The 60,948-nt window shown below is 39.9% G+C and overlaps 1 protein-coding gene across 1 annotated transcript; it reads right to left on the reverse strand.

Moving 5' to 3' along the window:
• Positions 1-40,359: 40,359 nt before the first annotated feature.
• Positions 40,360-59,589, reverse strand: LOC308659224 (homeobox protein SIX4-like; the record flags this gene model as incomplete). The annotated part of the gene is made up of 3 exons (XM_081312697.1): positions 58,643-59,589; positions 48,328-49,028; positions 40,360-41,162 (listed from the first exon to the last, which is right to left on the reverse strand). The coding sequence occupies exons 1-3, from the start codon at positions 59,560-59,562 to the stop codon at positions 40,360-40,362; spliced, it is 2,424 nt and encodes an 807-aa protein (XP_081168823.1). The 5' UTR covers positions 59,563-59,589.
• Between the last annotated feature and the right edge of the window lie 1,359 nt (positions 59,590-60,948).

Genomic DNA, 60,948 nt, shown 5'->3' on the forward strand with positions numbered 1-60,948 from the left:
TACAACAGCACAAATGAACATCTTGTTGAGGAAGCTGAATTAAAATGGGTGCCCATCTTGCAGATTCACTCATTCTGCATAATCTTCCCTTCCAACTAAAAGGTTCAGCCCAAATCCATGGATTACATGGACAGACATCAATTGCTGAGAGAATAGAAAGCACAGCAAGGCACATAAAAGGATATTCCACAGAAATCTAAATAGGAACAAACCAGGACCCAATAAAATCAGTGCAAGATATGTCTTGAAGCTGTGTGGGTCTGGGCTGCAAGAAGTCCATGTGATTGTGAGTAGGGTAGACTGTGACCTTTCCAATCTGTGATCATGGTGGCAATCACAGCCATTGTGGAATTTTTCCTATAAGATTTTGCATATTCGAGGCACTTTGCATACACTATGCCTATCACACAAGATTTCTCTATTGCGTTAAAATTGGCTGAGAAAAATATAGTAACATCATGGCAGATATGTAGTTTGAACTTAAGAACAGGCATCTGTTTCTTATTTCAGGGACGCCAAAATGATGTACAGGTGGTCCTCAACTTATAACCCTTTGTTTAATGACTGAAAAAAGTGACTTAGGACCATATTTCATATTTACATTGCAGCATTCCTATGATCACATAAACAAAATTCACATGCTTGGTGTTCTAGGGTCATGTCATCCCCTTTTGTGACATTCTGACAAGCAGAGTCAATGGAGAAGCCAGATTCACTTAACATCTGTGAATGGCAGTGATTCACTTAACAAGTGTGGCAAGAAAAGTTGTAAAATGGGGCAAAATCACTTAAAAATGTTTTGCTTAGCAATGGAAATTTTGGGTTCAACTGTGATCTTGAGGACTATCTGTAATGTTAATTGTGAAATCACATGCCAGGCAGTTTGCATCACAGCATCATAATTCATGTTAATCACCTGCCTCCCTTTTCCTCCACTCCTGTGGATGCCTGGAGACTTCCCACTTTCCCAATCTCTCTTGGCTACCACACCAATATGCTATTGGATCACTACTCTTAATAACCCTTAAGAAGAGTACAACTCCTAAACCAATTCAATTGGAGCATTAATAGAGGTAATTAATTTTTATAACAGGGTGCACTCTATTTTTCTTTTATTCCCTCTAGATACAATTAGCAACAAAATCATCTGCCCATAGGCTCAAGAAAATGGATGTTGCAAGAGTGTCTACAGGTTTGACTTAAAAAAAGTCAAAATGGAAGTTGTGACAATGTGATCAAAACTGTTTTGATGTGTATCATTAAAAATTAATTTGGTCATTTCCACATGTGACCTTGTCTTCATCTTATCCCAGCTCATGAGGGAGATATCCTTATGTTTTCTTAATTGTTGCTTATATTAAAATAGTATTTTTCCACCACACAAGGACACCTGAAGGTGGGCAAAAACTGTTCAGCTTTGTCATCTGCTGCCTTGGAAGGAGGTCAAGGGAGAGCAGGAAGTGGAAACAGAAGCAATAGAGGCAGAATATAAAGTGGTAATGGAGACAGCAGATTTTGAGCCAGTATTGCCTTCTTTGGAGTCCTGTTACTCCATAATAGTGAAGAGTTCTTCAACTCAGGAACATGAAAAAAGCCTGAGAAATATGTTAACTGTCATCATGGTATCTGTTTCTGGTTTTCATATGATGAAGACAGCACACTATACAATTCAGGAAAACTTCTGAAATAAAATTGCTTCTCCCCCATTGCAGGTGATCATATGATTTATATGTGTGGCCACCCCCCAGGGCTGAGTTTATGCAGTTAGAATAGACTTTGACCCAACCTGGGCAAGACTGAGTATCTGTTGGTTATTGAGGATTTTCCATCTTTAACTCTGCTGGGAATGCACTTCTGTAGTCAGAGTTGGTGTGCAATTAAGAGACCCTCCTGAATTCTCCTACTTCAAGAACAGATGGTGGTTGTGAACCAATTGCATCCATTCTTGGATCAAGAGGCCTTGCTCAGGGTGATTCATGCCTTAGTCACCATCTGTTCCCAAAGCAGTCTGGGGAGATTCTTGCAATATAGGTAGGACACGATAAAGTTTCTAACTTTGATCTTTCATGAGTGGATCTTCTTGCTCATGCCTGACACCACTCTTCACAAATCCTGGTAGGACCTATAAATTGGGCAATTTGATAGATTGTTAAATCTACTGTCCCAAGCACCTACACCTTCCTAATTCCACTCTCTACTGTTAGGAAGCTTAGTGGGTGATTGTTTTTCCTCCAATAAGCAATGCTTGTCCATGCAGGAATACCCTACTGGCAGAATCTTCCAGGTCTTTCCTTGTCTGGCTTAAATCAGTAAGATTCTCACTTGCTTATCTCATTACTAAAGCTGAATAAACTCCTGCAGCTACACCAGTGCTCTTTTGGTGCTCTCCACTCAATTGACAGAGAGAGGACACTCCTTTAACAATAAGAACTTGAACCTGTTTCACTTGGCAGCTTGGTATAAGTCTAGACTCTAAGGCATTGTGGGGACACAGCAGAAAGATAAAGTTATTAGAATGTGTTTTTGCCACACAATGGTCTCCTATTAGTCATAAGGGCAGGCTTTATGCAATTTGGGTGATGCAAGGAGGCAATGTAAGTCAATAAGGAGGATCCCATTCTTCTGAAATGGAGGCAGCTTCTTTTCTGCTTGCACAGAGGGGACTGCAGCCCAAAGGCCAATCATCCCAGTGTGTCGAATTTTTGAAAACAATGTTAACTCAGAGTGAGCCTGCCAAGATTTCTTTATCTTTATCCAAGGCCCCATCTGAGGCGCCCTTCCTAGCAAAGAATCAGGAATCTGGTCGCGCCTTTTCCACGAATAATGTTATGGAAAGGCATAACTGTCATAAGCTCCAAAAGCTTTCCCGAGCTGCGGCTCATTTTATCAGAAGCATCAGAGCCAGTTCCATAACATCTATGTCAGGGGTCTTCAAACTTGGCCCTTTTATGACTTGTGGACTTCAACTCCCAGAATTCCTCAGCCAGCATAAGCTGGCTGAGGAATTCTGGGAGTTGAAGTCCACAAGTCATAAAAGGGCCAAGTTTGAAGACCCCTGATCTATGTAGTCGGAAAAGCTGAGGCCCGATTCCTGCTTTTCTGCCCCCATAACGCGGCTCTCTCCCCTCAACGTCCCCAGCAAAGACACGCTTCAACGCGCGGCCCGCAGCAGGCCCAGCGCGTTAATGCTGAAATGAGGCGCATGCATCCACTTCCGGGGAGCGACGCCGGTCGGGCTGCGGCCTAAAGCCGCGTGGACCTCGGGCGAGTCCTGCGCGCGAGTCGAAACGGGGCCGATCTTCGGAGCCCCTCAGCCTCAGCGGCTGACGGAGGGCTCCGAAAAGGAGAGGCGAGTTGCAACCGAGGCAGTCCACACGTGCGGTTGTACCCTCTGCCCGCCTTTCTTTTTCCTTACGCCGTTTGGCGCTAGCTGCTTGGTAAACAGAGGACCCAGGGCCTCCCTCCCCCGCTCGGTCCTTTCTGGATGCTGAAGTCTGTCTAAGCGAGAAAGAATTTCCTTTTTGGAGGAGAAAGCCTCCAGCTCCTTCTGTTCAGAGGAAAGTGCCAGTGACGGTAATGTGGGGTGACACTAAATAAACAGTTAAGTTCGTCTTGGAAAGATGGAGTTCATTACCCGGTGAGCGGCAGTTAAAGCCAGACCAGGAGGGGCCGGTTTGTTTTGGCGCAAAGCGCCGAGCGAGGCTGCAGCTGCTCTGTTTATCCAGGTTCCTCTCCGCTTCCACCCCCTCACCGCCCCTGCCGTTGAGGAGGGCGCAGAAAAAGAGAGGGCTGTGTAGGGGAGAGGGGGGGGGGGGAAACAAACGAAGCTTTAAAATACATGCATTCTTAAGCAGGGGTATTCAAAACCTTGGACCTGTTATTCTGAGAGCCAGGGTGAGTGAAGCAGCGGGGGAGTCCCGGCTGGCACCCTGGAAAAGGAGATTTACCGAATAGTGACTCCCGCCTGCGGTGGGAACGAAGTGGCGATGGAAGTTCCAGGCAATCCGGGGTGGGAGTAGGGGGAATGTGCCGCCGTTCGCTTTTCAGGCAAGGGGCCCGAGCGGCGCAGGTGCACACGCGTACCTTCTTCGTTGCATCTCTGCCGGGAAAGAACTCTCCCTTGGAGGTAAATTTCAAGTGGGGTTTACTCTCCAGGAGACCCAGCCACGCCGGTACTGTTAGGTTTATTCCTCCGGGCTCCCTTCAGATTCAGCGGACGCTTCTTGCTGAAGAAATTGGTTCGGGGTGCTAAGCCCAGGATTTCAAAAACCTTGAACTGACAGATTTGTCTCGGTGGTCCTTTTACTCAGAAAGTCCAAGCTGCCCCTGATCCAGGTATATAGGAAAAGGCTGCAGGACCAAAACTGAGGGCAGGAGAAATAACACCCGGGCCAATTGATCAAATGACTCATTTAAAAAGTTGCTTTCATTTTCTACCTGGTTCTCAGCTTGGACTATAGTACCAAAGCCTTTTTAAAAAGAAAAAAAAAGTCATTTTATTTTTTTATTTATTTATTCCACACCGAGGGTCCCAGAATTGGATGCCTGGCATCAGTCACTCCTATGCTTGTTTTACTCTATACAAGCTTTCCTTTGTACAAGCTATAGCTATAGCACTCAATGGGGCTTCCCAAACATGAACATGATTTATCTCAGCAACTATAATTTAGGGCTCTTGAACCCACCAAGTTGTATTCTTAAGGCACACTTACTCACTTATGGGCTTCATTCTCCATTCATAGCATACACTGACCCACAAGCCCACCGCACTTGGACTGGAAATCACCTAAGGTACTAAGGCAAAGTAGTTTGGGCATGTTGGGTGACTTCAGCAGGCAGTTAATCTTACCATCACCTCCCCTTTGATTCATTCCCCAGCTCCATTCATTTATATTTGCACTACTATATTATCCCCATAGGAATTTTAAAAGATATCCTCAAAAAACCCTGCAACTCATGATAATAATAGTGCTTTATACCAATCTTTTCTTCTCTCCAAGCAAATTTCCACAAGAAAAGAGCCATGTGGGTAACATAAAACGCTCCTTTGAGGGGGAAAAAAGAAGGAGAAAAGTGTAGGGGGGGGCACCAGAAGAAGCTGTGAAAGGAAAGGCACTGGGTTGCCCTTCTTTCCGGGTCATTACGGTATTGCTGCTCTCCAATCAATCCTAATGCGATGGCAATTGGAGTCCCTGATGAATGCCTCTCAGGTTTCGCGTAATGGCTCCACCACATTTTCCTGGACCTCCTTTAACCTGAGATGCCAAGGGGACGCACTCTTCTCAACTGCTGATTACTTCAAGATGTGGAGACTTGGGCTTGGGGGAGGAGGTAGAGAAAGTCTTTAAATATCTCAAAACTGTTTGTTGTTATTCTAAACCCTTTATTTAATCACAGCAAAGTTATAGCTTTCTCCTTTTCTGGGTGGGGGGGGCCTTCATTTTATCCCTCCTCCTCATTCAATATTTTGAGCTCTAGCTCCTGTCCATAGTAAAGCAAGCAGATCTGGGATGCTGGGATCTACAAACTGGTTAAAACACATTACTTGGAAAAGGTGAGGGTGGTATTCCAGACTGGATCTAACTAATATTATGCAAAAACCAAGGCTCCTACCCCAAACTGATGAAGCTATCCAGTGACTGAGCATGTGCAGAGTAATTTTCAAATTGGTTGCCTTATCACACAAGCCTATATCAATGCAGAAATAAGCCTCATTAATTTTGAGTTGCCTTATTTCCAGATAATTGCAGTTTTAGATATTTTAGCTGCAGGGTATAGGGATAGATATATTGATTTTAAGTACATCTGCATGAAACGATGTTAAAGAGGGCCCAGTACCTTGTTTCCAGTTCTGCCAGACTGCATTATTTCATTATTAATTTGGGGGTGGGCGCACAAGCACTAATTCCAGAGACGATGAGGTACAAACCTTTCAGACTGCCATAAGACACTGAGTTCACATGTGATAAACCTTGATTTTGCTTAATTGTACTTTGCAAAATAAATTCTAAATAGATGAGTTCTTTCATTCTAATACAGGACAGCACTATTCATAAAGCAAATGCTTGAGTTCATATAAGATACTAAACCCAAACCAAACAGATCACATTATGGTTTAATGCAATGTGTGAATCAGATCCTGTTTCAGGACAGTTTTTCAGGGCTCCACATGAATAGCTCTCCTCTCTGCTGCCAGAAAAGCACTCAAGCAGTATCCTGACACCTTTTTTTCTTTTACAACCATCAACATTGAGAGTTTACAACTAAGCATGTATTTATTTTGATTTCTGTCCTACCCTTCACCCAAGTTATCCAACAAGTCATTGCAATACCTTTTCACTGCCCAAATTTTACCATATGTTCATTGTAATTATAATTATATAATTACAATTATATAATTATATCCTGTTCTTTAAAGGTCCCGCCCCCCAAAATCAAATATATACCAATATCAACATTCAAGAAGATAGCTGAAGAAAAAATATATATACCTGCCAGTACAAAAAATAATTTCAATATTAGGATTAAACAGGAAGAGAATAAATTAGGGAGAAAATTTCATAATGACACACCAGTACTGAAAAGGCCCTGTTCTGTGAGCATATACTCAATTGGAACATATGGGACTCAGTTTTTATTCTTGGGTAGGGCCTAAAAAATCTGTTGGGTTTTAGTATAATCCACAACTATGATTTTGTTTTGGCATATGGCTGAACTCACAGAAAATTCTAAACCATAAACACAAGTTACAAATCAGAAAGGTTGACACATTCTGCCAAGCGATTTTGTTTTAGAACATTTATATGAATTTAGCTGATATTGACACTACTGGTTAGTACTTCACTGAACAAAAGGAACCAAAAGTCTGTTTATATTGTACTTCGGAATAATAATCAAGAAAGCAAAACTGTACACCAATTTTAGGGTTCAACCATTAATTTATTTACACAAATAAACACACTCTTTAAATTGATATTGCTAGACAGTAAAACAGTGCCCTCTGTGGAATATGCTGCCCTTAGCACCCACTTTACATTTCAGCCAGTTCTTTGTTCCCATTATTTGCCTCCCAAATCAAGGAAACAAAACCTTTTAAACTACCTAAGCCTCAAATGAGAGCATTTCTAGATAGAATTAACCCATATGAACGAATATGAATGTACCTATATGAATGAATATATCAACCCAAGAAAATCCCACTGATTCCAGCCATTGAGAGGTGGAGATCTCTTTTCAAACTGTTTAAGACTGTGAGCCATTAAGTAAAAACCTTCAGTATTGCTTTAAGTAGTCAGGCTCCTGTTTAGCTCAGAATCAGTTTTGAAATTCAGTACTGATGGTGCAATCCTACACATAAGCTCAGAAGTAAATGCTCTTGAATTTAGTGGGATTTATTCATAAGCAGATAGGTATTAGATTGCATCCTTTGTTTTTATCAAACAAAACGTACACTGTAACATTTATGCAATGCTATGCAAATATATTTGGAAGAAAAATCCATTAAATTCAATAAAAATTAATCCACAAAATACATATGACTGTAGTCAAAATTAGGATGTAGCATCAAAAATATTGGGTAATTCCAAAACAAGTAGTTTTTAAAGAAGGCATAACCAAGATAGCAATCTAGTTTAATCTATTAGTTTAATAGATTGAAATAATTTCACTATTTAAAAAAATATCTTGATTAAGCATCAGATTTTTTGTGCTGAAAACTGATTTTCATAAAAAAACTGCAGATGGCATGCATCGTCTTGTAAGAGTCACACTCTTTTTCTTAAATGGGATGCTTCCTAATAGGAGGATGCATTTTTATAAAACATACACAAAGTTTCTAAAAACAAAGACTTTTTCCCTTAACAATTGTTTTTACTGGTATATGTCTAGACATTTAGGCAATCATGGGAACAGGTATTTTGAATTGGACCAAAGACCCATGAATACTGTTTTCTACATCTGCCAGTGGACCTACAATGGTTCATTAAGTAACTAATATTTATTTACACCAGGTAACAATCCTAATTATAATTTGAAATAATTGTATCTGCAGACACAGTAATACCTTAATTATGGAATGCATATATAGAGAAGGACATGAATTCCCCATATCTGTCTAAATGAATGGTGAACAGTGAGAGGCTTGCTTCTAAAATACACCAAGAAAAGATAAATATATCTATATCTTGACCAGATGATGCAGGATGAATTTAGACTAGAGAGAAATTCTAAGCAGGAAACAGCAGATTTCCCAACTAATAGGTTAAGGTTGTATAATCCCTTGATTATGGAGTTCAGGAGTAATAGGAAGCTTGATTCTAGAGCAATGAGGACTGATTTTTGTATTCTCAAAGACTAATCTATTGTTAACACAATTTGGTTCCAATTTGGTGGAGCTATTTTATGCTATCTGCTTGTCTTAGCCACATCCATGTATTTTGACCGTGTGTACACAAAGCCTAAGCAACTTGTTTCAAGTTCTGTCAAGCTGTTTGAACCTAATCCATTTGCTCACTGGTTGCCTTGGGCATAAAAGTCTTTTTTTGGCCTCTGCTTCTCTTCTATAAAAGTATGTTATTACACAGGGCTGCAATTTTAACATTATGACAGAAGATCTGATATGAGCTGATTAGCCTTAGTAGGTTACCATTCTAAGTACAGTTTATTGGAAATAAGTTTCATTGTATTTTCTTCCTTTTGCTTCCTTTTCCTCCACACCAAATGATTCAGCTCAAGTGAAGGGGAAAGAAAGTAAACATACAGATTGAGAGTTGTTGAGCAACTTTTGGGCCTTAGTTTTCCCCTTGTGTTTTAGAAACTTGAAATAGAAGAATGGTGGTTGATTTGACACATTCTACGCCACAATAGATGTAAATTTAGACTCTGCACTTTCAGGATACAAAATTTTTTTCACTGTGCAAGGCTAGAATATACCCTTTTTGAGCCTAAGATGTGCTGTAAGTGGAGTTATTAACCAACTCAAAAAAGGTTTTATTAATTGAATTTAAATAAATATGTGCAAAGGACAACAAAACATAAAACCTTAATATAACACACATACATACACATCAGCCCTCCTCCAAAATTACAGATTGGCTCCAAACGTCAATGGGTATAACAAAAAGACTGTCTTTTTTCTGTCCTTAGCCTAGTTACTCCTAAGTATAATAACATGGTCTATGAAACTAATTTCATATAATGAGCAAGGAATGGGAAGTGAAGGCAGTCTTTCAGGCCATTCATTTCCTAAACAGCCTATAGGTCTATAAAAATGTAAACATAACTTTGTTTGGCCTTGGCCTGTTGTGCATACCAGACACTGTAGTCTACAAACCTAGTTTACGACTTAACAAATTGCGAAAAATCAGCCAATTGTTAGTCAAACAACAATTAACCAAACTATGGTTTAATGCAGGATGCAAGCAAGGTTAGGAGAAATTTAAATAATAGTATACACCTGCTGTATTGAGTATTCTATTGTTTTCTTCCAATAAAACTAAAGTGGTTCACTTGTTGTATTTGTTGAAATAAATGGAAAGACTTTTAACTGGTAAAGATGGATTGGGCCATAGTATAATGTAACATTTGCATGTTTTTGCTCTGAAAGACTAAATCAGTGTTTCTCAACCTTGGCAACTTTAAGCTGTGTGAACTTCAACTCCCAAAATTCCCAGCCAGTGTGCTGGGGAATTCTGAAAGTTGAAGTCTACACATCTTTCAACACTGGTTGAAAGGAAAGTGAACTGCATATATATACTATTCTGAGAAAAGCAGTGTGTTCAGAAATCAAAACACTGATCTCCGCTACCATTTCTAAAAACCCAGGTTACCTTGGATCACCTCATTTTACCTTTTAATTCACCCTGGGGGCAGTTGAGCTCCTTTCCAAACACAAAGATTGTGTAGAAACAAAAGGTTTTCCAGAAGCTTAGTCAAGAGCCGCATGCCCAGACCCTAGTTGGGAGAAGGTTTCAAGAATTCAGGGTGTTGCCCCTCAGAACAGCCCCCCCCCCCGCAAAGTGGCCTCTTTTTTTGCCCCCAACCAATCCAACAAGCTGCCTACGGCTGTTAAGGCAACCCTTTTGCCCCCCTGCTTTAGATAGGAATGCGTTTGATTTCACTTACTTTAACATGAGAGAAGGCAGTTATGTTGCTTTCACCGCCTCCTCTCCTGGGTGACAGCCTTGACTTTTGCCCCAGGTCCTGCTCTGGTGACCACTGTCGAGTTCAAGAAAAAAAAAATATCTTCTCGAGTGTCAACCTATCCAGGGGTACCTAGAAGAAGCAATCGTACCCCGCCCCCCAAATTGAACAAAACTTATTCTCCGTTAAATACAGCGTTTCTTTTATTCTATTCGGAATACATCTGAACAATGCGAGGGAATACAGAAGCAAAAATGAGTTACTTCTACATTTCTTGTACGGTCCCCTTGAGCAGACGCCATAGATCTATTCAACTATAGAGAAGAACCCCGGATCGCACCGACGGCTCGGCTCAATGTAGCTCGGCTCAGCATCGAACGATTTCTTAAGGTAAAACAGGCATCTTCCTCTTCCAGCATTACGTTCCCCCCCCCCGTCAAATTACAAACGGGAAGAGGGGAAACTATCTCGAGCTCTCGGCAAGGAGAAATTAGAGGCCGGAGCCGCAGACAGAGCAGTCTTTTTTAAAAAAAAAACTGCTCTTAGTTATTAGCAAAGCAATCCTCATTTTCACGGGGCATTTTCTCCCCTCCGGTTTCTCAGCATAATGGAATTTGCAGTAATCCGAGCCCAGGATAATTGCGACTTCCTTACTAGCTCCCTCTTCCCCCTCTGCTTTTCAAAACGAGATAATGCATTTCGAATTAGGTTTAGCAAGCGCTGCAGACAAATTGGGCAATGAGTGCCTCGCGAGTTGATCGTTCAGGGAGGGCCCCCCCACCCGAAAAGATACGAAGACCCTTTTTTTACAGTCTGAGGGGAGACAAAGGCGCGCTTGCCACGAAAACGACGAGCGCGTTCCCTTTGCAAAAAGAAAGATTTCACGATTCATGGGGAAAACCATCTGGTAATGCTGTAACCGCCTTTTGCCTCGACCCACCGGAGTTCTTTAAAACTTGAGAATTGCCTGAGAGGAGCAACTGAGGCTGCTAATCAAGATGTGGAGGCCCAGTGCTGTTCTAAAGGTTAGGTCACTGTTTCTCAACTCCACAACTTAGTAGACTTCAACTCCAGAATTCCTCAGCCAATATGCTGTCTGGGGAATTCTGGGAGTTGAAGTTCACATATCTAAAGGTTGTAGAGGTTGAGAAACATTGGCTTATGTAGTTCTTCCTAATGAAACCTTAACTCCTGACCTTTTTAGTGTTTTCAGATGGTGAATGAACGTAATTTACTTCAGGGTTTTCAAACTTGGCAACTTTTAAGATGTGTGGGTCAACTCCCAAAATTCCTCAGCCAGCATGCTGGCTGAAGAATTCTGGGAGTTGAACTCCAGATATCTTAAAATGGCCAACATTGAGAAACACTGGTTTACTATATGCTACCATATTTGGTATCAGAATGATCTTTCCTGTTATCTCAGTTTCCTTATCTCTTCCTCTTTCCAAGGGAAGTTAAGCCTCAGATTGGTTACTCAGATTGTAGCTTTGAGTTATGAAAACAAACCACCTTTCCTCACATACCTGTCTCACCTAATGTAGCCTTTCCAAGTGGCATCTGTTGCCAGACATTCTGGCAGTTAAGATCCAAGATATCAAGCATTTCAGATTAAGGAAAGCTGCTATACAAGTAGTCCTCAGTTGTTGCTCAGCGACTGTTAAAATGGACCCCCCTAAAAGCTACTTATGGCCTGGTTCTGGACTTCTAATGGCTGCATACTCACCCAGAATCACATGGCTGGATTTTGGATACTTGGCAACTGGCTCACCTTTATGGATGGTTGCAGTGTTCTGTGGTCATTGACTTCGATTTATGATATTTTTTGCCAGTTTTGAGCCTTTTGGGCTGGTTTCTAGCAAAAAGCACCCATAGGAACACATGGATTCACTTAACAACCACCGCAAAAAAGTTGTACAACCAGGTCTTGTCATGTGGGTGCCATCATGATTTACAACAGAAATTCTCCGCACCATCAGGATCATAAGTTCAGGAATGCCTGTAATTCCTGTTGCACAATAAAAATACAGTACCTTTTTTTCCAATACCAGTACTGTATATGGAAGGAACTATTATTTTTACATAGGGAAGCCTTAAACTTTCCTTCTTGCCCATTTTGCAGATCTTCTACAGGGCTATAGATATTCCTTCATAAATGAAACGTTTGTCTTCCTGTTTGGACAAGTTTGGGTATTAAACGATATACGGATTGGTTTTCATTTGACATAACTTATATTGCTTACTATATGGATAAAATAGATATTTTATAGTATACTTTGCCTCTGTATCCAAAGATGTTAAACATAATTTCTGTTAGGAGAAAATGGGAATCTCTGGTTAGTAGAAGACTTCAGGACTTATTCAGACTGACATCATGGCAAAAAAGAGGGGTCTGAGTTGAAAACCAAAAAATTTCATCTATATTTTGGCTTGTTAAATTAATATATGTTCTCAATTATGAGCTGTAAGTGTCAGGTTTCTGATTCTTCAAATCCCATGCTGCCAATAAGTACACAAGGTAGCCCTTTCTCCATTATGCTGCTTCTCCAATATACTGGGACCAAACCTCCCAAAAATCCTCTTACCTGCACTGACTGTTAATAAAAGCAGTGGTACTCTAGGTTTGGGAGGGTACTACCAGATTGCAATCTTACGTTCAAGGCTCTGTACACAGGAGGTAAACTGAACTATCACAAACAGAGGGGATTAATTTATTCTCTAGAACACTTGAAGGCAGGGCAAGAAGTAATGGATGGAAGCTTGGTAAAGAGAAATCCAACCTAAACGTAAGGGGAATTTTTCTGCCAGTAAGAACTGTTAATCAGTGGAATAGCTTGCCTTCTGAAGTTGTGGGTGCTCCATTACTGGATGTTTTCAAAAATAGACTAGACAGCCATTTGACTGGGATGGTATAAGGCTCCTGCCTAAGCAGGGGGTTGGACTAGAAGACCTCTGAAGTCCCTTCCAGCACTTTTACTTACTTAATTTATTTATTAAATTTATATTAAAAATAACTCTGTGGCCTCAAGTGGGGAGCTCAAAGGAGCATGCAGCCGTGAGGCTGGTTGGTGTCCTGAGAGCTCTTCTTTCGCTTTATTAATTAATTTTCAACAGGGCTTAGTTATTATTGCCTCCTTCTTAAAAAATTAATTTTGAAATTTTAATCCTAATATTTTAATTTTTATATACCGTTTTTATATTCTAATGTTCTATTGTACACCTTCCAGAGTCCCTCTTTGAGAGAAATGGGCAGTTCAAAATGTGATAAATAAATAAATTATATGGCTACAATCTCACCCTCAGAAGACTGGTTCTTTCAAATAGATTTAAGATTTAAGATTTATTGAGATTTTTATACCGCCCTTCTCCCAAAGGGACTCAGGGCGGTTCACAGGGCATAAATATAAACAACAGTACAAACATTAAAAGATAATTAAATTAATGCCCAAGTTAAAACCAGAATAATAAAACAAACCTATAAAAAACCCAAGTACCCCCATCAGGCCAGACCCGCTAGTTCAAATAAATGGGTCTTCAACCCGCGACGGAAGGATCGGAGGTCTGATGCCATCCGGAGCTCAACCGGCAGTTGGTTCCATAACGCCGGAGCACCCACAGAGAAGGCCCTCCCCCTGGGGGCCACCAGTCGACATTCCTTGACAGGAGGCACCCTGAGGAGGCCCTCTCTGTGGGCGCGCACAGGGCGGAGGGGAGTCGACGCCGGCAGCAGGTGGTCCTCGAGGTATCGCGGACCCATGCCATGTAGGGACTTAAAGATCATAACCAAAACCTTGAACCTTACCCGGAAGACAACTGGTAACCAATGCAGCTCACGGAGCAAAGGTGTAACATGGGAGTACCGGGAAACTCCCAAGACAACTCTCGCGGCCGCATTCTGTACCAGTTGGAGCCTCCGAGTAGTCTTCAAGGGAAGTCCCATGTAGAGAGCGTTACAGTAGTCTAGGCGAGAGGTCACGAGCGCATGAGTGACCGTACACAAGGCCTCCCGGTCCAGATAGGGCCGCAACTGGCGCACCAGGCGAACCTGGGCAAAAGCCCCCCTAGTCACGGCCACTATGTGATCCTCCAAAGTGAGTCGTGAATCTAGGAGGACTCCCAAGTTGCGAGCCCTATCCACAGGGGGTAAAAGCTCACCCCCCATAGAAAGAGGTGGAACATCCCAGGTGTCTCGGGAAGCCGGAATGTACAGCCACTCAGTCTTGTCAGGGTTGAGTTGAAGTCTGTTCCTCCCCATCCAGACCCGAACCGCCTCCAGGCAACGGGACATCACAGCGAGGGCATCACTGGGGTGGTTTGGGGTCGAAATAAAAATAGACAGATCTAGAACTGTGTCTTCAATATATTTACGTTTTAAAGAAGTACCAGTGATTTTCCTGATAGGACAGCTTTAGAAATTGTTGAGATAATGTTTGAAGTCTGCAATATAAAGCCTATTTTGGTGTTATAATTCAAATCTGTTTACTAATTTAATTTAATAAATTAAAAATACAATGCTGATGTTACCTAGTTGGATAATGAAAAGTCTCAATAAAGGATTATGAAAGGTCTGTAAGCAAGCAATCAAGCTTGGAGAGCATCAAGGAATCCACAAATTAAAATATTTTACGTTTTACATTTTAATGTGCCAGATGAACTGGCCAAGTTGAATTCTTTCTGTGCTCTCATTTCTTGATTCTTTCCAACATTTTGAAGTATTTAAACTGAATGAGAGTGAGTCAGTTTGCATATACTTAGATTTCTAAATCCCTGCTTTAAAGGGAAGGGGGAAGTGAGGAAAAAACAGCAAAATGATATAGCAATACACCTGCGTTTTGCAATTTGTGTATTTTCTTCAGGACAAACTACTCCTGGGGCTGTGTGATTGAATGGCATTTGAGATTTGCATCATGATCCTGTTCCTCTAACTCTGTTTTTGCATTCTGCAAAGAAAATGTTCTGTGTAAGCAAAATTACCAGTATGCTGTATTTTATTTTCAAGCATTTTGAGATAGACTTTCCCATTGTTAAATGAAGTTTCCCTGTGTTGAAGGCATGGGGGACGCTGGGGGATACCCTAATGCAGAACTGGTAAGTCTGAGAAAGCTGCTGAGAGAGAGAGAGAGAGAGAGAGAGGGAGAGAGAGACCTTTCACCCATCCCCTTACTGGTGCCATCAGCGCTCCAGCAGAACAGAGCGGAGGTCATGTTACATATGGCACACAGTCTGTTCAGTGCTCAGAACATCAGCTTTGAAATTTTAGAAAGGGGAAAGGTCATCTTTAATAAGCAAGCATCAAGGAAGGGGGGAGGTTATCAGTTCTTTCCACACAAACATGGTGGGTGTCCCATCTGCCACAATTGCCACCAACAGAGCTTTGGACTCAACTGTCTGCAAGGGAGCAAAATCCTCCTATTCCTTTTTTGAACTGGCAATAAATTTAACAGAGTCCTAGGATACCATGAATTGCAAAATAAGCTACTTTTCTTGAATTTGGCTGCAGAATTATAGGGATTATAATAAATACATCTGGAGGTCACTGGGTTCAGTAAGCCAGGCCTAAACTTGCCTGCTTTTGCTCTACTGAATTACGTTTCTTCAAGCTGCTGTCACTTTCTTATTAGTTTGAATAAAGACTGTCAATTTTATTTATTTATCTAATTTATCTAGCCCCCATCTCAAAAGCAAGTGACAATGAGCAGCATAAAATTAGTCTGGAACAATAAATAAACACCCGGTAACAAGTAAAACATTAAACACTATAAAACAGCTAAAACACAATTAATAGAAGAAATGTTAACAGCAAGGGAACCACCTCACCAGTTTACCTGTTCTCCCATAGGGTCCATAGTCCTGCTGACATAACCAGATCTTAAGAGACCTTAAGAAGCCTAGTGGTGAGGTGGTCATCCTTACTTTGTTGCAGGGGGAGAAGATGCTACAGCACAAGGACCATAGTAGAAAAAGCTGGCTGCCTCAGTTCTGCCTGCCAAATGTAACTCCCTGTGCAATGGGACCCATAAAATATCCATTCTAATTCAATCTAGTGGGGCAGGCAGATGAAAATGGTGAAAGGCAGTCTTTCAAATAACCTGGACCCATGCCCTGCAGGGCTTTAAAGCTCAACACCAGCACCTTGAATTGGATTCAGAAACAAAGTCCTATCAATTGCTATTGAAATAACTGAAATATTGTTTTCTTATCTTGTTAATCCACAATCCATTGTGGATTATAAAGACTGTGGTTTTTATAGTTTATAATGCTCTTTTTAACATGGGTGAAACCTTGTTAGGGTATAATTTCCAGATAGTGGAGCGATCCTACAAAATAATGCTATGACTAAAAATCATAAAATGGAAGAGAAACTAGGGGCAGTACAGTAATTGACCTGGAGAGAGAGAAAAAATGTAAAAGGGGAGGTCAAACAATGGGGTAAGCAAGGAGCTGTGGTCTACTACCCAAAGAGGAAAAAGGAATATTGTCCCTTAAGTTTTGGTATAGAGAAGAGCGGCAAAGATAAAGTATTCAAGTGGGGCTCAGCTCCTGGTAACTTCACGAACACATCCATATAGTTTCCTTGGCAAAATTATGAAAGTGGCTCGTTATTTTCCTCTTTGGAATTGCCCCCTCCCTATTTTCCAATCTTACTACAGCCCTGGAATTTATTAGTGTTTCCCATTTAAGTATCTTGGGTACTAACCCAATGTTATTTATTTATTAAATTTATATGGCACCCATCTCCCTGATAGGGTAACTCTGTGTGGCTTACAGATCCTAAAAAATAAATAGAAAAGCAATTAAAATTTTTTAAGTATGCAAATTAAAATTTTAAAACTGTGCAATCCCACTTAGCTTCTTTTTAAATAGGACAGGTTAGCTAGGAAGGCAGAGTAGGAATGGGACAATGGGTGCAGATCTATTGCAAGAGTAGACTTTATGTAGATAACGTGCAAATCTTTGCCTTGTGGCATCTTCCACATGTGTTGTATTTTCATCAGGGGCTACCATGACTTAATGGCATATAAAGTCCAACATATACGAAAGTGGATTACATTAGAGAAAGCTGTTTCAGATATTCACTGCAGCTCCCCCTGTTGGAGGTAAATTTGCTTATGGTAAGATAAAGGACAGGAATACCCAATTCTTGATTCTGAATACATTTCAACCCTTTGCAAGTTTCTTTGGCTGGCCAGTTGCCAATGTACTTTCTATCCCCCTCCCTCTTTGGCTCTTATATCCACAAAGCATTCCTATTCAGCATTCTTCTGAGTGGGAAATTTGTTTGGGTGGGGCAGCGTGACTGAAGCCTTTTAGGGTTGTATGACAGCCAAAGTTTTTTTTTTGTTCGTTCAGCATTTATTGTATTTGGCAAGGTCAGTCCCTCTTAGTCGTCCTTCCCTCTTCCCCACTGCTCTGGAGAATTATTATCTCTTATATCTGTTTTTAACTGAAGGAGAGTGAAGTTCACAAACTTTCTGTCTTATGAGAATCATGTGATGCCTCTTCACAGGGTTCTGCAGTATTCTGGGATGTTTTCATGGCTTTATCAGTTGCTCATATTGACAATATATGTGGCCCATATGAGAATTCATCATTGCACCCCTGTTTACTGACCCCAGATATAGAGGTTATAGGCTGTTGCTGTTTTTTTTTTGCAAAATGCATTTTAAGAATCGTGCAATTTCAATTCATGCTATGGTGCTATGGTTTAATTATCTCTAATGAGCTATAGATAGTCCAGATTTCCACAATGGAGCTGGAATTAGCCATGGGATAACATTTTTGCTGTTGTAGAAATTAGTTTTCCCTATTGCCACAAATAGCTCTGGGCTCCAATCTAGACTGGGATTGTGGTTTGGCACAAAGGTCCAGATTCTTCTTCCCTTATCCAGGTTGCAATCCAAGTGGGAAAGCTCCTAGATGCCTTTACAAAACAGACTGGGGAAGCTCCAAAATAATCAATAGTTTGCATTAGTAGAGTGTCTGAAGAAGCAGATGGAATGCAGCACATTAAGAACTTGGCTAACTTAGTAAGTTCCAGAATAAAACAAATTTAGAGGATCCAATCCAAAACAATACAATGAATATTTAAATGGAGACTACTCAGAATACACCAGAAATGATTCTGGCAGGGTTGTTAAAGAAGGAAACCTGTAGACTAGCCTCTGCCAACACTGTTCCAATCCTTGCTCCTGAGCATCTATTGACAGATGCTGGTGCTTCACAGCTAGGATCCAGTTTCTCTAAGCCAGAGCCTTCCAGATACATTTGGAGTGGGTGTTGCATTCCTAATACATCTGGAAGATACCAGACGTGGAGGTGTCCTGGCCTGTGTATGGCAATAACAAATGAATCTTACCCATGGATACTTTTATTGAAATCTTCCTGGAAAAAGGCCAGGCAAATTCCAAGGCTGCCTGGGAAACAACTTTGATCTGCAAACTCAGTAGCATGTTGAGTGGACCCAGGAAACCATGGCATATTGGTGGAACCCCCAATGTATCCAGATCTCATGGTGCCCATTAGACTCCTTGCCCCTATTTGAGGAATGAAGAACTAAAACAAAAAGGTAGCTGGCATGCAGCAGTGCAAGTATTAGTCTCATTATTGTTGAGAATGAAGTTAGATTCTAGTTAAGCTTTCTCTATGTATTTAGAAAATAAAACTAACAAGTGGTTTCAGCTACAGCCAATGCTTTTGTTGTAAAGGTAAGCTGCCTGCTAAGGAAAAAAATAAGCTAGGAGTTCATTATGTGGGAGGGGACAAGGAACAGCATCACAAATTTGCTTGTTGGTACGTTGTTTGGTTATGCCTGGCTACAGTCACCATGGTAGCCAATTTGTGAATGGACAAGCTTAGGTTATCCACCAGATATGGTAAAACGCAGTCAAGATCACAGCCAAAAAAGAGCAATCAAAGCTTTGATTACACTGTCACCTTGACTTTTTTCACCCATATTCTATGGACATGCATTGGACAAGCCCCTTGAAGCAATTCTTTACTTTGAACAATCTGAGCATGCTTTCAAAATTTCAGCTGACATCTGGGAACCTTAGTTTATGGCTTTGTATGTTATTTACACCCAGCCAATTGTAGTTGAGACTCAGGAAACCATAAGGGTTAGACCAGTTTGTGAACTCAGCCAATGACTCTTGGACTGATTTTTCAGGCAACTTTAATACATATTTTTAATGAAAATTATTATAGCAAATAGAGCTGTAAATAAAGATATAGGTAAAAACATGAAGGCCTTTTATCTGGTTACATGGTGAGGGGGCATCTCATACACTTGCTAGTGAATGCAGCTCATATGTATATTAATGGGTGCCAACTTTTTACTGCCACATACAGGAGAGGAAAACACCCCCCCCCATTCCTATCCAAGCCCCATTTGGTAAGGACAGAGTAAGGGCACACGTTCCAGGGGAATTTGTGGACAGAAAGGTGGCACACAAGTTGTCTTTTCCACCCAGACACCCAATATTGTTGGGGCAACCCTCAGATAAGGCTAGAAATGGGCTTTGTGCCAGGATGCAGAAATACAAGCCATCACTTAAGCAGACAACTATTTATGGATGCAAAAGACACATTCAGTTCATAACCTCCTTGTTCAGAATAGCTTCTCTGTCCTCTTGTACCCCAATGTGAAAAAGCTAATTTGGGTCCAATCCCATTCCAATCTTGATACGCGGACTTGTAGGCAACTGCTTGGCTGCTGTCTCCTGGGAGCTTAATGCAATCTCAAGGAAGGGAGAAATGGTAGCATGCAACCGCTGATGGTGTTTAACAAACAGCCCCCTTTGTTTGAAAAGACAATATTTATTTTTCCTCTAGCAAACTCCTGCAGCCTCCTCTTCTGCCCCCAGACACTGAAAGAGCAGCAGGGAAATGAAAAGCAGACACACTTGCAGCAGAGTTTCCAAAAAACGAACAAAAAAACCCCAACCCTACACAAATACATAAAAATGTACTTTATACTTAGGATCCTATTGCATGTGTGATGTCTACTAATGTTTACAGCTCGACATGATCAGAAATATCCCAGATTGTTTCAGACACTAATTCAGGATTGTTTACACTGAAGGGAATCCCAGACTGTTTTGAACATTCTGCTCTTGAATATTCTTGGAGGATCATAACATGCTTACTGCAAATTCTGACCTCTATTTTTTAGGGAGTCAGTTAGGAAAGTAAATTCTCTGCATGGTGCAGGTCCATGTGAGATGAATGAGGAAAGGTCTTGCCCAGTTATCTGGGAACGGTTCAGTCCTGTTGGACCTGATGAAGTGGGCAGGGTTCTTGATGTTTTCAGTGCAATCCCTGTCCCTCCTGGTTAGTGAAAGCAGACAGGATGGTGACTGCCAGGTGGACTCAGGCAATGATAAATTCTTCACTGCAGGAGGTAACATTCTCAGGACATTTTAAGGAGGGCCTGATTCACCTCCTCCTCAAAAAGCCATTGCTTGATCCCAAATGTCTAGACATTTTTTGTCCAATTTCCAGGAGGTTGCTCGGCAGCTTCAAAGTATCCTGGATGAAACGGATTATCTTGAACCCTTCCATTCAGGATTCAGGCCCAGTTATGCAATAGAAACATCATTGGTCAGACTTATGGATGATTTCTGGTGAGAGTGGGATGGGCTAGAGCAACCATCCTTGCTCTCCTTGACCTTTCAGTGGCCTTTGATACCATCAACCATGGTATGTTTTTGTGCTGGCTAAGGAGTTTGGGGCTGGGCGGCACAGTCTTGCACTGTATTGGCTCTTTTCTCCAAAGTCTGTCCCAGTTGGTGCTGACAGGGACTGAGAGATCCATCACTCCCTTTATGGATGCCGCTGGGCTCAGTGCTCCCTCCATTTCTTTTTAATAGCTACATGAAACCATTGGGTGAGATCATGTGCCACCATGGGATGAGGTATCTTCAGTACGATGATGATACTAAATTTACATCTCCAGCCCTGGTGATCCAAGTGATGCTGTTGTGACCATCTCACAGCGGAATGGGACAACTCATCGCAGCCAACTCGCTGCAGGACAACTCGCCACAGCCAACTCGCCACAGGACAACCTATGGTGGGACAATTCAACAATTCAATGTAATTATTTAAAATAATTAAAAAATATTTTAATTTTTGTCATTCAGATTTCATTTTGTCCCTCCTTTGGAATCCTTTCTTGAATGATTCAATTCTACTATTTCTTCAATATTGTCCTGTGGCAAGTTGTCCAGTGGTGAGTTGGTCATGGCAAGTTGGCTGTGGCTAGTTGGCTGTGGCAACTTAGCCATGGCAAGTTGGCCTTGGGGGTCTGGATGGGGGGGACAACAGGCTTTGGCTGAACCCAGGCAAGAGTGAATGGCTTTGGTTGCATTGAGCTTCAAAATCCAGAACATCTGTGGTTCTGGGTAGGTTTGCACTACCCCAGGGAGACTCGCTGAGCAACTAGGAGTGTCCTCCTAGATGCGCAACTCCTGCTCAAAGAGCAGTTGATGGTCATGGCTAGGAGAGCCTTTGCACAACTTCATGTTATGGACCAGTTGTGCCTTTCCGGGATCTGGAGTTCTAGCACTCAGTCACTCAAGCCCTGATCATCTCATACTTGGACTATTGCAATGCTCTTTACATGCAGCTATCTTTTAAAAATATTCAGAAACTACAGCTGGTGCAGAATGTGGCAGCGAGGGCTGTTCTTAGTGCCCTCATGGTGGCCCTTCTGGTTGCCGGCTGGTTTCTGGGTACAGTTCAAGGGGTTGCTTATCACCTTTAACCCCTTCATAGCATGGGCCCAGACTATCTGAGGAACCATCTCACCTCATTGGAATTGGCTCACCCTTCCTGTGCTAGCAGAAGGGGCATGTGTGAATGCTGTTGGTCAAGGAATTTTGGCTGGGGAGTCCTGAAGAAGAGTCTTTTCTGCCATGGCTCCTGTCTTTTAGAACATTGTGGCTCTAAGGTGACATCCACACAGCCTTCTGACCTTCCATAAGGGCCTGAACACCTGGCTCTGCCAGTTGGCCTGGGGCCCCATGGTGACCCAAAACGCTAGAGGTGACTGACAAAATAGACAAGATTCCACCTCCTCCCCCACCCTGTATGCATCCTGCTCCCTTCCTCCCCATCTTTTAATTGTAAATTATTGCTATTATGATTATTTGTAGCTTCAATGTTTATAAGCCACCCAAAGTCAGCTCTAGGTGAGAAGGGCAGCAAATAAGTCGATTCTATTTAATTAAATAAATAAATAAATGAAATTGAAAAAAGATGTCCTCTCCTGTTTTAGCCTGTTGATCAATTCAGCAAAGTGGGCCTATAAGCCAGTTTCATTGGTAACTTACTTTTATAGTGAAAGGATGTAACTGGATGAGGTATACCACAGATGCAATTCTTAGTGAATAGTGGGACAGAACTATGCAGGCTTTATATTTGTTTTAAAACTTTTATATGTTTTAAAATCTTACTTTCAAAACTCCACTGCCTATAGTTTTCTTATCACACAATTATCATCACAGCAGGTCAGCCTGAGACACAATAGCCCTCGACTTATTTCTGTTTGTTTTGTTTTATCAACAAGAATAAAATACAAAACAGAAAAGCAAAAAATGTACATCCAACACCACAAAAAAGTGTGTGTGTGTGTGTGTGTGTGTGTGTACAAAAAAGGAAAAATATGACCCAGATATCAAATAAATCTAACAAGCACAAAGAATACACCCCAGCTGGATGCTGGAAATGATTATGATTAACTTATCATACTGGAGTCTGCAAGTCTTGATAGTCGTAAAGTGGGTCACCCACATAACGAACCCAATTTTACAATCCATTTTGCAATGGTCATAAAGTAACCACCATTGTAGTAAAGCAACCCATCATTTGCCCCAAACCATAAGTAAATGGCATCAGAACATCAGAACTGGATTGTAAGTATACTCTTGGGGAGGTCTATGTTGAAGACTGCCTGTATAGTGTCACTTTTATGCATGAATGACTCCTGTAGGTAGCGAGAAACAGGCTTTCCCCTGAAAATTGCTCAGTACTCTTTCTGCCCTTCTCCCCAGTTTAGTAATGGAGTATTTGTATTTAATGGCATAGTAAAACTTTTGTTACCTTAAATATGCTTCTTCCATTTTCAAACGCCTAAAGTAATTTCTCAGGAGATTTCAAACAGGTTTTCTTTTCATTCAGATTGGTGCAGAATGATGGGAATTATAATCCAAGATATCTGAAAACACCATTTGGAGTAATCTGGATTAAATATTTACATTTAGCTTTATTTCTTTAGCATGTGGCAAATATTAAAAGCACACTACGATTACATTCTCAATGAGGAAACATGAAACTATTTACTCTATACATTAAATAAATAAGCTAAATAAATAAATTTACATTTAAAATGAATAAAAGCTAGAAAATCAAATAGGACTCTTGTGTGTATTATGTATGTATTATCTTTCAATAATAGAAGACAAATTTTTAATGCTTTCCACACATGGTTTGTAATCTTTTTCAGTGCTTGCAACTTTTCAATATCATATTCCAGGGATCCCCAGATTGATACAGTATATCCACAAGCACCTATACACCCACAGATTCTTCTCTTAGCATCTATCAGCCTCTCCCATTATATTTTATTTTAAAATAATATTCTTTTAATTTTAAACAAATTCCAGGCAAAAAGTGGCATCCTGAAAATCACAGCACCTGTTTCCAAGATCATCCTTATTTCTAAGAATGATTGTAGTCTAATATCTGTAAAAATAAAGATAAAGGTCAGTTGGATGCTGGTGGAAATATTTTTGTGGAAAGAACTAGAAAGAGTGGCAGATAGTAGCGAATGTGCTTACCAGTAAATTGTACTTTGTAATTTGCTGCCCACCCAACTGTGGCAGCTACTTTAGTAATGAGCTGGTCCTAGCACATGGTAGCCGTTTTCTTTTTTGAAAATGGACCTAGATGGTCTCAAAATGTCAGGTATCAGAACTCTCTCAACATCTAGGACCCTTTGTGAAATATCATACACAAGTAACATTTTAGTTAAGCCTCACTGTGCCTGATGCCCATTAAAGACATATTGAGGCTCCAGCTAACAGAAAGATTAGGTAGAAACCAATATGATTATACTTTCATAAAACCTGAAAGTTGCTGCTCCAGTGAGTATGGGAGGGATCAAACTGGAGGAAACTGCAGATTCTTTATAGCCTAAATCATTTAGAAAAATAAAACAAATGTTTGTTTGTCAAATATAGAGGAAGAGTTCTTTTTTCAAGTAGTGAATAATACCAACGGCTCGTAGCAGTACAATTGTCAATACCATGTTGATTGAGACAGGCTTTATTTTTGTTCTGGCTTCCTATCAGGTCTTCAGCTTGCCAAGTTACAGCCTTCAGCAAATCCTGGTTTAGAACTCTCCTTTGATGTAATCCCTCCTGACCTTTACTTCTTCCCCTCTTGCAGACCAGAATGGCATTATTGGCACCTGTTTGTAAGTACATTCCACCCCTTCTTACAAAGCCAGTCTGATGCTGTAAGGGATACATTAAATGCTGCAATTGCCCACGGGACTATTCTCAGTCTATAACATGTGATGTTGGAAAAAACAAAACCAGAGAGCAACTCATAAGATTGGATGGAACCAATCTGGAGTTACTCTAAATGAGATGACAATGATTTTTTACTTTTTCTTCAGAACATCAACATGTTTTGTCAAAAATTATTTGGATGCGAAAGCTCCATGAAATTTCTACTGAGAATTATTTGAACCTATTTGAAACATATGTATCCTACCAACTAATCAAAAAATACTTTGATTGAACTTTGTCAGGAATTTAATGTAGACATATGGAATAGGTATTTCTGAATTTAGGTTTCCAATATATTCTCTTGGAAGTGGGATATGAATATTGAGCTAGAGGTCACAGCTATATATAGAGAGGACATATACTGAGTACAGTTGAGTACAGAGTACCCAAAGTCTAGTATTTATAGTAAGATTGGCCAGTCAAACCAAGAGGTTTCTTGATGCTTGCTAAGCTAAAATCTTGACACACTTGTCATATTTCAAACTTGTCACTCTAAGTTTCCCTCCCAAAATTTAGGATTTTTTTTTCTATCTAGGCTTTTCAAAATAATGTGGGTTGATATATAATCAAATACTCAGAAAACTCATACGACACTTATTGTTAAATATTAAAAAGTATAACATATGCATAAAATGCCTCATTTACCTAAATCAACTTTTTAAAAAACAACAACTGGGCATTCTCAGTATGTAAACCAACTCCCAAAATTCCACAGCAACCATGATCACAACTGAGAATTCTAGCAATTAATATCCACACTTGCTGGAGGAAGATCAGATTGAGGATTACCCAAGCTGTATATACATAAAACAGTTTATCTTAGTTCCCTGAACTTATCTATATTAGAAGACTCCTAAATGGAATTTGTTTGGTTGGTTCCATTTGTTTCCAGGGCAAAGTATCTACTCTTCATGACTACTAGAAAAAGAGCATTTCCTTACCACCTTAGCCTCAGTTGATTCCCCTTGCAACCTCATAGCATCATAAACCGCTTTGCCAAAAAAATTAATGAAATACTTTGCCCAACTGTTGCCTTTTACCTGTAGTTTCCAATACTCTTATATGTCAAGGAATTCTGGATTTTGCAGTCCAACACATGTGGAGAGTATTCTTGTGAATCCACTGGATTAGAGTAAGGCAGAACAAATTAATCAATTACTGATAACAAAGATTTAGTAACAGCAGCCATATTAAAATGAGTCTTTAAAACAAAGATCAGTATCTTTATGTCAATTTGGATATGGTCATACTACTTCATGTCCTCAGAAAAAATGTTATATTACTGTACTACTGTTATTATTTTTATTGTTACTGTAAACCCTTCTTTAGAAAAATGAAAATTTCCCTGGAGTTTCCCAACCATCAGAGATTGAGTATCAAGATGCTCAATTTATAATCATAGGTCTACTTTCCTGGAACCTTGTTCCCCTTAGGTGGAACAGTATCTTCTTTGGTAGAATCTGGAGTATACGTAAATTCATGGGCTGATCTAAATTTTGTATCACTTTCTCTTAAAGGAAGGACTTGAATGCTTTTAGAAAGCTCAATATAGGTCAAACTTTGTGGTTTAAAACCTATTCCATTGTGATCCACTTTATGTACTTTAATAGATTTCTCCCCATCAGCATCAGTAAGCTAAGTGCTATTACAGAGCCAATCTTTTGCTTTCATTTTCTTGTAACTTGCAGTTAAATGGAGTTTACTCCTTTGGAAAACTATAGATTATTTATAGTCACTAAAGAAGAGGCACAAATGCTGGCTTGCTACTGTGGTTGCTTTTAAAGGCTTTTTATTGATTAATGGTTTGCTCAATTCTTCCTGCTACGCCCTGAACACTAAATCAAATGTTGTCCTAGTTTCTCAGAGGTGTTTGTTTTGGTAGACGATACACCATATTGAAGACAGGAATCAGGTACTGTACCTGTTAACTAGAAGGAATAGGAAAAAACCTACAATACATGTGCAAATAAGACTACAGATTGTTCTAAACCCACCTGCTCTCACAAATCTCCATTGTTTATTTTGGTGCATTGATTTATTTATTTTTTAAAGAGATCAGTCAGTTTCGAGAGTTTTCTTCCTTTCTTTGTTGCCTACAGCTGAATTGATACCCTAAGTGAGAAGTTAAGAGATTATTCACAAGCCTGGGCAAGAATATTTGACTTAAATGGGTGTAACAAATCTGAACACATTTTTACAGTGTTTTGACCTCGGCACGGTACTTGGTTCTTGTCCGTTTTTGACCCAACTGAGAATACTGATATTGAAGCATTAGGCCTGATTTAAAGAGTTGTGCTTTAGAGAATCTTCTCAATTCATTCTGTGATTCTCCTTCTTTACATGTGATAGAACAGCTCCTAGAGAAGGATTTCTTTCCTGTAACACTTTTCTGTAACACTTTGAAAATGATTTGGAAGAAGTCTTTGTACCGATATAAGCAAAGCACCACTGCAGTTCAGACTCAGCAAGTGAGAGGAAGTAGTTACTTTGAGGAATTAAATCTGCAGATCATGTGGATGGAGAGATATGTTCTTGTGATCTTGGAACATACCCTCACAAGATATGTTCTTTTTTTTATTAAAAAGTTTTACAATACATTTTATCTTTAGCAAACCAAAAAAAGAAAAAAAACCCTCCCAACCCCCTCCCCCCCACCCTCTTCCCCCTCCCCAACCCTCCCCAACCCCTCCCTCCCTTTCCCCTCCCCCCCTTCCCCCCCCCCGCTTCCCAGAGCAAAATACAGGGTATAAAAATACAAACAATCATAATCTAACTTACGCAAACAATCCTAAACTATTTAAACTACCGAACTTTAACTCATATAAGAAAACTCCAAACATATATATATATATCATATCAATAATTATACAAATACAAAATAATACTTTCCAATCTAATACCAAAACACAGGGTATAAAAATACAAACAAACAATCATGATCTAACTTACGCAAACAATCCTAAGCTATTCAAACTATCAAACTTTAACTCATATAGGTAAATTCCAAACATACATATATATATCATATCAATGATTATTCAAATACAAAATAATACCTTCACATCATTCTTATATTCTTATATTCTATTACCTACTCCAATATTGCCCATAAAAGTATTACAAATTAATTTCAATCACACATAAAACAATTTATATCAGTTTTATAAAACTATTCTTCTATCCAACTAGACTTTAACATACTAAAACCAAATTAATACAACCTTTCCTTCTCCTAATATATTATACAACTTAAAATACCATACACTACCTTCCAGGCTTAAAACTTTCCATCCAAATAACAAAGCATAACCTACAGAATATCAATAAACACTACTACAAATCTTCCCAATTAAATTTTCATAATCATCTTCAAACTAAAGCAACACAAAATATTATATAATTATTTTATAAGGGTGAAAAATGAATCCCCACATACTTAATCCTTCTAGCATCCTTATTACATTATTATCTCTTGCAATTATGCAACTAAATCCTCAGGTTTGCTTCATTCTTCCAGAAGCAGCACACCTCTTCCAATTTCTGGCCTTCTCCCGTGGTGATAAAATTTGACCCACTCCTGTAACTTTCACATCTGTCTGCGTTAACCCTTCAACATCTTGTGGATTCTCTCTGGAACGTTGAGGCTCTCTGTCACCTTTTTTCTTTGTAGACTCCAAAGACGATATGGGGACTGCTTTTAAAACATTACTGTAAAAGTCACGTGCCTGAACCACCGTGGTAAGACAATACCTTGTACCTTCATAAGTCACCACCATACCCTCTGGTATTTGCCATCTAAACTTAATATCACGTCGTCTCAATTCTTGTGTCAAAAAAGCAAATTCCTTCCTTTTTCTTAAAATTCTTGCAGGAATCTCTTTTAAAATCAAAACTTTTTGCTCATCCATTACAAAATCAATATTATAGGAGGCCTGGATAACTTCATTTCTAATCTTTCTCTTTGTGAAATAAACCACCACATCTCTGGGTAATTTCCTTTGTCTTGCAATCCACGAATTAACACGGAAGATTTTATCTATATCTTCCATTATTTCATCTGCTGGTCGCTCCAACACCCCTTCCAAAACCTCAGAAACCATTTTCGTCAAATTTTCCTTAGGATTTTCTTTTAGGCCTCTGATTCTCAAAGCAAGCTCTATCTGAAAATACTGTGTCGAAATCAAATCATAATCCATTTTCGCTATCATATTTTCAGTTTCTGTCATTTTGGCTTCCATTCTAGTATCATTTTGAACAAGATCTTCCACTTTTTCATCCAAAATCTCAATGCTTTTAGCCATATTTAACGTTGCAGATGTGATGTCTGCTCTCATTTCTGCTAATTTCTCTGTAAACTTCTCCTCCAACTTTTTCTCCATTATCTCAACAAATTGTTGCATTTGCTTTTCCATAGTTTCTTGGAGCAAACTCTGCAAATCTTTTACTGTAAAAGCTGATACAGATTCAGATGCAGAGGACAATAAAGTTTTTGCCGAAGACTGCTGCCTCAGGGCAGGAACTTTAGAAGATATAGTCGCCATTTTCACCCTCTATTGTTAACTACTCACTTTCACATGCAGATTCAGCAAAGTCCATTGAGTTAAAGATCAAAACATCATCTTCAGTAAAATCTCCTGCATCGCTCTGCCTGCGTCCTCGTTCTCATAAGCTCTTCCTTGCTAGCAGGGATGGTTGCGAACACCCTGTTCTGCTCCAAAAAACCCGGAGCAGAGACGCCTCGCAGTCCGGAGCATGCCCAGGCTTCGGGGGGCGGCTCAATCCTTCCGCCACCAAAACTCTAAGTTCTGGCGGCCCCGGAGAGCTCTACCCCTACCTGGGCGCTCACCCCTTCCTCTTCTCCCGAGGTGGGGGCTTCCAAGCCACCGAACAGCTGATCGGCGCTGTTTTCGGCGGCTCTACGGAGCTGCGAGGCTGACAGCCAAGAAATGGCTGCCTCCGGCGTCGCCTTGCCATCCGGAAGCCCCTCACAAGATATGTTCTTGTGATCTTGGAACATACCCTCATCAGAAATCCTGCTGTCATGGTTTCCAATAGATGAGACCAATTAAAGCAGAACTCCGAGGCTTGAGTTTTCTTCTAAGAACATGTTTATTGGTTACAAAGAATCGGCTCGGTCAAAAGTGAAACCAAAACTAAAGTTCCCTCTGGAAAGCGAAAGTATTACAAAGTTAAACTTCCCAACCCATAACCTATGCAATCAACTATGTTTCCCAATGAAATAGTTTGGCGGGTTTTCTAATATTTAGCACAACCCCCAGCCTAAGGAACAGAAATGACCTTGGTTCCCATGGAACAGAGAATTGTTTAGGCTAGCATAAAACTCCCCATTCCTACCCCCAATCTTGTGGCAACTGAAAATGAGCAAGACAGCTTCAGCAGGTTTATTGCAGAGTTTACACCAAGTTTGTTTTAGGATAAAGCCCGTGGAATTAGTAGATTTATATGGAGACCTAGGATTGTGTAAGAAAGTTCTGTATGTATTGCTTGAGAAACATCTGAATCCATTGTTTGCAAATTAATGACATTGCTAGCTTAAAGAATTTAGCAGTCAAAACATGTGCTCTACTTTTGAATTACTGTATATTTTCTCAACCAATATACTGCTCAATAATTCCGAGCTACATTCAACCTACATTAAAAGGTGAACTTCAAACAAAACCCAGTAAGACATCGAGTCAATTTTATTTTCAATGTAAGACTAGATTTGTAAACACCAGTAGAATAATGTATATAATTCTAAAACATAACAGGAATTACTGATCAATTTATCTGGAGATACTAGTTTAGGAGAATTTGACTCCATAGGTAGTCCTCAACTTACAACCACAATTGAGCCTGAAATTTCTGTTGTAATTAGTGTGGTCATAAAGTGAATCATCATGTGACCAGACACAATTTTACAATCATGTTTTATCACAGTCATTAAGTGAATCTCCATGGTTGTTAAGCAAATCTGGCCTCCTCGATTGACTTTGCTTGTTGGAAGCTGGTTGGAAAGTCACAAATTGTGATCATGTGACTGCAATACACTGTAACCAATGTAAATGCAAGCTGGTTGTCAAGTGCCTGAATTGTGGTGTGACATTCATAACAAGGACAGGTTATAAGTCACTTTTTCCAAGGACCTCATAACTTAAAGCTCTTGTTAAACAAATGATTGTAAGTCAAGGACTCCCTGTAATGTCCTCTCCTTTTAAAGATAACTTGCTAGCTCTGGATTCTGCTTAGAAAAGAATAGTGTGAAAAAGTTGAGACTAATCTGTAATATAACTTGGTCTTCAGGAAGCCAAATTTTAATAAGCACAGGTGAAAGATGAGCATGTGCATTGTGCAAGGATCAGACCCTAACCCAGGGTGCTTCATGACTATGGAATGTGCTCTCAAGATGGGAATGTGTTTTGGTTTCCACTCTTCCAGTGTAGAGAGGATAGTAAAAACACATTTCATCAAGGTTTTAATTTTTAATTATCTCATTGATTTAATTATGATTTCAAGATTGTGTTTAGTTTTACACTTGCTTTTTAAAAATTGCTGTGAATAACCTTGAATATGAAATAAACAGAAGGACAGGGAAAGGGACAAATCCAGGGAACTATAAAATAGTTTCCTAAGGATTTGAGGGTGGGCAAGGTTCTAGATAGGGACGCGGTGGCTCAGTGGGTTAGGACGCTGAGCTTGTCGATCAAATGGTCAGCAGTTTGGCAGGTCGAATCCCAAGTGCCGCATAGCAGAGTGAGCGCCTGCCAACCTAGCAGTTCGAAAGCGTGTAAAAATGCAAGTAGAAAAATAGGGACCACTGCGGTGGGAAGGTAACAGCGTTCCGTGCGCCTTTGGCGTCTAGTCATGCCGGCCACATGACCACGGAGACGTCCTTGGACAAGCGCTGGCTCTTTGGCTTTGAAACGGAGATGAGCACCGGCCCCTAGAGTCGGAAACGACCAGCACGCGTGTGTGGGGAACCTTTACCTTTACCTTAAGGTTCTAGAATAGGGGTCTCCAAACTTGGCAACTTTATGACTTGTGGATTTCATCTCCCAGAATTCCCCAGCCAGCAAAACACATGAAGCAACATGTCAGTAAGAATTTAGGAAATGATGTTGCTGTTATCAGGAATCATTAGGGTTTGTCAAGATCAAGTCATTTCAGAGTAACCTTAAAAAACCTGCTTGGTAGAGCAAGGGAATGTTGAGGATATATGTACTCTGATCACAGTAAGAATTTAACAGTTTAATAGTTTGTAGACAAACTGGCTTAATATTCGCTAGATGATGTTGCAGTCTAGTGGATTTCCAACTGGTAGAAACTTACATCTAAAGATTCTTGTACAGTAAATGGTTCTGCTCTTCCCGAAGAGACATATTGGATGGGTTTCTTAAAACTCCATTCTTGGCTCAATATTATTCAAATGCTTTGCAAATGGCTTAGGCTGGAAGGGATGCTTATTAAATTCAAACTAGATATTCACTAATACCTTAAGAGATAAAAGCACAATTCAAATTGAATTTTTCATAAGCTTGAGCATTGGCTCAAATTCAATAGGTTGACTTCAACCATGGCAAATATATGATCCTACAGTGTTGGTGGGGAAAAAAATCTAATATGCATATTGCTTGTGCACAAGAGGTGGTGCTGGTTACCGGATCAGCTGGTTTCAAAAAGGGTTACCAATTCATGAAAGTATAATGGAAGTGTGGCTTTCTTTGAAAGCTATTTCCCAGCAGACTAGGGGCTTCTTTGTGCAGTTGTTTGGCCACTATGAGAACAGATTGCTGAACTAAATGGGCTAGGGCAGGGGTCCCCAATTCCCAGTCCATGGAGTGGCATCGGTCTGCAGCATACCAGAAACTGGGCTACACAAACAAGCAAAGCACCATCCGTGGGATGCAGGTAGCCCACGAAACAGATCCTTTGGTCTGCAGAAAAACCCCTCTCCATGGATCCGGTTCCTCATGCTCAAATGTTTGGGGGCCAGTGGGCTAGGGACTCAATCCAGCAGAGCAGTTTTATGTTTCTAGATAATAACGATCCTGGAATACTATTGACCAATCAGATGGATATGGGCAATGTAATTAGTGGTGTAAAATAAATGTAGAGTAAAATAATGAATGTTTAACAATAGCTCCTCCAGCTTCACTGCTGCAGCAGCACTGCAAGCTACCAACAACTGATTTGTGTGCCAGCTTTGCTATCAATTCCTGAAAATTTAACAATGAGCTCCTCCTGTGAGTGGATATGAGCAGGCTCCAGCATACAACTGAGTGCAATCCAGCAGCAACTAAAAAATAAAATCCAGTCTAGACATTGCATTCACAAAAGCATTGCTTCCAGATTACAGGAGGTATTAATTCCATTACGTATTTCATTGATTAGACCACACTAGGAATACTCTACCCAGTTTTGGGGATTGCAACTTAAAAGGGAAATGGAGAAATTGGAACAGATTCAGACAGCTATCATGAATAAGAGGATTGGAAGTTACTTTCCACTGAGAAACAGTTAAAGCTGGACACATTTTGCTTGTAAATGAAGACTAAGGGGAGTTATAACCATAAGGTGTGTGTGTGTGTGTGTGTATTATCCCATCTGAAATAGGCTTGGATTTTATTAAACTGACAGCTGAGATCAAATCAAATTTTAAAAGATCAACCTGAGTGTAAAGAGGCACAAGCTGTAAAGCAGTGAAACAGATTGGCTAGAACAATGATAGGCCCTCTCTATCTGGAGGCTTTTAAACAGAAGTCGGCTAGCCATTTGTCAGGAATGATTTAGTCAATCCTAGCAAATGAAGAGGCTGGACTAAATCACCCACAAGGTTCTGCACAACCCATCCATTCTGTTTTTTTTAAAAAAAGCCCTTCATGTCTGACACACAGAGAAAGAAATGGTTGTTATGGAAGATTTGTATGAGATTTTACTCATCACTCAACTTAAATGAAAAGTGGCAGCTTTCAATCTATGATCCAGAGTGTTCCATGATTTCTTAAAAATAGTGATTCCTTAATTTTTTAAAAAATGGTGGAAATGTTTCCTGTCAGATTGTACTATATTAGTACTTTGTATATTTCTCAGAGAAAATGTATTGTTTTCCAACTTACAAGATTTTTTATTTCTTTTTTTGAAGTTGCTTGTTTTTAGACATGTACAGATCAGAACTCGGGAGAATATATCAGAGATTTGTAGTAGATAACTGCTGTGAGAAGTGTTTCTATAAGAACAATTAAAAATGCTGCAATAAATGATCTAATAACTTTTGACACCCAGCAGATTATACTATTGTTGTTCTGCAGAACAGCAGACAAATACAAACATTTTTGGTGAACAATTTCTCTTGCTCATTTTTCTCAGAAGAAACTGTTGTATAAGAGTTGATCCCGCAAAGAGCTTCTTTAAGAAAGCAGATGTTCTGCTTTACCATGGAAAATAGCAACACAAGCCAGTTATAAATATAAAGTTTATTCAGTATATATTGTTTAGAAAAATAACTTCACATTTTAGAATACAAACAAACAAGAACACAATTTTCCAGGCACAAACTTCTACATCAGTGTTTCTCAACCGGGACAACTTGAAGATACGTGGTCTTCAAATCCTAACCACATCTTAAAGTTGTGAAGGTTGAGATACACTGCTCTATTCAGTATAACATACATACATATTTTCCAATCTCTTTGGTTTGGGAGCAAAGCACAGCAATCTCTCCAGAAATGCAATATATCATTCCTTAACAGTGCAGCAACACCCTTGCCTCCTAACATCTACATTCCATGTAATTTTCTTCTTTTGTCATAAGGCACAATCAAAACCATACTGATTTACCAAAATAAGTTTTGCTCCAAGCATACAATTGTGGACAACAAATGGACCCTGTCCAAGCTGAATGCCAAAGACTGAAATATTTACATGCTTTTCTTTCTTAAGTTGAGAAGTAAAAAATTAAGTTATTAAAATATTACAAGAAATTTAAAAAAACATATGTCAATCTATCCTTTTAAGATATGACTGCTGAGTGATGAACTGCAGAAACAGCTTAGGCATAGTTCAAAACCTTCACTACCTCGAGTAACATGCATTCTCCTGATAACAGCAAAGAAAGACTGCTTTATTCCTCCCACAGTTTCTTGCTTACTTGTAGTAAGTTGGACAATAGCCATTTACTGAAGGCTGGTTACTATGAGATATACATAATGATCAAAGGATAACTTACATTCTTTACTAGCAAACCACATTAAACTGAAGGGAGCTGAATAGGATTCCACAGGCATCACACTGGGCCCTCAACTGTTCAATACTTTTATGAATGGCTTGGATGATGAGATGGTGGTGCTTGTTAAATTTGTAGATGACACAATAGTAGGTTGCAGAAAAAAGCTAATATCCTTCAACCCCCCCCCAAATTTCAAAATAATCTGAAAAAGTTAGAGAAATGAGCCCGAAAACAACAGAATGAAATGTAACAGAAGTAAAGACAAAGCAGAAATGAAATGTGTAGTATTGGCAATATTATTTGTGAGAAAAACCTTGAAATTACAATTGATAAGAAACACTATGAGACAATTGTTTGATATTACTACAAAGAAAACAAAAGGCCCTTGTAGGCCGAATCAAAAGAATAAAGTTTCCAAATTAAGAGCTGACAGTTTTTCTTTATTTTGCATTGGTCAACATATCTTAATGTCCCCAGTTCTGGGCACCATACTTTATAAAGGATTTAGATAAACTGGAACAGATTTAGAGAAAGGCACTAAGAAAGATCAGAGAATGAGAAATTTACTGAACATGTTCAACAATTCTGTTTTCATAGTAGAAAAAATATTGATTCCTATTATCAAGGAAGGATTAGTCAAAGCAGAGGCTGAATAGACATTTGTCAGGGATATTTTAATCCGGATCTCTGTACTAAACATAGGATTGGGATTGATGTTCCAAATGGCTCCTTCCAACTCTATTGATATCTTTGCTGCAGAATTCCAAAATTGTTCAATTTTTCTTTTTCATTTGGGCAAAATATAACAGAGAAAATACATTATACAATAAAAAAAACTCAACTGTTTTAGGTGTCAACACAAGTCTGGCAAAATGTGACTATTTAGGTGTCCCAATAAGTTTTCGCTGTTTAAAAAGTGTCATCTTTTATTCATCCTTACCTGGAAGGCTGGAAAAGAGGTAAGATAGCTTTAATGAATAGCCGAGATCTGCTATGCTCCTGTGAGTTGTGAAACACTTATTCCAAGTAATTTTTGATGACCCTGACATCATATGGGAGTAGCTTGAATGGGAATTAAAATATTGTATACTGGAGAGATTCTAGAACAAAATATGATTCAAAGGTCAATTTTTGTCATGTCACCCAATTCCTTCCAGTTTTTCATATAGTATAGATCAGGGGTAGGCAACCTCAGCTCTTTTATGACTCATGGACTTCAACTCCCAGAATTCCTGAGTCAGCTGACTCAGGAATTCTGGGAGTTGAAGTCCATGAGTCATAAAAGAGCCGAGGTTGCCTACCCCTGGTATAGATAGATTTATGCATCCATCAACATGTAAAAAGAATGAATGGGTTTTCTAACTGTTTAGATCAGTGGTTCTCAACCTGTAGTCCACAGACCCCTGGGGGGGCACACAATGTGTCACAGGGGGTCCACAAAGGCTTGAAAAAATGTTATGATTTAAATCTTGAGTTAGGTCCTGGGGGTCTGCGGCTACAAAAGGTATTTAAAGGCGGTCCATGGTGAAGGAAAGGTTGGGAACCACTGGTTTGGATGATGGGATGTTTATTTTTGGATACATAATTGTTACAAACAGAAATTATAAAAAGCAGTCAAAATGATTTAGTGTTTAACCTGGAAAAAAGTAGCATGCATACATGAAACCAAGACATTTATCATTTATCACAGAGCCTTTCTCCAGAGTCATCATGATCACCTCCAAACCATCACAAACCAATTCATAGAGCCCTATGATTTTTTCAGTTGAACAGCTCTTGTATCCTCTTCAGCTAAGGAACTGGTGGATGCAGAAACCTGTGTTCAGCCAACACACTCCCCAACACGCTTCCTAACTTCACAGGTATGCGTTCATAAGTTGGTTCCCCCCTTATGTTACAAAGACAGGGAAACAGTGCTGTGGCCTGATGTCTTTTTAACCTCAGATGGGAAAGGAAGAGAGCTGGGCCAAGGCAAGAATATTTGCAGTGCCACTGCTAAACCAGAAATTCGTCGGCCCAACAGTATTGAAGGCAACATGCAAGCACATTGGTGGGGAGATGTGGTGGAAATGCCACATTTGGAGAGGACCTTAGTGCTTTTGAAACTGGATCCCTGTTTTTTCAAGACAATTATTTCAAGTTGGGAATTTAAAACCTGTTTGGTTTCTTTTATCGTAGTTCCTAGGATGCATTCATAGCAATCGGAAAACACATGCAGATTTCCGAGAGGAACAATCCATCCTGTGGGCAATTTCCCAGCAAAGTAGCCTGCTACCTAATACATTTTTTCACTTCAAAAATGGTTGTGGGAATCAGCAATTCATAAGTTTGCTTTTCCTTTAAATAGATTCTTTTAAATCCTGGGAAGCTATCCTGATTTCTGAATAGGAAGAGCTGCTAAAGTGGAAATGATAATCTTTCTGAATTACAGGCCTATGAGTTCCACAATTCTGCTAAGCAGTTTTCTATATTACTACAGAAACAATGTGAATCTCTTTAAAGTACCAGACTTGGATACTATTAATTTAGATCACCTACAGAAGGACAACTTACTCTTCTCAGAACAGATGATCAATTAACTATGTGGCTCAGCCTCTCTCTGGTAGTATACTACTGATCGGAGCAATTATATCTACTACACCATCACCCCCCAGCCCCCCGTTTTGCAGCTACTGTATTCTTTTAAATAAAAGTAGCCAGAGATGCTTTTCTTCAGGACAGTCTTGGGTGCAACCACTTAACCTACTGTCTTATTCATTTAAGATGGATCTCTACATTTCAGCAACTTAAGCAGAGCACTTACATATGCAGCAGAATCCTGTGTAGATTATACCATTTTGTGTTTGAAAACTAGACATTGATAGGAAAGTAATTTCTCTGCCAAATCAAACTAGCCATGAAACTTATTTTTTCTGTGTGCAGGAAAAGCAATAAACATGAGAGATCCAAGTATGTGTGTATTGAATAACTCAAGAAGACAACTACATGGTGGTACTCATTCATACCTCAAAAGCTTCCTTCCAATGTATGCACATTCTATCAGCCTTTCCTGAAAGATAAGATTTTTCAATTGATGGGAATTGCACTAACTGGTAATCCACGCTTGTTAAAAGCTAGTAAGGCAATCTTTTTTGACCTCATTAAATAAAACAAGAGTGAAGAAGGACTTAAAACAAATACTGTAGCCTGATATCTTTCGGGGTTTTGCTATATGGTGGATTTGGAAAGTACTTGTTCTATTTCTTCAGAGGTTCTTGAGATAACCTGACTAGATCATTCTTCTTCATCTTTGGTATATTGCAAAAAGAGACAAGTTAGAAATGAGATTGGGAGAATGCTTTTATGCATGATCACTATCATAAAAAGCACTCAGTCAGAGGAGTTACATTTAGTTATATCACTGATTTTTACCCAAATCCAATATACTAAAATACTACCAGCATTGTGTATCTGAAATTTAACTTCTAGCAATACAGAATGATTTAGCATTTCTTTTGATATTTCATACATCTGAGATTCTTTTAACCAAAATGGATTTTCCCCAAAAGAAAAGATTCTCAAGGGTTCCTATTACCTTCAAAGTGATGAAGCAAGAGATTTGAGTTTGGGATATGGCAGTCATTCTTTCTTAGACCTCTAGGCACGTCCTACATGCAGAAAGGCTGAATGAATGGCAGCATAAACTCTTTTTGCCAAACCATTGCAATTCAACAAGTTGGGGGTGGAATATGGAGGAAGAAGGGAACATACTTTGAATATTTATAGGCAACATACCATCTGTCAGAGGTATCCTGCATTTATTTCACATCTACTAGTATGGAAATCTCATCCCTTGTTTATCAGAGCAATGGAGTTTTCAAGGGAATCTTGCATATGTAAAGGAATTAGGACCACTGTTTTGACTGCTGCCAGACAGATTTTTCTTTTCCTATGATGAATCATAGAATATATGTGGAAGGGACCTTCTGGATCATCTAGTCCAGGGGTGTCAAACTGCTGGCCTGCGAGCCGGATGTGTCATCCGGAAGCCACACCCACCCCATTGCTGGCATATATCTTGCGATGTCACATGACGTTGTGAGTTTGACATGTCTGATCTAGTCCAACCCTCCCTTCAGTATAGGATTCAATTAACTCATCTTTGGAGGATAACTATCCAGCCTGTTTGAAAACCTCCACCAAGGAGGAATTTATTACTGTTCTAGGCAGACTCTTTCACTGCTTAACAGCTGTGCTGGTTAGAACAAGGATTTAAGGCCACTAGGAAGAAAGGCACATAGGATTAAAAAAGAAAAGAAAAAAGAACCAATTAGCAGCCATTCTCAAACCATGTAAATTATCTAAAGCTAAAACGTAAGTAACTTTCATGAGGGTTTGTTCTAAAATCTATAAATGCATTTGTTCATGGCCAAACATAAGACTAGTCCAAATTGTTACCAAAAAAAGGAAAGAAAATCAATTAATGAAGCTTTATCAGGGAAAGAAATCTTTAAAATTAGGCAGAAATAATTTCCTGTTCAAAAATACAGAAAGAAAAAATAAATTAAACTGCTCATATCTCAAATGATAAAATGGACACCAATGATTATAAATAGAATCATCCTACTAATAAAAACAATTCTCATTAGCACAATTAAAACAATATTTACATAGGTGGCAGAGCCAAGGATTCTGGGTTGCATAATTTCAAGTGGCAAAATGTTTTCTTCCTCTCCCCCACCAGTCCAAATCAGACAAAGAAAACTTGCACTATTTCAAAAACTATAAAAATTGAGAATGCAGAACATTAATATTCTGGTGGAAAACTTTTAACAACACACACATACACACACACACACACACACACACACACACACACACACCAAAGAGAGTATTTGCAATTGTGCTCGCAAAAGAAGGTAACAGTAGCTTGTGAGGTATTGCCTAAAGTACTCCTTTGAAGTTGAAAACTGAAATATCACTTTCTCAATGCCCACCATCTGTAAGTAAAATTGAATCTAGACCCCAAAACAGTATGCATTTTGTCTTTTAGTTCCAGTCTTTTTAGAAAGATAATCTTGTTCCTAACCAATAGCTATTGGTTAATAAACATTCTGAAATTACTTTGAAGCTCTCCCTGCCAAAGAAGCTACTTGGGTAAGCCAAACCATCTCATATTTGACTGACATTTCCCTTCCAGCCATGTATAATTCCTTTTGATCAGGCTATAACAAAAGTTAGCATTCATGCAAACTTTGCATGGCAACTTTGTATTCTTAGTGAAGACCTCCTTTTAGTAAACTGGATTCTTCTTCAATTATGCATTTTTTATTGTTCTATATGCCTATGGGGAAAAAAAATTCACTGCTGTGCTTCTAGCCTTCAAAGGAAGAGATTTCTCTACTGAAATGCAAATACAAGATTATTAATCTTAAGGGTTTTTTTTTACAAGTCTTGCATATCTTCTTCCATCTGTACTGTCTGGAGTTTAGCCAGCTGTTTCTTGTCTGTCCCCAGTTCTTCACAGAGTGCATCGACTATATTGCTAGTAACATACTTGTTTTTGGAATCCAGCATCACCGAACTGCTTCCTGATCTGCTTTCTGAATCAGATAAAAAGTTTTCCTTTAGAGTGGGAATGGATTGCAGGATCAGCCGCTGTTCTCGAGTGAAATGGGGATGTCCTTGCAAAGAGAGGTGGGATCCAATGTCATTGCTTGCTACCCCACTGATCCCCGTTAGCGCTGGCTGCATCGGAGAAATGGACACCAGGTCGTGGCTACTGATGAGGGAGCAGTTCTGAAGTGTTGCATAGTTTGCATTACTAATGGAAACAACAGTCGCTCCACTTGTGGTGGAGGGTTGCATTGGTGGGCTCTCAGAAATGGCTGAGTTGAGTTCTTCTGCATTTAAAAGAGAAGGTGGTCCAAGAGAAAAGTTATGCGATATAGTCACGTTAACTAAGGAGGAGGCTCCTCCTGGCTGGAGGACCCCATTGGGTAAGTTGTCTGAAGGTAGACTAGCATGAAGTTGGGCATTTTGACCAAGGGGCATGACTTGAGAAAACACCAGGCTTGTTTCCAGTCCTTCCTGTTTCACCGGCTCAACTGCCTGGCTGGTGTTTGGGATGGTGTACACCACAGTGCTGGGAGCAAGAGAGCTGAAAAACACTTTCCCTTGTTGTGCTGTTGTAGAGTCAGTAGTAAATGTGCCATTGCTTGTTGTACCTTGGTTAATGGAAACACTACCTGTGGTGGGAGAGAAACAAACAAATAAAAACAAGAGAAAGTTTTAAAGGCACAGTGTAAAATTAAGAGTTGTAGGTTTCTTACTCAATCAGAGCATCAAATTAAATTAAGAGTTGAATTTTCATCTCCCCCATGGTTTTAAAACAAAACTTCCATCCAATAATGTCTATTTAAAAAGGAGATTTTTTTGCTATTCACATAAAATTCTAAGCCTTAAGTGGTTTTCATTTTGAGGTGTGACCACTGGCTATTTTAATATTTATGGTTGACCATATTTTATGGAAATTGTTCTACTGATGTTTCATTTTTATTATATGCCACCATGACTCCATATGAATTTGTTGGCATATACATTTAATAAACAAGCATATGTTATCCTTGAAACTATATAAAATGTAAAGATCAACAGAGAGCTTTCTCACCATATGAAAGGCATTTCTCTCCATTCATGGTGGTTTTGACCAAATGCAGTGAATAACGAAATTGTGATACTTAATTCAATTTCAGAAATTGTTTTTCTGACCCTTTGATGTGTTTTTTAAATTATGAAAAGTATACAGTATTGATACACACAAGCACACAGTGATTGTGTGAGCTGCAGTCATATTAGTTTTGACAATACACCAGAATGCAAATTCTACTCTAATAAAAGAGTTCTGACAAAATGTGATCCACTGGAGAAGGAAATGGCAACCCACTCCAGTATCTTTGCCATGAAAACCCCATGGACAGTACCAAAAGGAAAAAAGATATGACGCTGGAAGATGAGCCCCTCAGGTAGGAAAGTGTCCAATATGCTACTGGGGAAGAACAGAGGGCTAGTACTAGTAGCGCCAGAAAGAATGAAGCGACTGGGCCAAAGCTGAAAGGACGCTCAGCTGTGGATGTGTCTGGTGGTGAAAGGAAAGTCCGATGCTGTAAAGATTTTTTCTCCATAGGAACCTGGAATGTAAGATCCATGAATCAAGGCAAGCTGGACGTGGTCAAACAAGAGATGACAAGACTGAACATCCACATCTTAGGAATCAGCGAACTAAAATGGACAGGAATGGGTGAATTTAATTCAGATGACCATCAGGTATACTACTGCAGGCAAGAATTCCTCAGAAGAAATGGAGTAGCCTTCATAGTCAATAAAAGAATAGGAAAAGCAATACTGGGATACAATACCCAAAATGACAGAATGATCTCAGTTCGAATCCAAGGCAAACCATTCAATATCACAGTAGTCCAAGTCTATGTCCCAACCACCGGTGCTGAAGAGGATGAAATTGACCGGTTCTATGAAGCCCTACAGCACCTTATAGAACTAACACCAAAAAATGATGTACTTATTATCATGGGGGATTGCAATGCTAAAGTAGGAAGCCAAAAGATAACCGGAATAACAGGCAAGTTTGGCCTTGGAGTACGAAATGAAGCAGGGCACAGGCTGATAGAATTTTGTCAAGAGAATACGATAGTCATAGCAAATACTCTTTTCCAACAACCCAAGAGACGGCTCTACACATGGACATCACCAGACGGTCAACACATAAATCAGATTGACTATGTGCTCTGCAGCCAAAGATGGAGAAGCTCTATACAGTCAGTAAAAACAAGACCAGGAGCTGACTGTGGCTCAGACCACGAGCTTCTCATTGCAAAATTTAGGCTTAAACTGAAGAAAGTAGGGAAAAGCACTAGGCCACTCAGGTATGAACTAAATCATATCCCTGACGAATATACAGTAGAGGTGACAAATAGATTTAAGGAATTAGATCTGATAGACAGAGTGCCTGAAGAACTATGGACGGAGGTTCGCAACATTGTACAAGAAGTAGCAACTAAAACCATCCCAAAGAAAAAGAAATGCAAGAAAGCAAAATGGCTGTCTGAGGAAGCTTTGCAAATAGCTGAGGACAGGAGGGAAGCGAAAGGCAAGGGAGAAAAAGAAAGATACGCCCAATTGAATGCAGAATTCCAGAGAATAGTTAGAAGAGATAAGAATGCCTTCTTAAATGAACAGTGCAAAGAAATAGAAGAAAACAATAGAATAGGGAAGACTAGAGATCTCTTCAAGAAAATTGGAGAGATGAAGTGAACATTTCATGCAAAACTGGGCATGATTAAGGACCAAAATGGCAGAGACCTAACAGAGGCAGAAGAGATTAAGAAGAGGTGGCAAACTTACACAGAAGAACTATACAAGAATGAGCTTAACGTCCCTGATAACCACGATGAGGTGGTCACTGACCTCGAGCCAGACATCCTAGACCTAGAATGTGAAATGAAATGGGCCTTAGGAAAGCTGAGCAACAACAAAGCTAGTGGAGGTGACAGTATTCCAGCTGAGCTATTCAAAATCTTAAAAGACGATGCAGTAAAAGTGCTACACTCAATTTGCCAGCAAATTTGGAAAACTCAACAGTGGCCACAGGATTGGAAAAGATCAGTTTACATTCCAATTCCAAAGAAAGGCAGTGCCAAAGAATGTTCAAACTTTCGCACCATTGCACTCATTTCACATGCTAGTAAAGTTATGCTTAAAATCCTACAAGTTAGACTCCAGCAGTATGTGGATCGAGAACTACCAGAAGTACAGGCAGGATTTCGAAGAGGCAGAGGAACTAGAGATCAAATTGCCAACATAAGCTGGATCATGGAGAAAGCTAGAGAGTTCCAGAAAAACATCTACTTCTGCTTCATTGACTATGCTAAAGCCTTTGATTGTGTGGATCATAACAAACTCTGGCAAGTCCTTAAAGAGATGGGCATACCAGACCATTTTATTTGTCTCTTGAGAAATCTATATGCGGATCAAGAAGCAACAGTGAGAACTGAACACAGAACCACTGATTGGTTCAAAATTGGGAAAGGAGTCTGGCAAGGCTGTATACTGTCGCCCTGCCGGTTTAACTTATATGCAGAGCACATCATGAGAAAGGCATGGCTAGATGAATCAAAAGTTGGAATTAAGATTGCCGGGAGAAATATCAACAACCTAAGATATGCAGATGATACCACTCTAATGGCAGAAAGTGAAGAACTAAAGAGCCTCTTGTTGTGAGTGAAGAAGAGTGCAAAAGTTGGGTTGAAACTAAACATTAAGAAAACCAAGACCACGGCATCCACCCTCTCAATTCCTGGCAAATAGATGGGGAAGAAATGAAGGTAGTGACAGATTTTATTTTCCTCTAAGATCACCGCAGATGGGGACTGCAGCCAAGAAATTATAAGATGCTTGCTCCTGGGGGGAAAGCCATGGCAAATCTAGACAGCACACTAAAAAGCAGAGACATCACCCTGTCAACAAAAGTGTGTATAGTCAAGGCTATGGTCTTCCCAGTTGCAATGTATGGCAGTGAAAGCTGGACCATAAGAAAGGCTAAGCACCAAAGAATTGAACCCTTTGAACTATGGTGCTGGAGAAGACTCCCGTGAGTCCCTTGGACTGCAAGACGATCAGTCCTAGAGAAGATCAACCCTGACTGCTCTTTAGAAGGCCAGATTCTGAAGTTGAAACTCAAATACTTTGGCCACCTGATGAGAAGGAAGGACTCACTGGAGAAGAGCCTAATGCTGGGAAAGGTTGAGGGCAGTCGAAGGAGGGGACAATAGAGAATGAGGTGGCTGGATGGAGTCACTTAAGCAGTAGGCGTGAACCTAAGTGGACTCCAGAAGATGGTAGAGGACAGGAAGGCCTGGAGGAACGTTGTCCATGGGGTCGCGATGGGTCGGACACGACTTTGCAACTAACAACAACAACAAAAGTTAAGATCTTTTATCAAATAATGAAACTGATAATTTATTCTCCTATGAAGATGAACTATGAAGACTGGATATATGAAACTGTTGGCTTCTTGTAATATATAATTAAATTATATTCAATATTATATTGAATTGATAAAATAGTAACGGAAAGGACAATATAATCCCCTGAAAGTTACTTAATTATAGCAGCTGTGATATCAAGGAATAGCATTGTGCAGGCCTAAAAAATATGAAAAAAGTAGAAGAATTAAAAGAAGTTGATTTGTTTTCCAAATTGTACAAGGAACGATAGAAAAGTTGCCTTTCCTACATTCCTTCCTCCTGCAGGTTTACATTTCTCTACCTGGAATAGACTAGGATTGGTGAAGCTCAATAAGTCTATAGCAGGTAACAAGTTCTCCATTGTTACAGTAGAGGCAAAGATCAAATAATTATCATTGCTTGCTGAGAATTCTGGGATTCCCAAGGTTAAGAAATGCTGATGTAGGTAATATAATCTACTCCGAGTAGCAAAAAGTCTTCAAACTTTCAAGCAAAAAACCCCATGATTTCTTCATGATTCTTCTAGATGAAGAGGCCAGAAGACCTTTTGCATACAAAACATGGGTCCTACTGCTGATTTATCAGCATTTCTAGAAGCTGACCTTTGGATTTCCTTTACAATCTAGGTCAATGTAGTGGTTAAGGTACTGGCTTAGAAACCAGAAGTCTCTGAGTTCTAGGCATCCCTTAGGCAAGAAAGCTGGCTGGATAACTTTGGGCCAGGTGTTCTCTTTCAGCACAACCTTGTTTGCCACCTTGAGTTGTTCTACACAGACACACACAGAGAGACACAGACACAGACACACAGAGTGGGATAAATAATAGTAATAATAAGCTGTACTTGGAACTTACATCCTGCAACAATACATTTAATATTACTAAACAACATCTGCCTATCCCAGGCCCTTGGGAAGAACTTGATAGGTGGACAAAAATGCCACTTCTAGCCTAAACATCCAGCTAACTCTGCAATCAACCACATAGTTCCTGATCAATGAAAATATAGGTCATCAATCTAGTTGTGATTCTAATGTTCAAAATACAGATAGATCTCAAAAAAGTCAATCATACTTTTCTTGCAGGCTTTTGTCTATTTGTGCAAAGCCCATGGATCACCTATGGCAGCCTTGAGGATGTTGCTGAATTAGTACTCCTAGCAATTATGAGAGTTGGTGGGAATTGTAATTCAATTCTAACTAATTCTCATAATTGCTGAAGGCAACAATTCAGTGTCTCTGGAAGGCCACAAGGTACAAATCCTGCCTCGAGTGGGGGGGTTGGACCTCCGAGTTCCCTTTCAGCCCTACGATTCTATGTTCTATAAAAATACAGATTATGAGTTAAATTGTTTTTTTCTGAATACCTTCAAGATATTTTTACAGATTAATGGTGAAGTGGGAACTATTTAGTCATGTTTTCATGGTCTAGCAGCATATGGGAAAATGTCCTTTCCATCCAGTTCTTGCTTTGACCTTGGCCAAAAGTATGAGAGCTTAAAACCACAACTGATGTGGGGAATAAAGTCATGGATCTTCATCTTAAACACTGCTCTCCTGATATATTAAACACATAGGCATGACAGAGGTGTATGGCTTACTCCCCTAACATGGGATAGGACAGTAAACACTACCAATATGTGATACTTGTTAAAGCTCAAGAACAGTCAGCCATGATATGTAAAAGAAGAAGATAAATATGAACATATGCAAATCTCAGTGAGGTTTCAGAAAACAGAGAGGTTGGTGAGATTTACAAGAGGTAGTGCTGGACATTAGTAGTACATAGTACATAGTTTACCTTTCTCCATTATTATCAAGCACAGGGTTATGTAAAGTAGTGAATAAATGCAAATACTAACTGCATACGCATGAGTGTGCTTCAGCTGTTCATAGGGAATATTAGAGCTTAGAAGTCATCTCCAGGGGATAATTCTCTCTCTCTCTCTCTCTCTCTCTCTCTCTCTCTCTCTGTGTGTGTGTGTGTGTGTGTGTGTGTGTGTGTGTGCGTGCACGCCTTTGAGTCAGCATTGATTCCTGGTGACTTCCTGGACTGGCTCTCAAATAAGACATTATATATGAATGATACATAAGCCAATGTCAATTAGGAATCTCAGTATAATGATTATACTGTAATTTTATACTCACCTAAAAGCATGATCACTTAAAAATAATGAAACATTACCAAATAGGATTGTATAGTAATAGCAAACTGGTGTGCTATCCAGACCATCCTGGCTAAAATCTCCTCTGTCAAGGATTAAAGTAAAACCTACTACTACTACTAGCAGTTACAGGTTGTCTCTGTTACTTTCTTGGCAACATTACATAAGTGGTCAGTGATTATTTTCTTCCAGGATATTTTTTTTTTCAATTTCCCAATCTAATCTTCATCTGATAATCTCCTATCCAAGTACTAATGAGGTCTGATCCTGTCCAGCTCTTTTGTGATCAAACATGGGCATGCAATGGAAGGATTATTATACTGCCCCATCATGCATAGTTATAAATATTATGTGTGATAACTCTATAAATTATTTGCTTTACATTTTAATATATCCCTATCAAATTCACACTTCCCAAATATGAAAGTACAATATGTAGTAGACTGAATGTCAGTATTTACACATTTCAAATGTGTAAGGTGCAATTTTCCAGTTATTAAAAAATAATAAAAATGTTAGTACACATTAAATATTGTGTACTGGCAGAAATGACATTTAACGTTTAACAAATAATATACAGTAAAACCTCGTATTAATGAAGGTTTGTAGAAGAAAGAGAATCACATTAAACCTGGCTTTATATTATTTGCATGAATTAATGTCCTGGGTAATAATGATGTGCGTTATATAAGTTAATGCAAATGACAAACATTGAGAGGAATCACTCAAATTACATTGAATACAATGGGCTTTGTTATTTTGATCAGGTATCCAAACAGAAACTACACCCAGTGTAAAAATGAAATCTGTTAAACCAAAGATTTACTCTCTTGGACAGTATCTTTTGCCACACCTAAGAGCAGCAGGCTACGTAGGGCTGAACTGTAATCTATATGGCTCCCTCTACTCAAAAACAAAGCTAGTCCTACAGCCAAAACAAGCAAATGAAAAATAGTGTACATCATAATTTGCTGAAGCCTGCTGATATGGGAAAAAGTTTGAATTTTCATTGACTCTCCATCACTAGCCATCTAAAAACCTGTTTCGCTGGATTTGGGTGTTTTCCCATCAGTACAAGTCTCCAGCAGGTCAAAGTGTCTTCTGGTCATGGAAAGGCTCCTTTTGTACACAAGGAGCATGTTACATATCTCCAACATTCTTAATTTCACAACATAAAAGCAATAATTTAATACAGTGAAGGGTTTTTACCTCGAGAAGTTGCTGCTGATACTGGGGGAAGCTGCACTGGGGAAAAACTGAGGCCTCCATTAAGTAACTGGCCACTGTTTGCTGAATTAGGGATTTGGACAACACCATATTGGTTGATTTGGATTGGAGTGGTAAAAGTGACTACTGAGCCACTGTCTTGCGATGCTATTGCTTCTTCGCTTTCTTCCCTCTTTACTTCCATGCTTGGTGTCAAGCCTGGGAAAGAGGCAGGCCCAGAATTGGGGCTGTATGTTGTTGTGGGTGTTGATGGTGCAATGGAATTGGACAGAGAAGTCTGGAGGATTTTGAAGTCTTTCACATCTTCTGCAGAAGGGACTAACATGTCACCCATAGAGACTCCATTGCTCAAAGTGTTGGGTGATGTTTTGAGTGGACTTGATACTGCCTGAGAAGTTCCCACACTGAGACCATTGAGGAGGAGACCATTGGGGCCCTGAATGAAAGAAGTACCATTAAGAAAAACAGATGGATTGGGAGGCATTAGGTTTCCATTCAGTAAAACTCCTGAAGAGCTTAAAGATATTTTGGAGTTTCCAAGTTGCTGCATATATACTTGCTCCATTGGGCTAGGAAGGCTTAAGCTGGTGCCGCCATCGGAGGTGCTTGCTAGGGAACGTGGAGACAAGTCCTCTTGCCCCTTGCTGGATTCATCTTCTGTGCTGGGGTTACCATCCGACTCACTACAAATCAAGAGAGAAGCAACAGTAAATTGATGTGGTATCTTCACTGGATTCCAACACTTTACTGATGGGAGAAACAATTATTGTACCCGCAGAAAATTAACAGATCAAAGAAAAAAAGCACTAGATTAGTCCCTATGAGGATTCCAGTTTTCCATGTGTAAGCTGCATATGAGAAGAAAAATTAAATAAAAATTTCCCAATCATGGTACTACCATCCTGTATATTTCTAAGGCAAACAAAAAGACTCCAAATTCTTTGATTCTTAGTGACCAAATGCAAATATCCATATAGGTTTTCTTAGCGACAATATAGAAATGGGTTCACATTGCTTTCTTCCAGCATGTTTGTCACTTCCCAGTCTAGCCTACAATGCTGATGCTTCCTGATGATATTAACCAGGTCTGAGCCACTTTAGCTTCCAAGCCCAGGCAACATCAGTCAGTTACTGCCACTTGGTGAGGCGTGCCTACTCAGAGATAAAAAAAACAAAGAAGCAAGCAAGCAAGCATTACTTCCATATTCTTGCACCCAAAATTACACCTTTATAGCAGAATTCCATACAGTAAGTACGTTATACAGAGGTTCACACCACTGTATGCAAAGTGACTTACTTAGAACTTCAAAAGAAACTCCAATTTAGATAATCAAAATAAGGGGAATGGGAATCAAAATGGCACAGTCACAGTCACATAAAATTATACTTGTAGCAGTCACTAATCTTACATTTTCTTATTTACTAATGTATGAGTAAGGGATTGACCAGGAAACATCTCTTGGTGTTGTGATGAAAAGCCCAATTAAGATATTGGCCAATACTATGGGAAAAGCAAATTTTATGTTAGACTTTTAGTATACCCTCTTGCTAACGTCATTGGTCTCCTTCCTGAGATTCTCATCATTCCCCCCCCCCTTTTTAAAGCCAATGGAAATATTACTATTTTTTTCTTCATGTAAATTCATAGACCTATCATGCTTGCCTTTCTATAAACTTATAGTATGGCCATTTGCAACACGTCATGTAATTGGTGCTATAGAACAAAATATTCTGCTACAGCAGAAAATAACTATCCTTTAAGGGGAATTTATTCAATAATATATAGTATTTAAGATTAGAAAAGAATGCAAGAATAATTGTCATAGAAGAACAAAAAAAATGTCACATGGTTTTTAGGGAACTTTGATAATTCAGGACCCTGAAATTAACCATTAAATTTTTTACCTTGAGTACTATGTCCACTTCTGGACATAGCATAATTATGCATAGAATACTGCATAATTCAGAGAAAGACAACAAGAAGATGAGAGAATTAGAAACAAAGGCTTATGAAGACAGAGAATGAAAAATCTAGGAATGCTTTGCTAACATCAAGCAGGACATGAAGACACACATAGGGCAGGCGGACTACTTATTCCTTATTGTTCCAATGTTCAAGATTAAAAATAGTTTTAAATTATAGAAAGACAAATTGTGATTATCAGAAAAAATGTCCAATAGTTAGAAACAGTTATATAGCTGAACCAATTCCCCACCAAAGGAATGGTGGCCAGCCTTTCAAGGGCAGAAGCTAGACAGCCATTTGTCAGAGATTCTTGGATTCTTGAACCAAGCAGGTAGTTGGATTTGATAGTGTAAATGGTCCCTTCCCACACTATCATAGTCTCCAATTTAGGTGGATTTAAAAGATGATGAAATAAAGTGTCATCCTTTTGATTCATATGGAAATTTAGTTAATCAATCCGTGAATTGGCTAAAATCCATACAACTGGTCGAATAAGATTCCTTTAAGTTGGGTAAAGCTTTACTCTGGACACATTGAAGCAACAAAGTCCCTCCCACGTGTTTTGGGATAAAACATTTCATTTAAAATAGAGCAGAATCTGCACTTTTCCAGGTATTATATTCAAGTTATATTAATTTCAGAAACTAAAACATGTCTAGGTCATATTTTTAGGACAATATATTTAATGCAAACCTAATGAAATATATACTAGAAAGCCAATTTAGCTAAACAGATAAACAGAATGACCATGGGTAGGCAAAAAAGCAGTGAGAACAAAAGTGACTTCCTGCGGGCTTTCCCATTGCTCTTGTTTATGGGAAGCTGGCAGAGAGTGTTGGAAATCACAATCACCTGACCATGGCCGACTACAATTACACTGTAGCAGCCACAGCTTTGCAAATACAAAGCTGTGAATATCCTTGAAATTTCAACACACATTTATTAAATTTCTATGTTACCCATCTCGCCTAGAGATGACTCTAGCTGGCTTACAACCAAGTAAAAACAAATGGATATTTGGACCAAAAGTTAAAGAAAGGGAATTCTCAACTAATGTTTGCATATAAAATAATACTACAGCTTCAAAGGATTGATCACTATTTTAGAATACAAGCATGGTTGATATTTTAAAATGCCATTTATACTTCTAGTTTTAAAAGTTTACACTAAAATGCATGGGAAGATTCCTATTCTTCTAAGGCTATTAAAACAGGTTTTTACATTGTTTGATTTAAGTACTTTGCAAGTTCCACTGATTTAAGGAATGATTTAAGGACATACATAACTCTCTCACTGAGGTCCATAAAAACCTGAAAGCACTTAACTTTGACTGGATTATATCCAAACTATTTAGATAATAGGTTCATTTAAAAGAAAGACTTTCTTCATAATCAGCTTCAGACATTAGACATGGACCACTTGCTTATATGTACAAAGAAAAGAAAGAGCTGCGAAGATTAACATTCTTAATGTGTTTCTACAGTATCTTCATCAAAGACAAAGCATCATTATTACTCTTTCAACAGTGTTGAAAGGTTTCTAATTACCGCAGTGTGCAGCTTTTACATGAGATAATTTTCATGAAAGGAATAAGCTGACATTCTCCCTCACTAAAAATCTTGACAAAATGTATGTTGCACTTATTTTTATGTGGTTGGATTATCCACTATGGGTGGATTCATACAATATGTGGCTAACTCGAGACTAAATTAGTCACATGATCAAGCAGTGTGTGAACCTAAACTGATAAATCATGATGTAATAAATCATACTATGGTTTGTTTAGCTTTGACTGTATGCTATGTGAATCCAGAAATTTTGATTTGCAAAAAGACATGGGTTATGTCTTAATGACTTGCAAAAATTCACTGGATAGTGATTTGTTGAATAAAGTATAAACAATCCACAGCCCGGATCAGAATGTGAACCTCTGCTCTGGCAGAAAGCTGAGAAAATTGACGAATGTACATACCAATCATTTCACATCCTTTCAGGATAAATAATTTTATAACACAAATGAATAAATGAAGTAATACAGCTTGGTTTCATTCTTCTCTGTTTCCTGAATGCATATCTCCACACAGGGGCAAAAATGATAAAAAGAGTAATTCTGGATATACAGTAAACAAAAATAAATAAATAATTTTATTTCTTTAATTTAGTAAGATTTAAAGTCACTTTTATATTTTTAGAATGTTAGGATACATTTCTTGCTACTCCATAATGAAAACAGCATTTCTTGCTACTGTACTGTATTCTACAGGTTTTAAATTAGCATATACCTCCAGAAGCACTTCTACCTATTGTTCAGGGAACTATGATTTAATTCTGCCTGCTCATCAAGATTTCTGAGATTAAGAATCCAAAGAAGTTGTGATACACCGTAATTCTTGTTCAAAACTTGTAGTGATCTGCTGTTCCAAAATTCAAAAGTGTTGCTGGATCTTTGCAAACCTTATTATGTATATCAGCAAAAATAAATTGCTGATTTATGCCGTGGTGACACAGTGGTTAGAATGCACTATTGCAGTTTGACTCTGAGCTTACCATTAAGTAAGGTAAAAGTTAGCAACACCATATATATTCTGCCAATATTAGAGTAAGTCAAATGCAAAAATACTAAGATCCCATTATGGTATGAAAAAAGAAATAATAGATTGGTAGGGATAATGGATTTAATGCCCAGCCACACATGTATCTCTATTGTTGACGGATAATTTCCTGCCCATAGGGAGAAAAATTCTAAAGAGTTTTAAATGCATTGGTTCCAATGCTAGTCAAATCTTTCAAGTATTGTGAAATCTATCAGCTCTTCTATTCACTATGGAAAGAAGTGTCCAGCATACACAGCTTGTGCTCTTTGTCAAATATCACATGTGTACAGTACAACAAAGTTCATTTCATTCTGCCTTCTGTCTCATTGTCCAGGTGCTTTTAGAAAGCCTACAGAAATGGTACCAATGCTGCAATATCAGTAGTGGACAATTTCTATAAATGGAGATTTAACACAGATATTCAAGGTAACAGTTCTTCAATTAGATCAGTGATTTGATCTGGTCCCTTTAAGAACTACAAGAAGGTATTTTTAAAAACAACCAGATCATCACAACTCTCAATGGCAAATTGTGTAAATCCAGCATGACCAAGAGTCATTTTTGGTCAAGCGGATAAGACGCCAGGCTAAAAACCAGAAGAGTGTGAGTTCTAGTCATGCTTTAGGCATGAAAGCTGGCTGGCTGATTTTGGACCAACTGCCTTCTCTCAGCCCAACTCACCTCACAGTGTTGTTGTTGTGGGGAAAAATAGGAGGAAAAAATAGTGTTAGGCATTTTCGCTGCCTTATTTATAAAACTAATGAAGGTGGAATAGAAATAAATACTAAATAAAAAACTTCTGTGAAATAGGTGGTTTTTGTTTTGCTCAACTTTGCATCTGCCAGTTTTTACTAGGTTTTCCCTTGTTCTAGGATCAAGGGGAGGAAGAAAAGATCTCTTTCCCAGCCTATCAGGAGACGCCAAGGCAGAATATGGAACTAGCATTCTGTTCTAATATTAAGTAGAATTGCTTCTACTATTAAGTCACAGCCTTTTTTTGAATATGTGTAACCAAAGGAAAACAGCAGCCAGGACATTCCTGTAATAAGCGTAATAGACATCTAGTGATGTGTAGTAAGGCAATATCCTGCTCATCAAGTTGCCCCAAATGGCAGTGGTTGGTCTCAGACACAACAGTCTACTAATGGCAACTTGAACTGATGAATTTACCACCATTGTGAGAGAAGGACCAAATTGTGTTAGCTGCCTTCAATCCTGGGTATTTCTCAAGGGAAGAAGAAACAGCTCAGCAGGGGAGTGGAAGAAAAAGGTTATTGTAGTCGAAGCTGATCAGAGGGAGGATAGCCTTGCAAATAAAGAGGGATTGGTTGTTTCTGTTTGATTACTCTCATATATGCAATTCTTTCAGATATAACAAAGGATATTTTATAGACATCTCTACAAGAAGCTACCCTTTCCCCCCCTGGAAATCACTTAACAGAAAGGACTAAGGAAGATTTTTAAAAGGACTGGTATACTAGTCACACACAAAAATTAACCCATAAGCAGTAATTAATGCATTGCAAAATAAGTAGGTATCTTCTCTTGAAAGAGAGAAGTTGGTTGTATTCCAAGAGAGTTCATAATATCATGAATGTTGCTAACAGCTGAAAGCAGTCTATTCTTAGACAGGAACAGGGGCAACAGTTCGTATTTCTATAAGGAAGGCAAAAAGAGCCAGTTAATTATCATGATTACAGTGGATATGTTCATATAACATATTAATCTATGGTTAGGTGAACTATAGTTTAAATTAATCCAGCTGTCTGAGTTTGAAGAACTCTCAGAACTACAAACTTATCATACAGGTTTATTTCCAACATACATAAAGCCACAAACTAGCCAACCATTATTTTAGCCACTTGTACTGTACAAACTTCTCCAAAATAAACCAGGGAAATCTAGGTTGAATTTCCCATCCAGCCACAAAGCTTATTGAATATATATCCACACAACACAATTAATAAGACAGTTATAAACATAGCAGTTCATTTGCATGATGTACAAAGATCAGTTTGAGGTTCAGCTTTTGAGAATTGTTAATTTTAAATTTAAATGGTTAATTTGCCATTATTGCAATTGTTAATTTATTGGTTATGATTCAGAATGTCTGAACCCAGTCAGTGGTAGCTTATCAAAAATCATGATTCAACAAACCACACTATGAACTGGATAGCTAATATTTTTACTATTTTATGAATGCAAAGTATTATTGACTTGGTCTATCTATCTATCACGTTAACTGATCATAGCACAACTGATAAGGTTTGATAGAATAACATTATTCCTTTGCTCAGTGCATGAACCAAAATTATATGTTTCAGGGATAATAATTGCTTACTCTTTTTAAATTTCAGAGCTGCAGCCATAGAGGTGATGCTTTTACATAAAAAGAATCTGTGTCTTTGACCTTGTGCACAAGCTAACGGTTATTGGCTGATGATCATTACAGTCAGTGTACTATCAGTGAACCAGTTAATTGATTGGGCTTATAGATAGATGCTGTAGAGGTTAGGTGTCCAACCTTTTGGCTTGTCTGGGCTGCATTAACTATATATAATATAGTTAATGTAGATAAATCACATAATATTAAAAGCTGATGAACTTGTGAGGCCACCTTACTACCGCAGTTGCCTAGGGCTGCATGGGGCCTGTAGGACAAGGGTTGGACATGCCTGCTGTAGATAGACCATCTACTGTGATCTAAAGCAAGTTGAAACTGGCCCCAACCTCTATAAATAGCTTTGCTAGCCAGAATTTAAATTTAAATTTAATTTAATTTGAACAATTTTAAATTGTTTAATTTTTTTAAATGAACTCTTCAGGACACAAAATTATGCTTGGCAATATTGATGGAAACAGAAGGGGAAGACAACTGATAAAGTCGATGGAAAGGATCAAAGAGATGCCCTTGGAAAAGTAAGGAATTATTACAAAGAACAGGACAGGAAGGCAAGCATTTGTCTATGGAATTACTATGAGTCAAACCCAACCTGGCAGCCTCTAGCTAAACAAAAAAAAATGTTTATAAAAAGAGAAAAAAAATACAATGTAGCCTACAGTTACACTACATAATAAAGTTTGGCCCTGGTTTACGCTCCTTTCGGAAAGCTTGGAAAGAAAAAAAACAAGGATCCTTTTAAAATAGAAAAGATCTGGGATCTTAATAATCATTTTACCCACCAAAGGAAAACTGTTTTCAAAAGCCCAGCAAGGCCCAGAAGGTAATTATCTCATAACATAACACACTCCCTCCCCAAGCCCCTTTATTCTTTAGCAGCTGTAGCAAGTCCAAACATCCACACATGCCTTCAGTATTCTGTACTTTCTACCTGGCTACAGTTTGCTGACTGGCCCTCCTCCACCCCACTTCTCACTTGCCATTTGTGCATTTGATGCCTTTGCTCCAAGGACGCAAAAAGGGGCTGGATCAGCACACTTGTGTCCTTATTTGAAAATAGGTCTCTGAAGCTTAAAAAAAAAGCAGGCAGCAACTTTTCCTGACTTCAACCAGTCCCTCTGAAAAAAGGAAGGGAGGCACCTTGTGCACAGGCAGGTCACCTCACCTGGCTATTGCAAGACAGATGACTATCTGGGGTGACCTCTTGTCAGACAACTTTTCTCTCCTTTTAAAAGGTTAGCATTTGGAAGGCCCTAACTAAGCAGTTCCCTGGAGCTACAGAAGGGATTTCTGCAGCATCAGGAATTATGTCCATGAATTTAGTTGGAAAATAAGAGCTGTAACAGGTAAGATTTCCCCAAAGGAAGACTGAATTAACCAATTGTGCCAAGTCCTCCTTTGCAAATTCACAACTGCTGGATTCACTGCCACACCATAAATTATCAAACCTCATTACGGCTCAGCATGATGTGAAACCCCAGAGGACTCTGGCTCCAGTGGAGAGGCCAGCTGAAAAGACATCTGGCAGGTTGCTTAGAATCATAAAGTAGGGAAGACCTCATTCCCATCTTCTGAGGACATAAACCTGATCCAAATCAGCACAGAATCAAGTTTCACAACAAGAAGAGCAAACAAGGCATCAACCAAAAGGGGGGAGGGAGGGAGGGAGGGAGATAGCTCACTAGCCAAGCTTCAAATTTCACTTTTTTCCCTCCCTCAGTGACATAAAACCTGGGGAAATAATTAACGCTGTCAAACAAAATGTGTGGGGAAACAGTTTCCTCACAATCTCCAAACACAAAGAAGCAGGTCAAGGAATAGGACATTCTTTTTTATTAAAGGGAAGTATATAAAGCATCCTTTATATTCCAGACCTACACAGCAGCATCCTAGGAAGAAACAGAATTTTTCACCTCTGTTAAAGAGAAGATAGGCTGAAGACCTAGAGAAAAGGGCTTCCTTCTGTCAGAGGTAGACCCAAAATACTAGTCTGGACGTAGCAGGGAATAAGGCTGTATTGCAGAGCGTGGCAATGAGGTGCTTGGGACAAAGCACTAGTGGGTACAAAGTTTTCCATTTTTGCAGAAAGAGGAGAAATCTTAGGCATAAACGCTAGACCCAATCTGAGCTACAAAGAACTCTTGAGGATTAGGGAGAGGAAGGTTTGAGAAAGTCTGGGGAAGCTATGCCCCCAGGCATAGATTTTTTTTTTTGAAGATTACAAGGAGAAACCAGAGCTGAAAAATGGGGGTGGAGATTTTGGAGACAGATTGTGAGAGAAGATGGGGAGAAAATTATGTCTAAAGGATCAAACAACCTTTTTGTTTGCAGTCAACAATCCCTTCCTTGAATCCAGCAACTAAGAAGCAGAAACTTGGAGAAGAAAAAGCAAGGTTGTTGGGAAGTGGGAGACAGGAAAGAAGAAAGGGGCTGCTGAAGGTAAGCGCCATATTTGTTAGGAATGAAAGCCAGGCAAGGACAGAGGGCCAGGGAGGGGGGAAGAGGGGAGAAAGGCAGACAAGAGGGGAGGGGAACAGGAAGAGCAAGAAAGAGGCAAGGTGTTAGATTGAGGCAAATTGCTCTGGTGGAAAAGAAACAAAGCCAGACCAGGAGGTTAGAAAGCAGGAGGGCAGCCGGGAGGCCTAGGAATTGAGGCCCAAGGATAAGAGTTTGGGAAAGCAGCAGAAGCAGCAAACCAGGTGCCTTCCTTGGAGCCATGTTGTTTAATCTTGCCAGGGCCCCAAATTCCATAGGAAGCCTTGAGGAGTGTGCAATTTGCACTCCAGAAACCTCAGCCAACAATACAGGAAGGATCATAACGATGTCCTGCACTGCAGGGATGTTGTGAGGTTTACCAAGAATATATAGGAAGCACTTTGAAATCCAGACCCAGATGGCAGAAAGCCAGCAGAGGAAGAGATGGCATAAGCAAAGGAGGATTATCCCTCCAAGGAAAGCCAGAAATCAAATGGTAGAGAAGATACCAGAAGCAATGGATGGGGATGTAGGGGATGTAAACCGAATTTACTAAACTCAGAAAAGGATGGGGCTCTTTCCCACTCTCGCTATGATTCTATCTGCTAACCGTGCTGGTCATTTCAGAGTCACTGTTGGGAGGGAGCAACAGAATTTGTTCCAACGTTTAAAGCATAAGTAAAGAGTCTCTGAACATGTGCAGTGAGTTTCCTTTCTCGACGGAATTTACGCGGCGAATCTCCAGAAACAGACGCCGCTCTGCTTCCCGCCATGCCGCCCCCCCCCCCACACACACCCCGCTCCGCTCTCGTGGAAGTTAAAGGCTCCGGGGAGCCGTTCCCGCGAACACGCGGCTCTCACCTTTTGGACTGCGGCTCCGCGGGGTTGCGATCCCGTTGCCGCCGGTTTTTGAACCAGTTGCTGACCTGGGTGAGCGAGAGGCCGGTGATCTTGGCCAAGTTGCGCTTCTCGGCTGGGGAAGGGTAGCGGTTCTGCTTGTAGAGCTCCTTGAGGGCATTGCGCGACTTCTCCTTGAAGCAGTAGACCGTCTCCTCGCCGTCCCAGATGGTGCGGGGCAGGGGGAACTTCCTGCGCAGGCGGTACTTGTCGACGGCGCCCAGGGCTCGGCCGCGGGCCCTCTCCGCCTCGGTGTAGCGCGCCTTGTACCAGAGCTCCTGCAGGAGAGGGTGGTTGGCGGCGTCGAAGCTGTGGCTTTCCAAAATCCCGTAGAGCTCCGCGTAGAGCCCCTGGTGGAAAGCCACCAACGCCCGGGCTTTCAGCAGGCTCTCGTTGCCACGTAGTAGGTCGCTCTGGGGCAGGGACCACAAGAACCGGGCCAGGCGGTCGAGGTTCCCGCCTTGCTGCAAAGCCTCGCAGACGCAAGCGACGTGGTCCGGGGAGAAAGCGAGCAAAGCCTGGGGCGAGGTGGAAGACGACGAGGAGGAGGAGGAGGAGGACGACGACCGAGGCGAAGCCGAGGACAAGGGAGACGCGGCGGCAACGGTCCCGGGATTCCGCACCAAAAGTTCCGAGTGGAGTAGAACTTGACCCACAACCCGACCGGCTTCCTCCTCCTCTTCCTCGTCCTCCTCTTCCCCGGCTTCTTCCTTCCTCGCAAAAGGAGCTGCCGCTGCAAGACCAGAAGGTGGTGCAGACGCGGGAGCCGAGCCGTCCGAGGTTACCTTCTCCGTCACCCCGCCACAGAACATTTCCAAGACGTTCTCTTGCTTGATCGTCGCCACCACGCTGGGAATCGCGGTGGTGGGAGAGGCAGAAGACATCTTCCCCCCCGGTCTGCGTTTGGTGTTAGGTGGAGGGGCTTCTCCCCCGGCTTTCTCCCCCCCCTCCCCGGAAAGTGCTCACACACCCCTCCTGCTGCTGCTGCTGCTGCTGCTGCCGCCGCCGCTCCTCCTCCTCTTCCCGGACCGCCACCCGGCTGGCGTTTAGCTGATCAAGTTTCCCCTCCGCCACGTAGTAACCATTAAGACAGCTTGTTCTAGCACAGCTCGTGTAAACGGATCGCGGTTTCTCTCCCCCCCCACCCCCCAGCCGCTCTCCTCTCCCCCTCCTTTTCGTTCCTTCTTTCGTTCCTTCTTTCCCTCCCCAACGTGACTCCTCAGCCCTTCTCTCTCCAGCTACATATTCTTAATAGCTCAAGCGGTCGGCTGGATTCGGGAGGGATCGCTGATTGGCCGATTCCTATGGGAGGGGGGGCGGAGGATCCGGTGTTTCTATAGAAACCGTCAATCAACTCCTCCCTCTCCCTCGGCTTTATGCTCAACTCGACTTCCTCCTCTAAATGTGAAATACCTCTACCTGGAGGCTTATGCTGCGTTTTGATTTGGCTCCGTGCTCTCGTTTCTCTCCGCTCCAGTTGCCAAACAAAATATTAATACTGATATCTTAAGCTCTCTGTGTGGGCAATTTTGTTTTTACACTGTGTAGGAGAGACCTTTAAACGCACGGGCGCACGATCCAATTTTTTGAAATTTTCAAATGAATTGACTGTACTCCGATTGGGCGGTTCTGAACGGAGAACCAGTACCGGGCAGCGATGGAGTAGAGATGCAACTTCAGGTTGCGCCAGAGACACAATGCGCGTCATCTGATCAATGGATTAAGGCTACAATGCTGGTGCTGAGTTTCAATTAACCCACTGGGACTTGCAGAAGTTTGAAAATTTGAGCGAGTTTATTTTGGAGAGAAGCCAGTTCGATCTATTCACTATGGTCGCAATCATTTGCATACTTGTTTGAGTTCCGTGGAACTTCACATTGGACTGCAGCTTTAAGCCTGCACTCTTATCTTGGAATAAACTTTACTGAACTCAATGGGACTTTCTTTTGTAAGTGCCTAGACTTGCTCTGTTGCTTTTGTTATTTAAACAAACAAAAAAAGGATTCTTCTGCCCCAAAAACCAATAAGACATTTTGGGCAGATAACATCCAGATGTGTAAGCTTAGACTCAGTACTAGAAGACAAGGATCCTAATCTGTAAGGAAGGAACTGTAAGGAAGGAACTGAACTCACTGGGATTTATCTCTAATTACTTTGCATTTGTGCTTAGGATTCCAATGCAGTTTTAAAAAATGTATTCATTTCCATAAGTTATATGAAGAAATGTGATATACCCATTTTACAGATGACAACTGATGATGGAGAAAGAT

Source organism: Vipera berus, assembly GCF_964194415.1.
Source record: "Vipera berus genome assembly, chromosome: 1".
Lineage (NCBI taxonomy): Eukaryota > Metazoa > Chordata > Lepidosauria > Squamata > Viperidae > Vipera > Vipera berus.